The sequence below is a fragment of the Haliotis cracherodii genome, unplaced genomic scaffold, assembly GCF_022045235.1.
Source record: "Haliotis cracherodii isolate W230 unplaced genomic scaffold, xgHalCrac1.p SCAF_10, whole genome shotgun sequence".
NCBI classification, from domain to species: Eukaryota; Metazoa; Mollusca; class Gastropoda; order Lepetellida; family Haliotidae; genus Haliotis; species Haliotis cracherodii.
In genome coordinates this window covers 52,300,258-52,372,346 of record NW_027266265.1, presented here as the reverse complement: position 1 = coordinate 52,372,346, position 72,089 = coordinate 52,300,258, and the positions used below count along the sequence as shown (strand labels likewise).

General features: G+C 39.4%; 4 protein-coding genes across 4 annotated transcripts; all 4 read left to right on the top strand.

The window, feature by feature from the left end:
• Nucleotides 1–9,223: 9,223 nt before the first annotated feature.
• Nucleotides 9,224–15,153, top strand: LOC139452401 (fucolectin-1-like). Its single transcript, XM_071233872.1, has 4 exons — nt 9,224–9,275; nt 11,016–11,246; nt 12,321–12,566; nt 14,933–15,153. The coding sequence occupies exons 1-4, from the start codon at nt 9,224–9,226 to the stop codon at nt 15,151–15,153; spliced, it is 750 nt and encodes a 249-aa protein (XP_071089973.1).
• A 7,924-nt stretch (nt 15,154–23,077) lies between these two features.
• Nucleotides 23,078–49,851, top strand: LOC139452391 (fucolectin-like). Its single transcript, XM_071233863.1, has 5 exons — nt 23,078–23,129; nt 24,570–24,794; nt 27,267–27,272; nt 48,469–48,714; nt 49,054–49,851. Exons 1-5 carry the CDS (start codon nt 23,078–23,080, stop codon nt 49,290–49,292), a joined length of 768 nt encoding a protein of 255 aa, XP_071089964.1. The 3' UTR covers nt 49,293–49,851.
• Nucleotides 49,852–50,999: 1,148 nt separating this feature from the next.
• Nucleotides 51,000–56,399, top strand: LOC139452386 (fucolectin-1-like). The gene is made up of 4 exons (XM_071233849.1): nt 51,000–51,051; nt 54,192–54,422; nt 55,420–55,665; nt 56,002–56,399. Exons 1-4 carry the CDS (start codon nt 51,000–51,002, stop codon nt 56,235–56,237), a joined length of 765 nt encoding a protein of 254 aa, XP_071089950.1. The 3' UTR covers nt 56,238–56,399.
• A 3,869-nt stretch (nt 56,400–60,268) lies between these two features.
• LOC139453890 (homeobox protein aristaless-like 3) lies at nt 60,269–62,579 on the top strand. Its single transcript, XM_071235339.1, has 4 exons — nt 60,269–60,280; nt 60,515–61,343; nt 61,465–61,754; nt 62,367–62,579. Exons 1-4 carry the CDS (start codon nt 60,269–60,271, stop codon nt 62,577–62,579), a joined length of 1,344 nt encoding a protein of 447 aa, XP_071091440.1.
• The last annotated feature ends 9,510 nt before the right edge of the window (nt 62,580–72,089 follow it).

Sequence of the window (72,089 nt, the reverse complement as noted above, 5' to 3'; positions counted from 1 at the left end):
CACACTTCACGGCCTTGAACGAATGACCGCTGCAGCATTTTTTTGCGTTTCATTTAAAAATTGACTTTCACTTTGCGTAAAAATGGAGTATGAACCTTCATAGAGTGAGGGTCAAACTGTATGAACGTCAGAGCGTTCACAAAGTGAAAGTCAGTTCTTATAATTGTTATATCACTATTTTATACCTCGCGGGATGTAGCGCTAGCTCTATACGTGCGCCCTCTTGTTTATACGAACAGCCACACATAAAATATTTTCCGAAAGAGAGAAGTCACATGAGCGTTTGTCTGCTCCACTTGCTTTTCAGGAACATCTGTTTTAGATAGTTTTCAAGAAATGTTTTCCAATGATATCCCCTTTAGATGAAAAAGTTCTGTGGGTACTACCTCAGTAAGTGTGTCACAACCACAGAGCGTCGTAATACATTTACATCAAGTACACGACGTCAAATTGGCCGACACATAAAACGTAGCGGGAGAGATTTCCGAGGTCGTTAATGAACCTGTGGCCATTTCAAGTGTTTCATGAGTGAGTGAGTTGGGTTTAACGCCGCTTTTAACAGTATTCCAGTTATATCACGGCGTGTCAGCTTAATGTGGGAGGAAAGCCCGAAGTGATGCAGGTCTCAGACGTTTACAACTTTGGTGAAACCCACGAACACGGGTATGGTGCTGACAAACCTAGAAACATAATCGGGGCGAATCGGGATTCGAACCCACAATCATAGGTTTCTGGCGTGCCCAAGGGACGCAACTCTGCACAGCGAATCGCGGCGCCTTAGACGACTGGGCCACCCGTGCCCCCGAGTGTTTCATGACTGATCTGTTGGCAGATCATTGAAAGGTAATTGTAACGAAGTGTCAATTAGATACTAAGCTACATTCATAGATGACTGTCACAGCAATTGCTTGGATGGGCTTTTCTTCTTTTTGTTCTCTAGGTTGGGTTGTACCGAGGTTATCCTTGAACGTACATGCAATTAAACTCTCTGACTTATCATAATGTATGCTAAAATGCTAAGTTCAAAATTAAGCGACGCTTCTGTATGTAATTCGTGGTAGGGAATTCCCATGGATGTCCCCAAGGCATATGCAAGTAGTCCGTCAGTGTTTACATCATTTCACGAATGCAGTCTCGTGAAAAACGCATGCACGTCAAGATGTGTCGTTCATACACTTATGAACTTCAGTTTCGCGGTTAAGTGACCGACCTCTCGTCCAAAGGAAAAGCCGTATATCGTGTTAACTTCACATTAAAAAAGTATTTACTGTTATAACCAAATAAAACACAACCTATTGTCCGAAAGTGATGACTGTGCATAGCGGAGGGATATGTTATCTCAATAAACTTGGTAACAAGGTTTGGTTTGACGTCTTTGCGCGTGTCTGAATTCCATCCACTATAAATACTATTCAGAGCCATGCCGGTCCCTCAGGCTGAGAATTGGGGGTACTTTTCCAGTTTAAACATGTTTATCATGTGGATGTCAAGGCCGATATAATTAATAGTTAGAGTTCGGAAGACGAGACGCATTTTGTTTTAACATTTTATTGTTTTCTTATCGAACAATTTAAGGCATATGTGTACAATTGCTGTCGAAGGGTGGGATCAAGCGTGTTCAGTTGGGCTACGTGTACGGAGTAGGAACACACATATTAGCGACATTTCTTTTTCTAGTAACTCTGAGACAGTAGAATAATGTAAGGCGGGATGTTTTGTAGTCAGGTGGGAGAGGATGAAAATCTATTAATTAATTTTGTATGGCCTAAAGTAGCGAATATGGTGTCGTGTAAAAACATCGGACAATCTCATTTTAGCCGAATACTACAAATTGGTCTTTGAGAATTTTGTTTTAATGAATATTCTAGCCGTGTATAATATTGCCTCATGGAGAAAATCACTGGCCGAATAGCTGCAATACTGTTGATGTTGCTTTAAGCAATATTTACTCTCTCACTAAGAGTGATATTTTGTTTCCAGCTTCCGGACACTTTAATGTTTTCACTATCCCCGGACATTCATGTACACAATTTCTTTTGTTATATACTATTGAGCATGTTGAGGGTTTTAATTCAAAGTACATAGGAAACTGTACCAAAGGGAGAGGACTCTACTCTACATAGTACTTTGTGTATGTAAATTATTACATTGCATTTTCAAGCTCAAGAATGAAGATTATGAAAGAAGCATGACCAAAGGACGACTGACATGCGCATGCTCCTTGACCTTATGATATTACGCATGCGCACTGACAGCTTCTAAAACGCGAGAACACGAGAACGCGAGATCCCGAGAAAATGAAATGTCGCATTCTCGCGTTCTCGTGATTTCGTGTTTTTGTGGCCTAATTTGACAAGTCGAGATTGCGAGATTGCGAGATTTTGCATCATGTCCAAATGTCGCATTCTCGCGTTGTCGATTTTAAGAACACGTGCTTTGTAAAAAAAAAACCACGAGAATACGAGATCGCGAGAACGTGAGGTTTTGGCCAAATCTCGTGTTCTCGCGATCTCGCATTCTCGTGTTTTGGGCATATTTAGCTTGTTTCCAAAGGTAAAGATCGCGAGAAGGCGAACATTTTGCAAAGAATTCTTTACCGTCAATGCCACTGCTAGAACTGTTTCCAAGTCACACCCCCTCATCTTTCTTTACTTACTTGTTCAATGTCTGGTTATGCCTCTCCTGTAAACCGTTGCTCCAGGGACTATTAGATGCTATAGTTTTCACTGTAATGTTGAAATTTTCAGCCATATATCATACCTCATCGTTGCTAAACTCGCGACCATTATCACTGTACAGTTTTCTAGGAGCTCCACGTATTCCAATCCAATGTTTAATAAAGCTTTCAACAAGCACACTTGACTTCTTTGACTTCACAAAACACCCGGCGCTAAATCGAGTGAATTTGTCTATTAAATGGTTGGTGGGTTGGTTTTTTGTTTAACGCCGCACTCAGCAATATTCCAGCTATATGACGGCTATCAGTAAATAATCGAGTCTGGACCAGACAATCCAGTGATTGATATCATGAGCATCGATCCACGCAATTGGGATCGATGGCATGCATCAACCAAGTCAGCGAGCCCGACCACCCGATCCCGTTAGTCGCCTTTTACGACAAGCATAGTCACCTTTTACGGCAAGCATGGGTTGCTGAAGACCTATTTACGGATCATCACGGGTCAGAATGATCCTTCTGGCACAACGTGGCCAATGGAACCGCTGAATTCGTCCGTTTTTTAGGCGTAGCTGGAGACAAGCAGTGTATGGTACGAGGGATTTTTCGTTTTCGGGACCTGTCAGTTTTATGATTTCACGGCATTCGACGCCACCATATGAAAGAAACGTGACAGTTGTGGACCCGAATAATAACATACATCCCTTAATATGTTTCAGTGTCATCTGTCGTGTTCACTCATCACAGTACAGGAGCCAGGGAGCCTGACTACATCATCACCAGCTATGAAAACACCCGGAAGCGCGACTGAGCCAACATGTGTCTCAGAAAAGCTTATTGCAACGCCTTCAACTCGAGGTCCCCGTATATGGGCGTGATCAGTTTTGAACTGCTAGCCGTGGCCCCTGGCTCCGTCGCGAACACAACGTGGGATGTACATACGATCAATAGTGTTTAGTGTACAGCAGAGTGAGTGAGTTGGGGTTGACGTCGCTGTTGCCAATTTACCAAAGCACTAGACACCACAAATCGCCCACACTGTATCCATGTATAGACTCGAACGCAGGCCTTCTGCGTGATGCACGAGCACTTTGATCATCAGGCTACCCCACCGCCTGGTGTATAGTAGAACCACCACGTATCTTCTCTCGGAGTGGCAGGGGCGGTCGGGTAGCCTAGTGGTTAAAGCGTTCGCTCGTCACGCCGAAGACCCGGGTTCGATTCCCGACATGGGTACAATGTGTGAAGCCCATTTCTCGTGTCCCCCGCCGTGATATTGCTTGAATATTGCTAAAAGCGGCGTAAAACCATATTCACTCACTCACGGAGTAGCAATTTATTGCTTTAAGCCGAATTATCTTTAAATTGTCCACTTGTTCATCTGAAAGTATGAAGGTCCCAATGGACACCCGTGTTGGAATATGTCTCCCATATACACTTGTCCCCTGTTTAGACCTGGATTTGAAAATGACCCTCGTCATTGTAATATGTTTTAAGTTCGAAAGCATATGTATAGGCCCCTCAAGCTGTGTTTGGACTCAAGATAACAGAACATTATATTTTGCAACTTCACCCGGAGTACGCTCTTCTGTTTAATTTGTTTACACTGAACTTGTAAATGGTGATTAAACCTCATACAGAATACTAAACAAGCTCCCATGTAATAGCAATTTTATGAAACGAGTGAATTGTTCTGGTAACAAAGCGAAAGCGAGTCTGATACCAGAACTTAACACGAGTTTCCTAACATTGGTTTTACACGGGAGCTCGTTTAATATTTTATTACTTGCCATTTATCACTTTTGTAGAATTATACTGTCGTGTGTGAATAGACACTTCACGATCCACGACAAATGCAAAAAGTATTGAGTTTAACATAATAATACTTCAAACACATCAAAAGTTGAAACGTATTAATTTGATACCATACAACGGTCCACCTTTAGAATTCGGCGTCCGTTTCACAAAGTTATCGTAGCGCTTAGATTATCACATACATTAACATAGACTTATGACTGTCGTTGCGCTACAGTACGATCGCCTTGTGGAACGGGGTCCTGCACCACAAAATTTACAATCACGTCACAATACCCGATGACAGCGATCCATCGGCGAAACAATGCCATACGACGTCAACCTAGCAACAAGGTTGCTGGGGTCATCGAATGTGCATAAGCTCCTCTCAGTGATCTATCATCCCCACAAGCAATGTCGATGAATGTGCTAAGGATGTGGAGAGCTTTCAATATTTGTTCGTGAGACATGTTCCGACATTTATTAAACGGGTGATCTATTCACAGGCAAGTTATACATGTAGTTATGACAGGTAGAAATAGGAGTTCGGTCTTGACTGCTGTAAAGTACGGACGTATTTTGTGTCCTGTGTCATAAAACACACTTGATTGTTTATGGTTGTTACTTTTTGGTTGTTTTTTTGCTTTTGATTTCCCTTGTGTTGGAGTGCATTAAAACTATTAATTTTTATTTTGTGTTTCTGATTGATACAGTCACTTGTTGGGGATTTGGCTGTAATGGCTACCTAAATTTTGACGGAGTTGATACAAACAAACCATTTGAAGATTCGAACATGGACAAGGTCGGAAATGGGTTAAGAAACCCCAAGGACACACTGGCACACGCCAATTTCGTAGCGACTATGCCCTGCAAGTGGTGAATATCTTTTATCGGCGTTGGTAGAAGCAAACCCGTTGAGGATTCGAACATAGTCGAGGTTTGAAATGGGTCTACAATACCCCAATACGCCCCGTCACACGCTTATTTCGTAGCAGCGATGTCCCAAAAGCGGTGCATAACATGTTTAAACATTATTCAAAAGAATTGTTACTGAAGAAAAGCGTTTGTTTAAGGCTAATTACACCTGTTCCATAAATAAACATACACCTCTTTCTCGGGTATGGAGAAAAGTGAAAACAGATTTCCGGTAGTTCATGTTCCAGTCGTGCTGTTCCATCTGCAACAACAAATATTGACAAAGAGTAATGCACTGTCTCAGTCATTTCAAATTTCAAAAAATATCAAGTACAGAAACCTTTAGGTTAGACCTTCTACTCTGTAAAGAGACACTTGAATCAGATTTCTCGGATATCTTACATTGTCCAGCAAATCATATCGCTGATTACAACTCTTTAATTAGTTTCCAGGAGTTAAAGAATGTCCTTTCTGGACGAAGAAAATACTTCTCCAGGTGATAATTCATTGAGTTGTGACATGTTTAAACATCTCTCTCTTATCAGCCTTGAAACCATGCTTTTACTTTTTAATAATATTTGGTTTGAAGGCAAACTTCCCATTTCTTGAAATAAAATACAATGGTAGTTCCAATTCCAAAGCCTGATAAAGATCCTACTAAAGCAAAACCCTACAGACCTATTGCTCGTACCTCTGACTTGTAAAATAATGGCGAGAAATAATGGAGGTAAATAACCGTCTGGTTTACTTCACGGAAAAGAACAATCTTTTTTCAGACGTTCAATCAGGCTTATGAAAAAAGAGATCTTGTGCTGATCATTTAGTGCGACTTGAAACTGAAATTAAAATGGCACCAGGTAGCACTGAATATTTAATGGCTGTTGAATAAGCCTATGACATGTTGTGGAGGGAAGGTTAGGTAATAAGAACTGTATAAGATTGGAGTTTGTGGAAGTATGCTTGGTTGGATAAAATATTTCTTATGGGATAGATATATACAAGTTCACATTTGAACTTATGTGTCGGATGTTTACATGTCAGAGAAAGGAAGTGATCAGCCCAACATTATTTATTGTTATGATTAATTATTTGTTTGAGAATATCAACATACTTGTCGAAACATCACAGTTTGCAGATGATGGACCGTGGTGGAAACGGTCCGGGAATTTTGACATTCAAAGGCATCCAACAATCTCTCTGTCTTGTACAGAATTGGTGTGAACGTTGGGGTTTCAAGATTTCTGCTTCTAAACCATCGGCAATCATTCTTACTCGATCATTGGAAAGATGGTATGGGGCCTTATGGGATGTGTTCTCAGAGAACTGCTTTCCATTATACTGTACGTGACGTTGACACAGATGATATTACTGTTCTGCCTGAAAAGCCGCCATGATTGCTTGAGCTTCAGTTTATCTTGGTGTACTGGAACATACAGTGGATAAATCCCATGCCTGGATCTAAGTGGCCGGTGTACGAATGTGTTGGTGCTGGTGTCTTCATGGTCACTAACAAGAGACATTTGCTATACGATTAGCTGATCACTTGTCAGTCTTTTCTGCTGAACTTGGAGCAATCATTGAAGCATTGCGAAGGATTATTTTTTAAGGCCAGTGTCAGTATTTTAGAAGCAATTCGGGCAGGTTCCTCCGCAGCTCGAGGACTTTAATCAACATTATACTCGACATTTTTAATGAATTAGGAAAACATCTGTTAGATGTTGAATTTTCATGGATACATGCTCATGCTGGAAATAAGAAGGCTGAATTGACAAAAGCTGCATTAGACCTTGATGAGGAACCAGAACAGGATGAGACACAATATTACCTTCTCATGCAGACGTAGGCATCGTGAGTCAGATCCATGCTCAAACAAAATGGCAACAGAGATGGGCTTTACCCTTAACTAGCCTTTTATCATTAACTTAGAAATATTGCGAAACAATCGGAGAGTAGAGGTTCTCTTAACCAGACTTCGTCTTGGGCCAGGAATTGTGGTCTTTGTGCACATCCGACAATATGGCTCAGTATTTACTGCATTGCTAAAACTACGGAAATCAACGTAAGGCAATGGTGGAGTCTCTTTCAGTTCTCAAACAGGACCTCTCATTGGCTGGACTATAACGTTCTAGGGATATCGTTCACCATGAAGTTCGGAATGTAATTCCTGTTTATATTAAAGTGTGTTTTGCTACTTTATGACAATTCTAGTACCTTAAATACCATAAATCTTAACTCACCCCTTCTAGTAACTTAGCCAACCTGTATCATGGGCAATAATCGTTATCTTTAATCTACATTATTGTTACTTCTAATTACTTCTGGACGTATGGGATCTCAGCTGTGATCCATTGGTATTGTTGATTTTCACAGTTACACCTAAGCACTCGACGTTTGCTGTAGACCCGTGAAACTTGGGTAGAATAGGTCTTCAGCAACCCATGCTTGCCGTAAAAGGCGACTGTACTTGTCGTAAGAGGCGACTAACGTGATCGGGTGGTCAGGCTCGCTGACTTGGTTGATGCATGTCATTGATCCCAATTGCGTGGATCGCTGCTCATGTTGTCAATTACTGGATTTCTGGTCCAGACTAGATTACTTACAGACCGCCGTCATATAGCTGGGTACATGGGTACAATGTGTGAAGCCCATTTCTGGTGTCCCCCGCCGTGATATTGCTGGAATATAGCTAAAAGCCGCGTAAAACCATACTCACTCCACTCCACTCACTTAAACCTAAAGACATGTCCCTTCCTCTTTTGTACTAGATTCCAAAGCTCAATAAACGTATGCACATGGAGATTTAAATCCCCGTCTTAAAGATTACACTTTTACACCACTTTAGAAAACAAAATATTCCTTGTCCTAGGGGGCATTTGTCACTAAATGAGCAGTAATCTCAATTTTAGTCTTGTCTCTAAAACCTTAAAACCAGGTCTTCGCGAAAAGGGTAAGCATGTCCTACCTACCGGTAGCACCCGCCACTACTTAATGTAAGTGTTTGTTTGACAATCAAGTGATCGATGAACCCTAAAATCCAAATAGCATTTTTATTGTTTCTGTTGCAACTAAAAACGATATGGTAATGTTGAATTACGTCTGATGTGTACACATGCAGAGATTTTTCTTATATGTAAAGAAAGAATTACAGTAAACTACGGTTATTACGAACTCAAAGGGACTACTAATTTTAGTTCGTTATAACCGTAGTTCGTTATAAGCATATATACATCATAACTATAGCAAATAGTCGGGACCAGAAAAGTAAGGTCGTTATATCCGTCAGTTCGTTATAAGCGTGTTCGTTATAACCGTAGTTAACTGTATGTTCGTTTAACAACACATCGGGGGTCAGTGTCATAATGTCAACAGTTGACTCAACATTATTGATAAATGCTACTCAGCTTATAATGAAACTCGGCAACATCAGTCAACCAGCAGAAACATCGACCAAGTTCAGAAAAAACATTTGTCTCAGAAAATATTGGCAAAAGATACATAGCTATAGCATGTATGAAAACTAAAATCTTGGTACACACACCACTAGACCCATTAGACACAAATTCCATAAAAGAATAATATACCTTCTGGGCGTCACGGAATACAATTCACAAAGGTCTCTAAAAGTAAAGGGTAATATTGATTGTACAAGCGTCGTATTTTATTACAATTTGTAAGAGGTATCTATTACGAATATAATCTTATACTAAACCGTTATCCATTTCATGCATGTTGACACCAATGCATTACCATGGGTCACCATGGAGACACACTGACAAATATCATCAACATTTGTATGATATTACTGCAACACGGAAAAGTAGTTCATTTGGGACGACGATGGCTAATGCACTGGTGTTTGTCCTGGTAGCAACTCTGCTCAGAGCGACAGGTTTGGTTCTCTTTCAAATTTTACATTATTTTGTCTATGTATCCCTTGTGGTTAACATCCTGTACATGTTTCAGTTCATGTTTCGTTATTCTATGAAAAAGGCATATGAGGATAAAACGATCAACTTCCTCAAAGAGCGTCAAACGACTCTTATCCAAAATATGAAATATTTTTGATCAGGGTTAGAGCATTCAAAGCCTAGGGGACCGATCATTTGATATTCGAGGGGTGGGAGGGGTTCTGAGATCTTGTCTGGAGATTAGACATATTTTCAGCTGCAGCTGTAAAACCAGATTTTTAAAACATTAAAACTACGAGCCTGTATAATTCTTAAAGAAAGACACCTTGCAACAATGTAATTATTGAGGCAGACAATTTCGTGTTTTTTTCAAAAGTCGAAGCATTATATTATATAAGAAAGTAAGCATCAAATTGTCGGTCCCTTGGAATTGCTTTTACAGCCAGCGAGGCAGGATACACTAACGTTTATGTGAATACCTTGTATCAGCAACTAATGGTAACTGATTCATATATACATGCTCTACAAGACTGCGATTTATCCTTTTTGAGAATATACAAATCAATTTTCAATAATGTCAGATTATCGGATGTATTTTCAAACCCATCGATATGTACAATGCCGTTGCTTGTACCAAAACTTCACCACTAGTCTGGTATACCCGCAATAAAATAAAAAAGGTTAATATACCCTTCAATAACCGTACGAAATCTCAGCTATTGTAAAAGCATATGTTTTTTAATTAATAGCGATAATACAAGGTGTTTGCGGAAAGGTAAGCGTATCTTGCCCCATCGGGAGCACCCGTCACAAATAACTTGCAACGATAAGTCAATTGTTCACCTGAAAAAAACTCGGGAACATATGATTCAAGTCAAGATAACGATGCTTCTGTAACCGTCATCTTGTCTGCGTACTTACTTATCAAGTCTTTGAAAGGCATTTAGAAGTGTTACACATAAGGAAGAGAATTTATGGATGTCAACTTCTTTATTATGAGACACACAACGTATCACTATCCGAGTATATACTTACTGCATACTGCTATGAAGCAGAGAACATATATAATCGATGTATCTGGAAGAACAAGACAAATAAGATCGCAAAGGTGGAAACTTAACAAGGGAAGCCAACAGGCAATTGGCGCTGATAGGTGATTAACAATGGACAAATGGAAGCCAACACTTAACAGTAAATAAGGGCTGATAGTTGACTGCGATGGACAACACGGAGTTAGGACTTAAATTATCATTGATTGGAAATAGACAATGGGCAAATAAACCTCTTTCTTTTTTCATAAAAAATCACTGCTAAAAGCGGAGTCTGTTATACCAGTGGTAATCGTGATGACACCAGGTCAGTGGTCCACCTTAAAATACACGTCCAATATCCTCCACGTCTTCCATGTAACGTTTTGAAAGCATCACTGGAATGTTGTAACCTTGATCAAACAATTTTTGAGCAGGAATAATGCATAAATGCTCTTGACATAGCAGCATAAAGGCCAAATATCTGTTCAACCATATGAAGCACACTGCGGTTTGCAAAAATTCATACAGGTATTGCTTATTTTCATACTATCATAACTTGTTTAGGTGTCAGATTAACGAAATATACATTTTAATACAATTCACAGTCGCCTTCTTGGCGTTAAAGTCAGACATCCGGTAAAATAATAGCTTTATTAATGGTTAATGAACAACCACGTTCTTTCGGTCCAGGTTTGGATCTTCCGAACCTTGCCCTGAACAAGCCCACAAAACAGAGCTCAGTAGTGTCATCCTTCACATCGGACCTGGCTGTGGACGGCAACTATAACACCGACATTCATGCCCGAAGTTGTGCCCACGTGGCGAGTGACCCAAGGGCGTTGTTAGACTGGTGGCAGGTAGATCTCCAGAAGATCTTCACCGTTCTTACCGTCTCCGTCACCAACAGGGGGGACTGTTGCCGTAAGTATATTGAACAGTGCTATCAATTTTACGAACTGGAATACGAACTGAAATAAGCTAAACAGTGAATCCTGTTAACTCCAACCTCTATAACTCGATATAGTGAAACGTCATAAATCCGGACGGTACTGTTCCAAGGCAAATCGTCCAGATTGAGGAATTCTAAATTACATTTAATAATGGGCAGAAATTTCTTACGAACATGGAAAGAGTTTTGTTTAAACATATAACATTGACAACTGACATCTTACTTGATGGTGATGATGATGATACTTCAGTCAATTGAGTTCAAAATGTGATGGTAAAGAACTAATTATAATTCGAATCAAACAGCATCATTCTGATAAAGATTTCTGTTCGAGATAGTCAACAATTCTAATTTGTATACACAATATAGTAACAATTACTTTGAAAGAAAAGTGGACAAAACACATTTTTGTATCGGTATCTTCCAAGCAAAAATACTACCTTTTGAATCCAATCTAATGTGATCCTGAACGCATCAATGCAATTCACATGTGATATTATCATATGAAAGAAATAGTTTTATCATCCGTCTCTTAGACGTTGAATACATGGTCCCTAGCACACGAGCACATCTTAGAACGGGTGTTCTATCCAAGTTTTCCCAGTTTGTGGTGCTTAAAATTGTAAAACATTTCTAAGGCGTTGTTCTTTATTAATTGGTTTACAGATCTACCGAACGCAAAATAATACAATTCTCAATCTCCAATAAAATATGTCACACTTTGTTTTCATACATGTCCACACACAAGATATAGAACTAGCGATGACATCATATTTACATAATTGTTCAAGATCATAGCCATCATGACATTGAATTGAAATTATATTTCTTTTCAAAACCTACCGGCATATCTTTAAGAAAAAATAATAATTTAGAAATGTATATAATTAATTTCTTTTTTCGAACCACCGAGTTGAAGTTTTGAAAGAAGAAATCTGTAAACCAACTGAGGAAATATCGCAAAGTACAGTTGCCATATGTTGGACAGGAGTTAATAAATGTGTCTGATCTTTTCACATTGTAATCACCTTTTAACTTCCATCCAGACGAAAGATTAACCAACTTCACTGTGGAGGTCCATACTTCTGACCCAATGACCAGCAGCAACTCTGGCCTCCAAGTCTGCTATTTGTACGAAGGTACGGTGGGCAGTGGTCTGACGGTAGACTTGATCTGTGCCGTCAACACTATTGGACGTTACGTCAGAATCGTCAAGTACAACTCCGGTAATGAGCCCTTGGCCTTTTGTGAAGTGGTGGTGAAGGGAGCTCCTTTGCACAACACATGCGGAGGTAAGCAAGATCAATGAACAGGCAAATTCCCTCGCGAAAACATTGCTGTTCAATATTTCTAACATTACAAATTGAATACTAAAATTAAATTGAACGGGCAAATCAATCCTGACCTGACAGAATTCCTATTAAGTGAAACCCCGTTGAATCGAACTGGCCATGGGGTCATCAAATAATTGCCAAATAGCCACACTTGAAAGAAGCTTATTACCAACATTACATCACCCCTGACCAAAGTTCTGTGGTTGTCTTCTCGACAACAGAGGCAGTCATCAAGCACTATGTTAGCATCACCTTCTCACAGCGATAACATTCCACGCACTTGTGTTAAAACCTGACATAAATAAAAGTGATAAAAACAATTCCATAACCGTTAGTCCATTGTACGATTCTGACTATATCACAACCATGTGTTTAGGACTACCAAATAGTGGTGATACCAAGAGTTCGTTTTTTAGGTATGGATGTATGGAAATTCGAGTAAACGATGTATTGCTGTTCACATGAATCCGAATCATGATTGTAATGATCAGTACTGGTTATGAAGGTTGAAACATCATGTCATGTCACAAGTGTATTCACAGTCGCTTGTCTGTCACAAAGAGAAACAAAATAGAGTGACATTTGTTACAAAAGTACATATATCATTTGGATCTTAATGTCCCTGTCCTGTCCTGTCCTGTCATGTCATGTCCCAACATGTGTCTCAGAAAGGCTTTATGCAACGCCTCCGTCCGTGGGGGTGGTCAGTTGTGAGCTGCTCGACCTTCAATCCCGTCCGTTAATACATCATGGGATGTTAAAAAGAGCATGATGTAAACGTCATGAGAACGAAAAGGGTAGTCTCCGCTGTCTGCAACCCATTGTGTTCAGTGCATCGTGGTTCACGCCACCTTCAAGGTAACAGGGTTAGGTGAAGTGAGGTGATTTGGGGTTTAACGTCGCGTCCAAGATTATTGCACTTATATAGCGACGTGCATGTACGTGTGTGGCTGCTTGTATTAGTCCGGACTGATGCCGATTTATAATGCTAGCTCACTGAGATACTATGCCGCAGTTTTAACATGAATACCCCACTCAGACACAGTATACTGACTCCGACACAGTATACTGACTTGTATTCCAGTACGAAACTTTCTTCAACGATTTCCACTGCTATTTCTTGAAAATGTCTGTGGAGATATGTTGTCCCGTGGAGATCCCCGATTAGAATAGCTCCTATATCACCGTATGCTTGTTCCCAGTTAAGACACAATTACACTTCTGTCATTGTTAAAATACCAAATGACATTCAATAAGATGAGATGATAAAATTATCGTATTCATAAATTTGTCACGGATGTGTAAAACATGGCAAATGTTCCACCAAATCCCAAAATTGTCAAAAGTGAAAGCAAATGCAATCTGAAGCTTACTGAGACATCAATATGTGAAATGCTGGCTGGAATTCCTCATTGAAAACATCTTTGTAAAACTTGGGGGTAAGACATTTAGGCAAGAAGTAGACATCCCCACTGGGCACCAATTGTGCTCCCCATCTTGCTGATCTGTTTCTTTCTGCATATGAATCGGATTGGCACAGTCAAAACAAGATAATTTGGCCAAGAAATTTAACTTATGCTATAGATATAATGATGATCTGATATCGTTCAATAACCATCAAATAGTCAATTCCCTTCCACTGATTTACCCATCTGTTTTATATTTGGATCTATGCATAAAGATTCAGAGTGACAAAACGCTTTCCACAATATTGTATGACAAGAGGGATAACTTGACCTTTATGTTGAGCAATATCTCTCCAGTTGCAGGCTTTGGTGTCGTCATTTCAAATTTTTTTAGGCACAGTCGAGCATGCTCTTTCTACCAATATTTCAAAAAGCGTTATCCGACTCTTGCTAAGAAGTTGTTAGATCAGGGTTACAACATGCAAGGCCTTAGTGAAGCTTTCAAAACGATTAATGGTAGACATGTGGAGGACATTTCCAAATTTGACGCATCAAAACTGCTGTCCGATGCAATTCCCTTTTGGACTCGTACCATATGTTCCCGTGTTTTTTCAGAGTGAACAAATTATCGACTTGCCTTGGCGTGTTTTTAATAGACGCCACCTGTGGGGCGGGATATGCTCAACTTTCCGAGAACACCTGGTGTCATCACTTTTTGATAGGGATAAACACATGCTTATGATATATTTTGAATCGTGCAATCGACTCTGTTCTTGGCAAAGATCTCTTATGAATTTACGAAAAGGGTTTTTTGCTTTTATTTTATAAATCACAACAAGATGGAAGTGAAAAATATAAAAAAATACCCATTTTTTAAATGCACTCATACCTCTTATACTTTACACTCATGTGTTTCAGAGTCATATGTCGTGTTCAGTAAAGGAGCTCGGGAGCCTGACAACATCATCGCCAGCCATGAAAACATCGGGAAGCTCGACTGTGCCAACATGTGTTTCAGAAAGGCTTCTTGCAATGCCTTCAACTCAAGGTCTCCTTCAATTGGAGTGGTCAGTTGCGAGCTGTTGGCTGTGGCCCTTGACCCCGTCAATAATGCAACGTGGAATGTTTATATAATGTGATAGAAAACCATGCAGCCCTTTGCCAGTATAGCTGGGCGTGTGATTGTATTTCCTCTACATTTACCAATTCACAACTTTTCCCACAACAAGGGACACCACAAATCGCCTGCACGGATTTTAATACTTCGTGTTGACTCAGGTTAGAAGACGTCTCAAGCATTCTATAGAAACCAAATTGCATTTTGTCAGCTCCTTTACTTCGTGTTATTGAGACCCAATAGCGTGAATCATTGTTAAATACCATGTTTTCAGTCACAAGAATCAGTCACATGCCACAAACGTACCTCTGCGACTTTATACAACTTTCACTAAGGTATTTTCAAACTCCTCATGAAAAAAAAGTTTCTTCGTTCTGACAGAGGAAGAACGAATGGTCGCTGCGGGATCATTCTGTCCTAAATTTGCTTATTCCTAAGGAATCCTTTATTTACTACATTTTGTATTTATAAACAACAAACAAAATGCAATGTATCCATATGCAGTGAACACCCGTTAATCCGGATGATAGCCTTAACAAATCGCTGTAACGGATTAATGTCACATTCTGTACACGTGAGCGCTCCCAGCCGTATGCCTTTGGTAGGTGGGGTTTGACGGGACCTGGACAGAAAGTCTCTACTATGATTTGCTATGTGTTTGTGTGTTTTATGTTAACGACGCACTATTATTCCAGCTCTTTGACCGTGTTCATTCCTAAATTGAAACGCGAAGGTTAACCCCCGAAATCGGCATATAGAAAATACTAATCAGTAGGTAACCACACGAAATTAATGAAGAATCAACAAATTATATTGATCAGGTTTACAATTATAATGGATCAAATATGTGACAGCAGAAATAAATACAGCCTCGTTATATAAGTCAGTGCACTACGGAATGTCCAGAATTTGACAGTCTAATATCTTGAATCAGAGACGTGCTCAGTCCTCGATTACAGGAAAAAGTGATGGAAGCAGGCAAAAGTGGATACGCATTGTAAGACTCACATCAGGTCGTAGAGGATGGCCTCGAATTGCCCTCGAGTTTCAAGTGTATGGGTACAGCAAACCTTCCAGAAACGTCTCAAAACGTTTAGTCGAGCCCAGTGTCTGTGACTTTAATGAAGCCTTATCAAGCTACTCACAGCACAGGTCTCTTTTCCGCGATGCTAACTTGATATTTTACGTGCGCCCTTCATTTAGCTGTCACGAACAATCATTGGGAAGAAACATAAAACATACACTGCCACATTACACTCTTGTTACATCTCTATATTTAAATGTTGGGACAATTTATATAGAAGTGATAGCAAATTTAATCTTAAGTTTAAAAAGAAAACAACACAATATGTGTAATGTTGGACTTCCTCATATATATGCAATTTGTGGACAGGACATTCAAGAAGACAAGAAGTAGGCATCCCCATGAGCACCAATTGTTCCCCCCTCCTTGCTGATCTGTTTCTCTATGCATATGAATCAGAATTTCTGCTCGGATTTGCAAAGTCCAAACAAGGTAATTTGGCTGAGAAGTTTAACTTCAGCTTCAGGTATATTGATGATCTGATATTGTTCAATTATTATCCAATATCCAATTCCCTTTTACTCATTTACTCATTTACCCACCTGAACTTGAAATAAAGAAGACCAGTGAGACCGCCTCGTCTGTTTCATATTTAGATTAATGCATAAAGATTCTCAGACTGACAAAAAAAATCAACACAAGACTGTATGAGAAGAGGAGTGACTTCAACTTTCCAAAAGTCAACTTTCCCTTGATGCCCCTCGTGTCTACATTTCACAACCTTTGAGGTACAATCGGGCTGCTCTTTCTTCAAAGATACCCGTGAAGATTCCAGGGTAGAATAGGTCTTCAGCAACCCATGCTTGCCGTAAAAGGTAACTATGCTTGTCGTAAAAGGCGACTAACGAGATCGGGTGGTCAGTCTTGCTGACTTGGTTGATGCATGTCATCGACCCCAATTGCGTTGATCGATGTTCATGATATTAATCACTGGATTGTATGGTCCAGACTCGATTATCTACAGACCGCCGTCATATAGCTCGAATATTGCTGAGTGTGGCGTTAAACAAAAAAACAACCAACCAACCAAAGATATCCAACAGCTTCATTCAACTCTTGCTCAGAAGCTTTTGATGCCGGTTACAATAGTCAAGGCCTCAGTAAAGTCTTCAAAACTTCGTTTAAGGGTTAGTTTAATTTTGACGGAAGGAGAGTTTATAAAATGAAATGAGAGTGCATTAATCTGGTCATGATTTTACCAATTGCCTGTTACATTCACCGACTTAGATAATTTTTTTAATGTAGATAATCCATGCAATTTGTTCATTTTGTTTTTAAAAGAGCTAAAAATGTTTAGGGGAAATATATCACCTTTCGCTTAAGTTAACCTGTCTATATTTTGTAAGAATAAACTATTGCGCATTGAGCGATTATCTCCGTTAGCTATAGCAGCGTAGTATAGAGGTTTATCACACACTTACCTTGCAATATTGTGCATCGTATCTTATTAAAGCTGTATCATTGAGAGTGAGTGATTATCTCCATTACCCGAATAGCTCTATTGCGCACTACCTTTGCAATGTATCGTCTGTTATTCATTGTAGATATGATAACAGATCCTGGAAATTCTTTCTAGATAACTGTTGCTAAAAATATGACGAATTGTTCCTTTTAACAGAGTGCACCAAATTCTTTTTCATGTTTGAGGATTATTTGCGATTCTCTTTCTTGTTTGTGTTTTATACAAGACATTGCATAATGTTGAACCAATGAGGTTGGTGTTTTTGTACATTTACCAGTTTCAATTTTTAGCTTGTGATTACTTAAACGAAGTTTTGAGAAATGTGACCTATGAGCTTTGTTTTTACAATATGTTAGATAATTCTCAATATTTATAGATGACTTGACCAACCTGAATGTTCTTAACTTGCTGTTGGATAAATGGGAATCCCATAATGAATGCTCGAACATCGTTTTACATTAGGACTGAAGTTTATTTACAGTGGATTCATTACATTTATTTGTGTTTACTATTTCAAAAGTTTGTTTTATTTAACCCGGCCAACTTTAGGACCAGAAAGATTGATATTTGCTGCCAAAGCATGTTTAAGAATGACACCTGTTGTGTTATCTATATAGGACTTGTAATCAAATATTTTTTATATTATCTGTTTTTATATTATCTGCCCGACAGGCCCAGTTACGTGTTTTATGCCTTGGTTTTCCTTGTGCTGACCAATTAAGACACTATTTCTTATATTGTGCTTTCCAAAGATAACTACACCATTCACAACCAGTTTCAACTTTACACCAATCCTCTCCTCGCATTGCTTACACTTCCTTCCTCAACATAAGACATTATATGGCGAGGAACAATTGATGCACTGCAGCAATCTCTACTTGTGGAAGACATGTAGAGAACATTTCCAAATTTAACGCGTCAGTATAAAAAATTATGTCGGATGCAATTCCCTATTTTGACTTGTACAATATGTTTTCGTGTTGTAGCCAAAAACGTTCAACAGTAATATCAACTTCAGCTTCAACATCTGAGCACATGTGTATTCCTCTTACTAGATCCCAAACCTGCAAATAAATCAGTACAAAGAGAGAAATATTACTGTGTCCAGTAAATGTACCACCAATCTCGCAGAGCAATAATAATCCAAAAATATATGTTTGTAATTTAATCATATATAAAGGAAGTAGATGTGATAAGTGGAATTAATGCCAAGTGGATTCTCAAACTCAAAGGATAAGCTTTAATGTTTGCAATAAGAGTTCACTGATGTCAAACATTTGATTCCTTTAACTTTTTACACCATTCTCCCACACGACATATAAAGAAAAGTCTTCGTTCCTTGATCCATGGGGAATTTGTAACTAAACGTGATGACTTGAGATATTGTTAAGTAAGTGTGGATTCCCAAATTGAAAAGCGAATGTTGACCCAGAAATCGATATATGCAGAACTAAATTGTAAAATAAATTAATACCAACAGACACCATCAAAGTGAGTAAGTGAGTGAACGAGTTGGGTTTAACGCCGCTTTTAACAGTATTCCAGTTATAGTACGGCGTGTCAGCTTAATGTGGGAGGAAAGCCCGGAGTGATGCAGGTATCAGACGTTTACCACTTCGGTGAAACCCACGAGCACGGGTATGGTGCTGACAAACCTAGAAACGTAATCGGGGCGAACCGGGATTTGAACCCACAATCATAGGTCTCTGGTGTGCCCAAGGGACGCAACTCTGCACAGCGAATCGCGGCGCCTTAGACGACTGGGCCACCCATGCCCTCACATCATCAAAGACTCAGCAACAAATAATGTTATTAGAAAACACATGATTAGGTTTACAATAAGAAAAGGTAATACAATTAATGGGTCAGAAATGTAGCAGCATCAATACATAACAGGCCCTATTACATAAGTCAATGCACTCACGAATGCTCAGAATTTGTCACAGTCGAATGTCACGTGCTCCATTCTTCAACACAGGAAACAGTGTTGAAAGGACAAAAATCAATGTTTTCTTATAGTATAAACGTACGCACACGACACGTACATACTCAATGTATGAAAGACTCGAATCGCACTTCTATAGGTACAGCCAGCATTCCAGAAACGTCTGAAACTATGTAGTCGAATCCAGTGTCAATAACTAAAGAAAAGCCTGTAAACAAGCTCCTCACAGCAGAACTATCTATACCGGGATGGTTAGGGAGATGTCAAATGCTCATACGGAGTTTGGACTCCAAGCACTGTGGGGGCTGCACTATTCTGCGAGCTGTGGGCCATTGGCCACCAAACACTTGATGGTCTATGAGCGCGCCATTTACGAACTCTTCAATTCAGCTGCCACTAACAATCATCAGAAAAAAACGAATAAATATTCTCAGGACAACAGTTTATCAAACATGATGAAATCTCTTTCCGAACACACACAAACACACACTAACCACTGTGTCAGGGCCACATGATAATCGGTCACAAATATAAGCAGTACGTCGTCATCTGCAGCTTAAAACGGTGGTGATTGCTATACTTCAGAATGTTTCCGTTGGCAATGGTTGTGCTAGTTCCCACCTGTACATCATCGGGGTAATGTTGAATGTAACTACAGATCGGGATTGTTATCTGGCGTCACGCAATTTGTAAACCGGGAACTTCACTGTCACCGTCAACAACTGAACAACTGCCATGGCATTAAGATAAGATCAGCCAAGCCAGGTTCGGGGTGGAGATATAGTCATTCGTGATATGTATTACTGTAGGGTAGACACTGCAAACCAACTGTCCCATAAATACATCTTCAAAATACATAAAATATTGTAATTAAAAAAAGTTTGTTGAAGAAAGAATTCGTTCAGCGTTTATTTCACCATTTCTAAAATCTGTCACCCCTAGAATGGAAGATCTCATGTTGATTTCAAAGAAGTTGACGTGTCGCGTCGATTTCCATGAAAAGACTTGGTTGAGTCCACACAGGGCAAAATGGGACAGGCTGCGATGAAATTAAAACATATATCTTTGGAGGGCTATTTGATTTGAACTTTTTTTTAAAGAACTATGTGTTTTAAATCTGTATTTTGAACAAGTCAAGACTATGAGGGTTTTAATCTTGAACTTACGTAATATATGTTACATTTATAACCCGTGACCCCTTTTCGGGATGACAGCAGATCTTTGAACCCATGTGTAATTCATTCGTGACCAACTCGTGTTATTCCTGGACAAACCGAACAGCGACTCGTGCCCCTCTCGTTGCCATTTTTGCGACCGGGTTCCGTCTTAGCGCAAAGGGGCATACCTAAAACAATTGTCAACTCACTGCGTTATGGTTCACATATATATCCCCATATATATTATATATATTTTAGATGCAATTTAAAGCATATCTGGACATGCGAATATACAGTTTGATTGAACATATTTAACTGTGTCTTGGGTATATTTCTAGATGGAAAATATGGAAAATCAAAAATTATTTCTGACACGATTCCTGTTCAAAGGTTGTTTGATCAGGGTTAAAAACATTCAAAGCATTAACAAAGCTTTCAAAACGTTTTAAGTTAGACATGTGGAGGATATTTTCAAATTTGACGCACCGGTTACCAAAATGATGTCTGGTGAACGTCTCTGTTATTACTCTCGTCATGTGAACAATTGACTTGCCTATGCATGTGTCTGTGACCGATGCGACTGTTGGGGCAGGATATGCTCACCTCTTCGCCAACACCTTGTAGCATTCCTTCATGATAGGGATTCTTAATCACATGCTCATGACATAGTTAGAATTGTACAATGGTGTCTGTTACTTACAGACGTTGCTTATGATTATAGAAAGGGTATTATTGTTGCTTTTAATATTCTCTTGGCTGGTCTTGTCTTGTTATACCCGTAAAGATCCGGGGTAGAATAGGTCTTCAGCAACCCATGCTTGCTGTAAAAGGCGACTATGCTTGTAAGAGGCAACTAACGGGATCAGGTGGTCCGGCTCGCTGACTTGGTTGATGCATGTCATCATTCCCTATTGCTCGGATCGATGCTCATGATATTAATCACTGGATTGTCTGGTCCAGACTCGATTATTTACAGACTGCCGTCATATAGCTGGAATGTTGCTGAGTGCAGCGTTAAACAACAAACCAACCAACTCTTGGTTGCACATTTACAATACAGATTGATTCAAACATCATTTTATTTTCCTGAATATTAAGTTAAGTTCCTGAGACGCATTTCTTCCACCACTCTGGCCGCCACGTGGCCGCCATGATAACCTCTTCTCACGGATTAAAGTATATGTCTCCCATGATGCCACAGTTCCTGTTTCCGGTCTTACTGCCTACCAACATACATCCGAGCTGCTCCACTGATGACCACTTGCACCTTTGCCCGTAATCTGCAAGAAGACTCCCCATCTTTTGATAAACATGACAAAACAATACAAAAATATTTTATAAAGAATCCCTCCATCATGGTATTAGGTATATAGTATTGACTATTGGTGATGGCCACCTTGCTACAACAACAAATATTGCTATTATGTTCCAGCATGGCAAAACAATGGTAGAATACTATAATTGGTATTCGATGATAACAAAATTATATGAAGTCAACCCCAGTGAATACCCAGTCTCGATTATCTGACGTAACAGATTCCATCGGGCGCAACAAGCAAAATGGTGGTGAAAATGATGTGAATGTTTGTAAAATGAGTAAGCATGTCGTGCCCTACCGATAGCACAGCCACTCACACAACTTGCATAACAAAGACATTGGTTGTTGGCTGACTGCATGGCACTCCTGCCAGGCGACGGCGGAAAAAAATCAAGTGATCGCTACTCCGGAAAATCCAGTGGAACGGCAGCGTTTTAACTGATTTTGTTGAAACTAGATCGACATGGCTGTGTACACATGCGGGGATTTGCTGCTTAAAAGTTTAAAAAAATAACTTTAACAAATATCTTCGTGTTGTAAACAGTGGAGGCAGTTTTGTAATGTCTTGGATCTAACATTTCTTTTTTACATTTGCATTACTTATAAATGCTTCTTTACCTCGGAGTGTGCAGATGCATCAATAAAGTTGAGAAGAGCAATATCGGCAAAAGTTACCTTACAATACATGCTCGCTGATACTGTTATATACAAGACATGTCCTATCAGAAACAAATGAAAAAAAGTAATGTTAGCTTCTCGGAAGACAATTACAAAGATCTTATAATGTAATGCGTCATATTGATTGGGCATAATATGTGCTTTTATTGCAGTGCCTTTTCAGTAACCTTCAAGTTAATAATAATGCGTTATACATTAAGGCATGTTGACTTGTGCCAGTGCATTTTCATAAGGGAACAGAAAGTAATCAATAGAGTCACCATGGATACCCTGTGACAAATACCTTCAAGATTTGAACGACAATGGCTAATGCACTAGTGTGCATACTGGTATCTACTCTGTTCAGTGCTACAGGTTTGTTTCTCTTTCATAGTTCACACTTTTAGTGTGTTTGTTCCTGTGGCGATCGCCTCCGTGGTCTAGTAGTTCGATCCCCGGCCGCGTCATACAAAAAGACGTTAAAATATTGTACTTGTTGTCACCCTGTCTGGCGCTCGACATTAAGGGGCTAAAACAAGGACTGGTCTTCTCGGAGTCAGTATACTGTGTCTGGGTGGGGCAGTCATGTTAAACTGCGGCATGGTATCTCAGTGAGCTAGCACCATAAATCGGCATCAGTCCGGACCAGTACAAGCAGCCACACAAACACACACACGTACATGCACGTCGCTATATAAGTGCAATAATCTTTGACGCGACGCTAACCCAAATTCACCTCACCTTGAACCCGAGGCAAACACCCAGTATGTGTATCCGTTCATATTGCGTATTTTCTAGGGAAAGACGATGTCAGGATATAACGAATACTTTATTACTTCCGTTGTTTTCAAGGAGCGCCATACGACTCTTGTTCAAATTATGTTTGATCAGGGCTATGACATTCACGGTTTCCAAAGCCCGTAGGTCAGGAGTCGCTCACCTTTTTATGAACACCAGGTATGATCCCTAACTGTCAGAGACTCATAAACACGTGCTTGCTACATAGTGGGAAGTGTACAAAAGACTCTTGTGGTTGTGAAAATGGATTTTGTCACTTTTGTCATTTCATTGAATTTCATTTGAAAGTGAAATCGTTGGGGGCGTGTGGTAGCCTCTTCGTGAGTGCCTAGTTGTGTTAAAACAGGTAGTAAAAGTATCTAATAATAGATTCCCATGAAAACTGTAATTTGACCTTCTTTCGAATGAACAAATCAATTCTCGAATAAAGCCAGTCCAGTTTATTTACAAACTTACCCATATGGACAACGCCATGACTTGCATCGTATTTCTATTTTGAAATTTGAATATATCAGATCAAGCGCTAAACGTTTAAGCAACCCAAATTGTGAAACGTTACGCAATCAAAAGAATTATTTATTACTAAAATGTCATCTGTTGCAAGGGAGCATTTGATACAAGTCAAGATAGTAATAGTCAAGATTAGCTTCTGGAACCTTCAGCTTTACTGACAGTGTGTACATTGTGTACTTATTTACATCTTGAATGAATACCTATTTAGTTTGTACATGTATGTACATGCCCAATGACAAAAAAGTCATATTAATAGGGGAACTATTGCAAGCTTGCCTATTCCAGTCTATAGTTGTCATTGACACAGCAGCATAAGGGCTCAACTATCTGTTCCATTTAACACTATGCACTTAACCGGGGTTACTTGTGTTCATACTATCCTGCCTTGTGTAACAGACAGGTGAACGCAAGACATCTTTTAACACAAGCACAGGGGTGGTTTCTGGGTGTTTGTTAAATATGTTTTTAAATGTTAATATTTACAACCGCGTTCTCTCGATCCAGGTTTGGATCTGCCGAACCTTGCACTGAGCAAGCCCACAAAACAAAGCTCAGTAAATGAAGGAAGGACATCTGATCGGGCTGTTGACGGCAACAACAACAGTGGAAAAACAGCCGAAAGTTGTGCACATGGGGAGAACGCTGCGGAGCCGTCGCTAGAGTGGTGGCAGGTAGATCTTCAGAAGATCTTCGTTGTTCTAACTGTCTCCGTCACCAACAGGGGGGACTGTTGCCGTAAGTACATTGAACTTTTCGTGCGGATGCATGGAATACGAACTGAAGAAAGTAATACAGTGAAGCCTCGTAAACTCGCACCCTATTACCTCGATACAGTGAAATCTCATTAGTCTGACATAATACTATTTATTACAATCCCTCTAAAGTTCCTGTAACAATTGTTTGCATACAAAGGAAGTCAAAATTTATTCTTGTTTAAACATTACAGTTACTACTATACATGATGATGGTGATAATTATGATGCTGATGATAATTCAGTTGATCATAAAGATTTCTCATTTGTTAACATAACATAGCTACAAGATAGAGTTTGGTCTGGACCCACGGTTATTTTACGATTGTTAAGGAAGTCCTGGATGTAGTTTATTATCTGACCTTTGAGTCCTATTTTTTAAAAGTTTTTGTATTAGCCCGTCGTGCCATACCATGTTGAAAGCTATAGAGAAGTCTAAGAGGATGCCTGTGGTATATTGTTTATTTAGTTGTCCTGTCTTAATATCTTGCTCTAGTCGGGCGAGGTTATCTAGGGATGAGCGGCCAGGAGTACTTACTTACTTACTTACTTTGGAGATTTAACGTGCGCTTTCCGACTGATGCGTATTTCGCACACGGGCCCGGCCAGGCCATTTAATGTGTTTCCGAAAGGGGCGAGGGTGGTCTGTGCAACCCAAGAGGGGGCTTTAGGGGTTGCTTATATAGAATTTGGGAATTTTGAGATTTGGAATAGATGGGGTTGGGGAGGAGAACTAAGGGAGCTGGGTATGGTGGATGATTGTTTGTTTATGTGATTTTGATTTGGTAGGTTATTATGGTTTTAGATGCGTTTTATTAGTTCCGTTTTGATTAAGAATACGCCTAAGGCCTTGAAGGTTTCTAGTTTATTTTGTGGGTTTAGTATTGCTTCTAGAGTGAGAGCCTTGTTTAGATTGAGGGTGGTTTGTAATGCGGTTTGATGTGTTAGGTAGTGTGTGCAGTGGATGAGTGCGTGTTCTGGGGTTTCTGGTTGTTTGCAGTGTGGGCAGTTACCTGTAGTGTGTTTTTTAATTTTTTTTAGGTGGTTATTTAGGTTGGTGTGTCCTGTTTGGAGTTTAGTGATTACTCTGTCGATTTTTTTTGATGGATGGAGAATTTTTGGTTTGGTTAGTGGTTTGCTGAGCACTCTTTTGATTTGGCTATTTGAGTTTAGATATAGGTTATGCCATTTTTTTGTGATTTTTTGTTTGTTTACACTTTTAATTTCTGATTTTGAGATGGGTAAGTTTAAGCTTATTTCTGGGATTTTGAGGGATAGTTTAGCTGCTTTATCGGCGTTTTCATTACCGTATATTCCTACGTGGGCGGGTATCCACAAGAAGGTTATTTGTTTGCCTGCTTTTGTTAGGTCGTTGGAGCTTTTAAGTATTTGATTTATTAATTTAGGTCGGTTTTTGGTATTTTTGTTTTGGAGGGCTTGTAGTCCACTTAGGGAGTCAGTAAGTATTAGGATTTTTTGGTTGTTTTTGGATTCTTGATTGTGGAGGGCTGAGGCCATGCCCATTAGTTCGGCCGTGAATATTGATTGGTTATTTGGGAGTCGGAAGGATTGTGTGGTTTTAGTTGGTTGTGTGGTATGGACTCCGAAACCCGTGTGTTTGGAGGTCGGATCTGAGGATCCGTCCGTGTAAATGTGACACCAATTTGGCCAATTTTTGTGTATGTATGCTAGTGTGGTAGTTTTAGCTATGTTTGGGTCGGTTTGTTTATTTATTTGGCTAGCTAGTGTTGTGTCTATTTTGGGTATTTTAAGTTTAGGGGTGAAGATATTTGATTGTTTGCAGTTTTGTTTAAGATTTTTAATTTGGTGTTCATTTAGGTAGTTTGTTATTCTTTGGGATATTGGGGTAAGTAAGGGGTGTTTACGAGCTAGAGCTTGGTTTTTAGGGCTGATGTTTTGGTTTATTAAGTTTTGGATGAGAGGGTTTGATTGGGACGCGGCCCAGAAATTTAAGCTTAGCTGTTCCTGCGTAGACTTAGTGGCATTTCTCCTGTTAAGGCCTGAAGTGAGGTGTAGGAGGTGCCATGTTGGGTGCGTGTAATGAGTTTGAGAGCCTGATATTGTATTGAGTCAAGTTTTTTAGATAGAGAGTTGTTTAGGGTGTTGTATATGGCGCAGCCGTAGTCTAGTTTTGATCTAATTAGGGATATGTAGAGAGAGAGGAGAGTATCTTTGGAGGCTCCCCAGTTAGAGCCAGTTAGGCATCTTAGGGTGTTTAGGTCTTTACTGCATTTAGTTGTTAGGTTTTGGATGTGAGCATCCCAGGTGAGATGTTCATCGAAAATAAGTCCTAAGAATTTGGTTTGTTTTTGAAATTTGATTGTTTGATTGTTTAGCTGGAGGATTGGGGAGGCGGGTTTCATGTTTTTATGTTTGAATACTATTCCTGTTGTTTTTTCTGAGTTAAGGGAGAAGCCCCATTTGTCAGCCCATTGTTGTATTTTATTAAGAGATTTTTGGAGTAGATTTTTGGCCATTTTCATGCTTTTAGTGCGGATCCAGATGGCTCCATCATCCGCGAATTTTGATGTGTTTACTTTAGGGGATAGACCCTCGAATAGATCGTTTATCATTATATTGAAGAGGGTGGGGCTGAGGATACTGCCCTGTGGAGTGCCATTTTCTAGGGGACATTGGTCCGATAGAGTTTGGTCTATACCCACGGTTATTTTACGATTGTTTAGGAAGTCCTGGATGTAGTTTATTATCTGACCTTTGAGTCCTATTTTTTTAAGTTTTTGTATTAGCCCATCGTGCCATACCATGTCGAAAGCTTTAGAGAAGTCTAAGAAGATGCCTGTGGTATATTGTTTATTTAGTTGTCCTGTCTTAATATCTTGTTCTAGTCGGGCGAGGTTATCTAGGGTTGAGCGGCCAGGAGTGAAACCGCTTTGATCTGGGTTTATGGTGTTATTTTGGGTTAAGTAATGTTGTAATCTATTTTTAGCCATTGATTCCATTACTTTACATAAGTTTGAAGTTAGGGATATTGGTCTATATGAGTTAGCTTGATTAGCTGGTTTATTAGGTTTAGGGATTGGTATGACTAGGGCCTGTTTCCAGGGAGTAGGAACCTGTCCGTTTAGGTAGATGAGATTGTATAGTTTGAGTAGTGCCTGGAGCAGTTTTAGGGGGAGTTTTTTAATTATTTGGTAAGAGGTTAGGTCTAATCCTGGGGCTGTGCCCTTTTTCCTGTTTTGGATTACGTAGAGGAGCTCCTCCATTGTGTAGGGTTGATTTATTTCTAGATTGTTATTGTTTGGTTCTTTTGTGGGTTTGTTTTCTGTTTTAAGTTTATCTTGGAATTTTTGGCTGAAGTTGCTGTTACTGCTAACGGTCGAAAAGTGATTGGCGAGATTATTTGCTTTTTGGGCGGGGTTGGTTGAGTTGTTAATGTTAGGGTTTTTTTTATGTCGTTTTAAGCCTCTAATGGCGTGGATTTTGCGCCAGACCGTTCTGGCATCTGTATGGTTATTTATACCTTCGCAGAATTTTTTCCAGTCTCTACTTTTGGCTATTTGGACTAGTTTTTGAACCTGGTGGTTTAGTTCGTGGGCTATGTTTAAATATTTGTAGTCGCGTTTTGCTTTATTGAAGGCTGATTTACGTTTTCGTCTAGTCTGTTCTATTTCCTCATTCCACCATGGTACCGTCGGTTTGCCTGTCTTAGATGTTTTGAAGGGGATGGAGGTTTTGGCTGCATTTATTATATAGTCTGTTAGGTTTTTACAATAGGTTTCTGGATCATTATTTTCTATTTCGTTTAAGTTAGCTTCGTTGCAGATATCTTGGAATTGGTCCCAGTTAGCTTTGTTGTAATGGAATTTTGGTTCTTGGTTTTCTGTTTGGATTGGTACGTTTGTATTTCCTATGGTTATGTTTATGGGGAAGTGGTCGCTACCTAGCGGGACGTCGTGCACTTCCCATTGAGTGCTTTGGGCTAGATCTGGGAGTACTAGGTCGTTTGTTTCTATCCATTCGGAGATTAATTTGCCATGATTATCTATTTTATCATCTATGCTCCATGTAGGATGGTGAGCGTTAAAGTCTCCAGGAGTGACAGACCCAAGCTATACATCTAGACGCAATACACAATATTTGAATCCTCCCTCTCCAGAAGTGAGATGGCAATGGAGGGCAGGGTAAAAACAACATGTATTCATGCACTGATTGGTCTTTATAACAAGGATAATCAAGGCTAACCCTCTGAGTTGTACACCACTCGTGAGTAGCCTATCAGTCATCTTCCTATCCAAGCGCAACATATTCAAACCGTAAACAATGGAATAATGAACGTAATCTCACCCAGAGAACTACCTGTGTTCGGATTAACGCTGATTGACGCTTACCTTGATAGGGAAGTGCAGGTGAGTGTCAGATGTCACACCTGTGAGGTATATAAAGGTGACGTGTCCGGTGAAAACTTCATCAACAACAGTACCCACAGTTCTTCACAGAATAGAGTCTACCTCTACATTGTCTTTGATAATACAACATGGAAACAGCCGTAAGTATAATTATATCCTGCCAATAACATCATTACTTATTGTCATTATCTTACCTACCCTAAATTGATACGGATATAATGACATCTCTTGTTTCTAAATAAATATATATTCAAGAAATGTGCAATAGCATTCTTTAATAAGAACTTAAATTGGTATTTTTTGCTCTAATCATTGGCCACATGTGAAGATCTGATTAGTCTGCGATAATCGTTATTATCTTTGCTATTTTTTGTTACAGAACGCTTCTTTCGGAACTGCACTGTCGTGTTTCTTCCCCGAAGGCGCATCACCAGTCTCCATGAGGCTACGGACTTCAACACCTTCTACCACGAAGAAGACGCGGACATTCACGCCCTTCAACATCATCGACATCATTAAGCCAGATAAATACTCGCCGGATGAAAGCCTCGGATCAGATGATAGCGACAGGGATGCTCTCCACATCGACCTAGATCATACAGCTGAAAAAGAGAACATTAAAGAAAACGACAACATGAGATCACAAACAGATAGTCATAACATTAAATCACCAGCTAACGGCATATCAAGGTCACAGGCTAACGGCATCTCAAGGTCACAGGCTAACGGCATCTCAAGGTCACAAGCTAATGGCATCTTAAAGTCACAAGCTAACGGCATCGTAAGGTCACAAGCTAACGCCCTCTCAAGGTCACAAGCTAACGGCATCACAAGGTCACAAGCTAACGGCATCGCAAGGTCACAAGCTAACGGCATCACAAGGTCACAAGCTAACTGCATCTCAAGGTCAGCAGACTTCTCAAGACCCCTTTTAGACGGATCATCTAACCCGCAAAATGAGAGTATCGGATCAGACGATAGTGACACTGACAGTGATGCTCTCCACATCGACCTTGATCATACAGCTGATGAAAACGACAACATGAGATCACCAACAAACGATGACCCAAAGTTATCAGCAGAAGACATCTCAAGACCGCCGGATGAGAGTGTCGGATCAGACGATAGTGACAGTGATGCTCTCCACATCGACCTAGATCACACATCTGATGGGGAACAGTACCCTGTAGGACACGACATAATGATGTTACCAACATATGACAACCCAAAGTCTCGAGCAGACGACATCCCAGGACCACCAGCAGACGACATCTCAAGACCACCAGCAGACGACATCTCAGGATCACCAGCAGACGACATCTCAGGACCACCAGCAGACGACATCTCAGGACCACCAGCAGACGACATCTCAGGGTCATCAGCAGACGACATCTCAGGATCATCAGCATTACCAGCAGACGACGATTCGGGAGCATCAGCAGACGACGATTCGGGAGCATCAGCAGACGACGATTCGGGATCATCAGCAGACGACGATTCGGGATCAGCAGACGACGATTCGGGATCATCAGCAGACGACGATTCGGGATCATCAGCAAACGACATTTCGGAATCTTCAGCAGACGACATCCCAAGGTCACCGGTGCCTCCTTATCCAGCAACAACCGCTGATACCAGATTGGGATACTATCGCAACCAAGATCCACATCACGAGGCTTCAATTCCAGAAATTGCCACATCACAATGTATCCAACAGTCTTCATGGTATCCAGCTAACAGCGTGTACCATATGTATCCCTATCATATGGTTATGCCCTCGATCTTCCAGTCTGTCTATCCTACAGTTAACCAATACCTTCCTCCGCCCACATCACAGTCAGTCGAGGGACATCTCAATAGTACGCGGGGTAAGTCATTTTACACTGCTCTTTTATGTTCATTGCAATACTTTTGGAATCAATAGCCACGTCATGGAGATAGTAGTTCATTGTAGGGCTAGTTCGTTTTTTAAAAAAAAATGTTGATTGCAACAGATGCCAACGCCCGGTGAATATCCAAATGGTTTGTTGCTTGTGTTTCAGATGTCTTTACCAGTCCTAACTGCACCGGTAGGGTCAGTCCGGCACACAGCAGCTCCTCCAGTGACGAATCCCACAACCGAAGTCCAGACACCTCCACTCTGCCATCTTCAAGCCCTGCAACAACAAGGACGCCTAGGCCCAGACCTGCGGGTGGTCGCACCTGCTACACCCAGAAACAGGTGTGCGCAATGGAACAGGTTTTCGCGGAAAACAGGTGTCCTGATTATGACGTCATTGAGCACATGTCCGCTGAGATTGGAATCCCCCACAAGAGAATAAAGGTAAGCTTTAGATTTTAATAAGAACAATTTCTATCTAACATATACTGTCAACTGAACAAACATCGCCTCTGTGGGTGCTACCTATTTCATACATTTGTATTCAGGCTACTTGTGTAATATTTACACTGCTTTGTTTGCTTTTGCTTGGGACTACCTTGATTGTATCTCTGTTGTAGGTTTGGTTCCAGAACAAAAGAGCACGAGTCAAGAAGAGATTTCCTGACTCGAGTTCACTCCACTCTCCACAGGTGGCCGCCATGAAGACGTCTTCTCCTGGAATCAACCACACGATGCCCCAGTTTCCGGTCCCAACGCCGGCGATGGTGTCGCCGTTCCCAGGATTCCCCTACCCGACGATGTTCTCACCTACTCTGTGTTGAACAATGTGTATCAACGTTTGATATCACAAGTGCTTCAAATATATGTTATCAAAAGTGTCTGATGTCCACATCTATGAAAATAATAGACATTTGTTATGTGTAATAAATTCTGCAAACGATTTTGTCACTGTTCGGTTGTATTCTGCCCAAAAAAGCGTGTTCTAGTATTTCTAAAACATTCATCCACATGCGCGAAATTGAAATCTTGAAGCTCTTCTAAACAATTTTGTCTCTGAACCGGTTCATCATGAACATTTGTAAAATAAAGCTATCAAACCATACAAGTGTGTGTGATTTCTAAAAATATTATGATTAATGAATCCATTTAGAGACCTGGAAGTTACACGTGAATATGCGACCACGGAATTCCCATCGTGGGATATTAAAATCATTACATTATCATAGGTGAGGGGACACCGCAAACCACAAGGCACAAACTAGAACCATCAGGAACAGTGTACCAGTGCAATTGTGGACAAGCTTATTTTGAAAAAACATCTTGGCCCCTCAAAACCCGAATTAAAGAACAGCAAAGCTCAGTCTCCAAATCAGACCATATCCGTGACATCGTCCAGTTAGATAAAGTCAAAGCCCTCAACCTCAAAGACTTCACCCTGTTGTTTATATTACTGACTTCGCCGGACAATATGTTTACTACCCTTTTTGTGTACATAACGGGCTTCTCCACTCCAGTGTGACTGCTTCTGATATCTACTGCACTTAGAGAGACTTCCTCCTACCTGGACCAGCACAAAGACCACCCAGCCCCACGTTCTAAGACCAGCCTTGAGAAGCTGTACACCAGTGCACTCCCAGTGTTGGTAAGGTCCAATACATGGGCGAGGATGGGTTTGAACACGACATTCACACCTCCCATGACCTCTTTGACCTCCAGGAGGCACGGGTGGCCCAGTCGTCTACGGCGCTGCGATTCGCTGTGCAGAGTTGCGTCCCTTGGGCACACCAGAAACCTATGGTTGTGGGTTCGAATCCCGGTTCGCCCCCATTATGTTTCTAGGTTTGTCAGCACCATACCCGTGCTCGTGGGTTTCACCGAAGTGGTAAACGTCTGAGACCTGCATCACTTCGGGTTTCCCTCCCACATTAAGCTGACACGCAGCGATATAACTGGAATACTGTTAAAAGCGGCGTTAAACCCAACTCACTCTTAGACCTCCTGGTGGACGGTGATGTCAAGACAAGTCCAGTGTACATCTCTAACACAACCGCCGGACTGACCGGCAGACTGTACCAACCCATCAGCGACGAAGAAGAGAGCACAGTCAGGAAGCGCCTGGTCGGCCTACTCAACAAGTCACTCACAGGACTCTTGTCCAACACACGCTCGCCAGTCGACCAGAATGCGGAAACATGCGGAAACACTTGCTTGATAACGGTGTTAGAACCTACACCGAAATGTCGCTTCTAATGTTACAAAGAAACTGTTCATCCAAACATCTTATCCTTAATAGTTGTAACAAGCTTATTGGATACTAATAAAAAAAGTCTTTTGCTTGATTAGATCTTCATAAGAAGACGGGATTAATACCCGTGATCTCTGTTGATCAAAGGTTTTTTAATTAGTCGGTTTAGTCACTCAAACTCTACATCGAAACGTTGCTAATATGTTATTTAATTTTGTTGCAATTTCGGTTAAGCAACACAGATAACGGAGCATAAAAGCTACACGTTACAGGACCTGGTTGGCTGACATTAATGGGGACGACGTTTCTAACGATTATCTGCCTGGTCCTAGCTAGTTTGGCTTTAGATCTGAGACTTTTGTAAATACCTCATAGACGTGATAAAATTAACCAAATTAGATTAGCTTAAAAATTCGGTGAAAATTGAGATGGATACATATTGTATCTGTGTATCTCTGGTGTATGTAACTGTCAAAATAAAAGCGTATGTGTCTGTCACTGTCCTTAAGACAGCAAGTCAATTTGACTAGATTGGAGTTCCTAGCTAGGCATTACATTTATTTGTTTACGGTTATATGGAACAGCCTTGTGTCAAGCTTCGCAATGGTTAAGTAACTCTAGAAAGTCTGCGGACAGCATATTACTGACCTGGTGACGGTTTTATTACAAAACACGATCCTAGATGTGTGTAACGTAATCTATGTAATTAATGCTCCCTATATGTAAGCAATGACGCTCCCTATATGTAAGCAAAGACGCTCCCTCTATGTAAGCAATGACTCTCCCTATATGTAAGCAATGACGCTCCCTATATGTAAGCAATGACGCTCCCTTGCATGTACCATGGGGCGGCAAATACACACGTAAACATTCGTCACTCCCAGCACTGTCTCCTGCTGCTTCTTCCCAGGACGCCGGGAGATGGAACAAACAACGAAACAATGTGGTCATTTGTTGTGAATTGCTCTTGAGGAAGTAGACGTAGTGTACTGCTGTACAGTGCTACCGATGCCCTTATTTGAAACACCAGCTGATGACTAAAATAGTGCTACCAGCGTTAATGTTATTATAAAAAAGCGTTATACATGTACAGTTGTATGTTATTAAATAGTTTTATCTTCAACGTTTGCGTAATAAAGTTGTTTATGTAATAAAGCTGTTTATGTTATAAAACTGTTTATGTTATAAAACTGTAAACATGTTAAAAAGTTGTTTATATAATAAAGCTGTTTATGTTATAAAGCTGTTTATGTAATACAGATGAGTACGTTGTAAAGCTGTTTATGTCATAAAGCTGTTTGTTATAAAACTGTTTATGTTATAAAGCTGTATATGAAATAAATCTGTTTATGTTATGAAGCTGTTTATGTTTTAAGGCTGTTTATGTTATGAAGCTGTTTATGTTATAAAGTTGTTGATATAATAAAGCAGTTAATGCTATAAAACTGGTTATTTTATGTTTTAAAGCTGTATATGTTATAAAGCTGTTATGTAAAAAAGATGTGTATGTTGTAAAGTTGTTTATGTTATACAGCTGTTTGTTATAAAGCTGTTTATGTTATAAAGCTGTTTATGTGATAAAGCTGTATATGAAATAAATCTGTGTTATGAAGCTGTTTATGTTTTAAGGCTGTATATGTTATAAAGCTGTTATGTAATAAAGATGTGTATGTTGTAAAGCTGTTTATCCTATAAAGCTGTGTTATTATGTTATGAATCTGTTTATGTTATAAAGCCGTTTAAAAACTGTTTATATTATAAAGATGTTTATGTAAGAAACCTGTTTATGTTATGAAGCTGTTTATGTTTAAAGGCTGTTTATGTTTATGTGATAAATCTGTTTATGTTATAAATGTGTTAATGTTATGAAGCTGTTTCCGTTTTAAAACTGTTTATGTTATTAAGTTGTTGATATAATAAAGCAGTTTATGTTATAAGACTGGTTATGTTTTAAGCTGTATATGTTATAAAGCTGTTATTTAATAAATATGTGTATGTTGTAAAGTTGTTTATGTTATAAAGCTGTATATGAAATAAACCTGTTTATGTTATGAAGCTGTTTATGTTTTAAGGCTGTTTATGTTGAATAATTGTTCATATAATAAAGCTTTTTTTGTCAATAAAGCTGTTTATGTTATAAAGCTGTTTATCTTATAAATCTGTAACTTATAAAGCTGTTTATCTTATATAGCTGTTTATATTATAAAGATGTTTATGATATAAATCGGTTTATGCTATGAAGCTGTTTATGTTTAAAGGCTGTTTATGTAGTAAATATGTTTATGTTATGAAGCTTTTTATGTTATAAAGCTGTTTATGTTATAAAGCTGTTTGTGTTATTAAGCTGTTTATGTTATGAAGTTGTTTATCTTATAAATGTGTTTATCTTATAAATCTGTTTATGTTATGAAGCTGTTTATGGTTTAAGGCTGTTGATGTAATAAATCTGTTTTAATTATGAAGCTGTTTATGTTAGAAAGATGTTTATTTTATGAAGCTGTTTATATTTCTTCATGGAATGTTACGCAATATACAATGTATATCTCATCTAAAACATCTTTGTTGTATGAAAGTTGAGAAAGGGGCATAGTTGGTCCAATCGCCGAAGGCGCTGCAATTCGCTTTGCAGAATTGTGTCCCTTAGAAACCTATGACAGTGTGTTTGAATCCCGGTTGCCCCCGATTATGTTGTCAGCACTATATACCCATGCTCCTGGGTTTTACCAAAGTGGTGAACGTGAAAGACTTGCATCACATGACACGCCGTGATATAAGTGGAATAATATTCAAAGCGGCGTTAAACCCAACTCACTCACACATTACTTGTTTACGGTTCCGTTTGGTCAACTGGGTTTGTGTTGTTATTTCCGGTTTAGATTTGATGTATGTTTAGAAGAATATTATTATGTTCAACCCAAACATCGTGCATATATCATGCAACCGCATTATGTTTAGGGAAAAGAATTGCAAACTACAGACCAACCTGTTGATTGCCTATGTATCCAGAATCAAAGAACATATACGGGTGTATAATCTTTGCCTGAATAAAATGTCAAAACAATAAACCATGCAGAACCGTAAACCGTCTCATTAAAGGTTATGAATCATACATTACATTCAGTGAACTTCTTGAAACCATACTGTGCTCAACTATGCACACCAAGCACCATACATGTGATTATGAACCCAACTAATTACAAACTTCTCATATAAAACCCGTTGTTTTACATGTGTTGTTTATTGAACAAAGTCATACTATATAGACGCCAGGTATTTAATCATATTGAACAATAAGTTGCAATAGCAGTGTGAAGGGAGAAAGATTGATAGTGCGTTACATGCTTGACCTGAATTCCTCCCTGAAACATTTCTTACTGGCTGCCTGAATAACATACGATACATTGCAAAGATAGTGCGCAATAGAGCTGTTCGCGTAAGGGAGATAAGCACTCACGCTCAGTGATACAGCTTGAATAAGATACGATGCACAGCATTGCAAGGTCAGTGTGTGATAAAGTTCTATACTGCACCTTGAGCTAAAGGAGATAATTGCTCAATGCGCAAATTTATACTTACAAAAAATAGACCCGTTAAGTTTAGCGAAAGGAGATATTTTTGTCCCTGAACATTTTTAGCTCTTTTAAAAACACAATAAACAAAATGCATGGATCATCTACATTACGAAACATAACTAAGTCACAGAATGTACAGGCGATTGGATAATACATCTCCAGATTAAGTCCCTCTCATTTCATTTTTCAACTCCATTTATTTTCAGAGAAACTAAAATGGCTCTCTCCTTTAGTCAAAAACAAACTAACCCTTATACTTCATCGCCTTCAGGGCGGGGAAGCATAATCGATCCAGAAAGCACCCACGATTCGCATTGTTATATAACAGAATGGTGGGAACTCGTTGCTTAGAACTATTTGATCATGGCGAGACAGTACGTGGCAGTAGCGTACAAAGGACAATCAATACCCATGTTGAAGACAGGTTGAACTCAGCAAATATGTAAACGGTGTGAACGTTATCGAATTTGGTTAGGTGAATTTTCAAATACAACATGTATTGGAACAGACCAATAAAAATGTATCCAGCCAAAAGAAATCTTATATTTAATCATACCTGAATCCTGTTGAGGTTAAAAGTCGATTCGTCGCGAGTTCGGGCAACCTGCTGTGTGAGCAAGTCGATTCGTCACGAGAGTTCGAGTCTTGAAAAGAAGTAGTAGGTGCATCCTTTCAAGTAAATACAAGCTTCTTTACACATTTGTGGGCCAAACGGTGCCCTCTGAGAAACTATGCCCACGAAGCTCAAAGGGGACTCCACAGTTCCAATAAAAATATATACCAGTTCTTGTCCCTGCATCGTATTTTCTTCAACCTGTAACGAAATTTGTACTTTAGATTACACGACTGAATTACTCGGGGACCGACCATTAATATTCTAGGGGCGGTGCTGGGGTTGTTTTGGGCAATATAGTTTCGGTCATTGATTTGAAACAAGAAACTGTTTTCGGTGAAACAATTCACGACACCACATGACCATCTTGTTGAATGCACATACATATATACACATATAAGCATACAAATATATAAATTTATACATAACCAAATTTGATTTTAGAATATATTTGATTTCTAGCTACACACCAGTCTGTAAACTAAGGTTGGCCTAAAGAACAGAATTCAGTCATTTTACTCATTATTGACGTCGGTATAGACTGTTCCCTTTGGCAACTTACCTCAGCGCGAGCCAGAACAAATGACATCCAGTTTTTAGCTTTAAGCAAAAGCTTTAAAGAAACATTTTTACGATGAAAAGAACACTCTACCAATTACATCGCTGTGGCATACGCATGATAACAAAAGTGTTGTTTTCTTATTCTGATAACTCTTCCGGCTGTTTGACATGTTGCTGTATATCGCATCGTTTTTGGTGATGTTTGTTCTTGTTTCATTAGGACATCATGTGTGAAAAACCAATACGATGTTGCTGCTGGAAGGCGTGTTTTATTCTCATAAAAGGATTAATTGCAGCAATAAAGAGATGGGAAGATGTCACGATGAGATAATAAATACAATAATTATCTGTTCACTTAGATTGTTTCTCAACGCATAGAAAAACAATCTTTTCGGTACCTCTACAATAAGTGGATCATTGGGTGTTATTCCCTTGGATCAGATTCCACCACTGGCCAACCGAAGGCAGAGGTAAAATAAGGGCCCAATTTGGCCAACTGGCAAATGTCAAATTTTGAGATATATATATTTCTCTCTCTTACACATTCAAGTTTGAGACTTCTGACATGACCATGTCCACAGCACTAGCTAAAGTGAGAGAGAAAAGCTTCAACAGTCATCAAGAGAAAATCTATGCAAGAACAAGTCTGTGACAAGAAGATTTTTTGTTAAATATTGATGACAAAAATTAAATCGGATGCAATTCCCTACTTTTACTATAATCCCTTGTGTTTTCAGGTGAATAATTGACTTGCATGTGACGGGTGCCACCGAAGAGAGGGGATACGCTCACCTTTTCGCGAACACATGGTGTCATCACTATCTAATAATAATTCATGGGCGCATGCTCGTGATACGGTCGGAATTGTACAATCGACTCAGCTTTTGTAAATATTTCTTTAGACCCGTGAAGATCCGGGGTAGAATAGGCGACTGTGCTTGCCGTAAGAGGCATGTCATCGTATCCCAATTGCTTGAATCGATGCTCATGATGTCAATCCCTGGATTGTCATGTCCAGATTCGATTATTTACAGACCGTCGTCATATAGCTGGAATATTGCTGAGATCGGCGATGACAAAAAAAACAAACAAAGATATTTTGTCGCTTTTATTGACATATTCCTATTTGTGTCTGACGTATTTATGTAAGTGAGAGTAACAAGAATGGAAAAGCAAGCCAAAGAATATCCAGTTATGATCAGACGGAAAAACGATATTGAGTCAATTGAGACCCGATGAGTTTCATTCTTTACTGTTATCGTCAATGGTGCAGAATTTTGTTTTGGATAAATAATGAATACCAATCGTAATTGAGTCTATTGAGACCTGATGAGGTTCATGCTTTAGTGTTATCGTCAATAGCGCAGACGTTTGCCATGGATTATCAATGAATATGAACTGGTTGTTTAAGAGGCTATGCTGATAACGCAGTTTTCAAGTGCTCGTTCGCGATGTTCACATGTTCCAGCACTTTAGTCAAAGTTGTATATACACATGGAGCTTGGCAGAAGTTGCATATCTATGACAAAGATGACAAACGAGTAAAATTTACATAAAGTCATTTAGGAGACCTAAAGCACGCAATATAAATAGAAAAAAACCAAAGTAACTAGGATGTCAAAACACTCTTCTATATTTTGACATCGTATATATACAAGTGTGCATAAAGGAGTTTTGATAAGCATAAATATTTGGACTGTACTATATGTATATATAACTATATATATATGAACAAGTGATTTCTTCGGGTGTACATATAACTGTTGAGTCTTACCCTGTGTGGGGCGGGCGGGTAGCCTAGTGGTTAAAGCGTTCGCTCGTCACGCTGAAGACCCGGGTTCGATTCCCGACATTGCTACAATGTGTGAAGCCCATTTCTGGTGTCCTCCGCCGTGATATTGCTGGAATATTGCTAAAGCGGCGTAAAACCATACACACTGACTCACTCTTACCCTGTGACAGTATATTGATAGTTTATGCTTCTTTTATGCTTCTTTTATTTCTATAGTAATCCAATTATTGGTTATCTTTACCAAAGGACACCTTTCTCTCTATGTCGAACAACATTCCAGCAGCTCCAGCCTTTGGAGGAATCATCGAGCATAGATTTCAAAGAGCGTTATACAACTCTTGAACAAAGGTGTTCGATCAAGGTTACAACATACCAGGCCTCAGTAAAGCTTTCATAACAATTTATGGTAGACATGTGGAGGACATTTCCAAATCTGACGCATCAGTGACAAACATGTCCGATGCAATTCCCCATTTTGACTTGTGCCATACTTCCCCGTGGGTTTTAAGGTGAACAATTGACTTGCATTTGCATGTGTTTGTAACGACGAGTGCCACTTGACGGGCAGGATATGCTCGCCTGGTTTCATCACTAAGTGATAGAGATCCATAAACACATACACAGTATATAGTCGGGATTGGACAATCGACGCGTTTATTTATATCCAAGTAATTTTCTCCTGTGGCTATCGGATTACCATACTTCATGAGGGTTTTCCAGTAATAGTAGTATTTAATTGTCACCTTTCGCTGTTAAGAACTAAAATAATAATCACCACAAATGTTTAGATGTTGACGATTCATTGAAAAGGGAAGACATATTATTTATTCACAGTGACTTTGTCTGAAAAGTATTTTAGTCCCATAATGCCACAATGGCAGACAACCAGCAAGGGTAGAAATTCTTTTGAAAAGAAAGGGTTTTGTCGGTTTTATTGTGCCGGTTTGTGCCGAGTGGGATATGCTCACCATTTCGGGAACACCTGGTATCATCACGAATTGATACTTATTCATAAACACATAAGCAGACATTTCTTTTATGTTTATTTTTGTAAATTTATTTCATGGAATGTTAACGTTATACTGCAAGTGAAATGATGTCACCATTTATTGTTAGGGTGCATGTTTTTTGCGGAGGACGATGGCTAAAGCATTGGAGTATGTACTGGTAGCTTCTGTGCTCAGTGAGAAAGGTTTGGTTCTCTTTCATATCTTACATGTTTAATATGTTTATGCCTGTGTCAAACATTCAGGACATGTGTCAGTGCATAGTCCATTATTCTGTAAAGAAGGCGTACATACTGATCTCTAGACTTTAGAGTTTAAAAAGGGTTAAATGTCATTAAACACGTTCTCTCAGTCCAACCTTGCACTGTATAGGTCCACAGAACAAAGTTCACAAAAGACCTGAAAATATATAAAGAATTTAGCCGAGGAGGGGGAGAAGAAGCTTGACATTTACAGGTAAAATTACGTCATCGCCGAATCCGCCAGAAAGTTTCATAAAGCAGTATACAATAAAATTCTCTATAACTTCATTTGAAATGATAAAAAAGTGGATAAATTTCACAAAGTCTTTTGAAGACATGTTTTTAACGTTTATTTATCAATGCATGCATTATCATATCGTTAATATTTTAAATACTTTGGCGAAGTTCTACAGTAAGCATGAAACATCTTCTGTGTATGATTTAGATGAAATAATAATGGGACATTTATGGTTAAATAATCACTTTAAAGATTAAAATGTTTGGCAAATTTGAAAATGAATCAAATTAAAGAAATGTGTAAATAAATGGTTTCAAGGAGTTTAAGGACGACTATAACATATAACAAATTGTAGATGAACATTCCTCCACCATAGAGGACAAGGTTAAAAAACGCCCCCTAGTGTTGATTTCGCCAATTACCTCTGAAATGGATGGACAGGTGGTTGTCTACAGTATCCAACCCTCGGTCAAAGTGGACGCCTGAATGGTTGTGTCACTGATTAGTTCCTATCATATTCAGTGCAGATTTCGCAGCCAATTGGAACCGAACCTGCATATGGTTGCCCTGTATTTGAGGGCCTTGACATACGGTAGTGACTCGAGGACTGCCGCTACGACGTCAATCTAGGGTGCTGTTTATGGCAAAGATAGAGATATAATGGTAGAATGCAGCTTTTGAATTTTGTTAAGAAAAGACGGAAAAATCCTTCCGTATTCATAAGAAATCTCAGCCAGTCGATTCTACGATTCCGACAATATCATGAGCATTTGTTTATGAATCACTATCAAACAGTCATGATACCAGGTGTTTGCGAACAGATGAGCGTATCCTACTCATCGTAAATGTAAAGCATTGATCGAAACAAACATTGTGGTTTAAGTTACGTAAATTGGTATTTACACATTCCGTTCCTTATGAGCGAGATTTTCCAAGAAGTTAACATTCTGAAGAGCACACATAATACATGGAAATGTCACACAAGTTGGGGACCAATTGGACACAAAGACAAGATGAAAATAATATATTATACCTGTCTGCTTTGAAAACAGTTTACAAAGGCAGACAGAGGCAACAAATTGTGCATGATATTGATTGGAAAAGAAATATTTTTATATTTACACTTAGTTACACTTTCCATTCTTTATGAGCGAGATGTTCAAAGAAGAGCGCACTTAGTATATGGAAATATCACACAAGATCGGGACCAATTAGACACAAAGACAATAAGAAACTAACATTATATTCCGGTCTACTTTGAAAAACATTTGCAAAGGCAGACACAACCAATTGTGCATGATATTGATTGGACAAGAAATATTTTTATATTACATTGACTGGTAGTATCGATTAAGATTGCAAGACGCGTTTAATGCATATTCGAATACACTAATGCAGGGTTTCCAAGGATACACCTGACAAAGACATATAAGAGTTGGGTGATATAACTTAAACACAGAGGAAGGTTTATTTAGGAGGACGATGGCTAATGTGCTGGCGTGTTTCCTGACTGCTTCTCTGCTCAGTGCGACAGGTTTGCTTCTCTTTCAAAATTCACATTTTTTGCAGTGTATATTCCTGTGGTAAACATACAGTATAGTTTAGGTTCATGTTTATTGATAATGTCAACATAAAGATAAAACGGTTACTTTATCATCATATTTAGTTTCATTTAGATACTTAACATTGCAAATGAAATAATGTATTACCTTTCTTGTTTGGATGCAACTTTAGATGGTGATGTAGCCATTTGATCAGAGTGTTATCCGTAAATGATCAGACCCTCAAGACAATTTTGTACGATTTATCCCTGGTTAGATTGTGGAAACCAATACTAATTTATTTCAGATTACAGGAGGTATTTGTAAATCCATCCACCCGTACAACATCAAACATCAAACATACCCCAGTTCAGTGTTTGGAATCGTACAATGGACTGTTTTGGTAGAGATTGCTTATGATCATTGAAATAGTTTTGTTGCTTTAATTTCAAACCTGGAAGGAATATCAAGCTCTAACGTTTTATATTACCGACATAATTATACGTCACCACATTTTAATAAGTATTTATGAAGACCGAAAACCATATGTGTCATTTCTTTTAAATTCCCCACAAGCAACTACAGTGTACCCATTGAGACCGACCGACGGCAAGTTATGCCGAGGGAAGGACAGAGTCTGTAAATTATGCATCTCATGATCTGCTTCAGGTGAATTCCACTACCTCTTTACATGTGAAGATCATTGTATATCCTTTCAACAATATCTCCATATATAGAGTTGTGAAGGACTGTTTAGTGACCAAGAATCTTAATGGCATGAAATACGACCTCCGCATTTTTATTTATTATTATTCTATTACACACAACTAAACCTTAGATAATGAATCTCATGTAACTGTCAACTTGGATGTGTATTTATTTATTTTATACACGATTGTACATTTATACAGGAAACATTGTTAATTAATTGGAAACCTTTAAGTAGATTTAATGACCCTGTTGAATAATACATCGAAAGTAAATTCAATATCTTTCAACCAGATACAGAAATCTACTGTACAAATACACGGAAAAAACATTTTTCTTACAGTGGCATGTTTGAACACCACAAACATTCGCCTCCTCCGTGTTAATGATATAGAAATAGGCTGGGACATATAATGGTCATACACAAAGCATGGGGTGAAGCCTTTTTGGCCCTGAGAATACACTCTGAAATCAAATGACCTGGCTTGTGACAATACCTACATCTTATATGTGACGACAAACCTGAACCTCTTTCGAACCAATTGGCGTACCTGGTTTCCTAGGGAATGAACTACACGCCTTTCAGGGATTCGAATCTGTCTGAACAAAAGTAGCTGACCTTTCGTGACTTGAATTAGCCGACTGACCCTACCTGAAAATAACATGACCATTCCTAGGAGAGTAACTGTACCGCCAAAAATTCCCCTTATAAGTAATCGAGTAATCATCAGACATATAACGCAATGAAATAGCGTTAGGAAACAGATTTACAAAAATATCCGCTGATAAATACCCTCAAGATTTGGAAGGTATTATTGCATCATGGTGAAGTAGTTCATTTTGGAGTGAGTGAGTATGGTTTTACGCCGCTTTTAGCAATATTCCCGAAGTAACACGGCGGGGTACACCAGAAATGGGCTGTTCATTTTGGAGGACGATGACAAAAGAACCGGTATGTATAATAGTACCTGTCCAGGTCAGTATTGACAGATGTGGTTCTCTTTCATAGTTTATATTTTTAGTGTCCCGTGGCAAACATCCATTTCATGTTTCAGTTCCTATTTCGTTATTCTATGAAGAAGGCCAACAGAATGATGAAATGATTAATTTATTACTTCACTTTCTCAAAGAGCTTCATGTGACTTTTGCTCAGATGTTGTTTGAACAGGGTTATAGCACCATAGTAGCGCTTTCAAAAAGTTGTGTGGAGAACATTTCCAAATTTGAATGTTTGTTCAAATGAGCATTTGACTTGCCTTTGCATGTGTTTGTGACGGGTGCCAGCTACGGGACAGGATAGGTTCACCATTTCGCGAATACCTGATATCATTACTATTTGAGAGTGATTCAGAAACAAATATGCAGAAATGTCTTGTGACTGTGGAAAGGTTTTGTCGCTTTTATTATCACTGTACTTCATTTCATTTCATGGAAAAATATCATAACACTGCAAGTGAAGTAATGTCTTCATTTGTTGTGAGGGTGCATGTTGTGGCGGTGGGGTAGCCATTTGGTCAGGACCTTACTTTGTCAAATAGTTCCTACAATTAAAAAAGTAGATTCTCATGAAAACTCATGTTTAATTTTCTTTAGAATGTATATAAAAATGGTACAGCATTCGGATCATCGGAATGTATTCGCAAATCTATAAGGACAACGCCGTGGTTTGTATCAAATATCGAACATATCTCAGTTCCATTTTCATGTTCACATACACCAATGCATTATTGTTAAGTAACAGGGTCACCTAGGATACCCTTTCACAAATACTATCAAGATTTGGATGGTATTATTGCAACACAGTGAAGTAGTTCATTTAGGAGGCCAGTGGCTAAAGCATTGATGTGTGTATACTGGTAGTTACTGTGCTCAGTGCGACAGGTTTGGTTCTCTTTCATACGTTAAATATTTAGTATGTTTTTACCTGTGTTAAACAACCAGGACATATTCCGTTATTCTGTGAAGAAGGTGTACATGAGGGCGGAACGATTACTTTACTACTTTAGTTTTTCAAAGGGTTTCACAGGACACAAAGAGCTTCATAGGACTCATGCTCGTAGAGTTTTTGTTTATTACTGCAAGCAACAGACTGATCTCTAGACGTTAGAGATAAACAAAGGCTAAATGTTTATTTCAACAAATACGTTTTCTCGGTCCAGGTTTCGAACTGCCGAACCTTGCACTGAATAGGCCTACTGCACAGAGCTCAGCACAGTTGGGAAGGCCATCAGATCTGGCTGTTGACGGCAACAACAACACTAAGATCAATGCCGGAAGTTGTGCCCACGTGGCTGTTGTGCCGGAGCCGTCGTTAGACTGGTGGCAGGTAGATCTCCAGAAGATCTTTACTGTCCTAACCGTCTCCATCACAAACAGGGGGGATTGTTGCCGTAAGTAAAATAAACAATTATATGAGTGTTCGTGACAACAGAATTTGAACTGAAGTCGGTTATACAGTGAAGCATCATTACTAAATTTGTATACAATTCGTTTTCAATAGTTATTATGACTTTTGGGACATATATTAGTGTAAAAGGGTAGAGTAATTTACATAAGTCTGTTCTACCCCCATGTGTAGTGTAATAAAGTACAGTTTTGTCCTGAATTATTATAGTAAAGCACGAGAACGTTTGTGTCTAAGATGCCGAATTAAAAACTAATCAAGTGTTTCATTGGAGATGGGTCATAAATCAAAGCTGTACTAAACGTGCCGCAAATTGAAAATCCTCGAAGGCAGGCAGGCAGGCAGGCAGGCAGGATGACAAATTTCGAGCATGTGGCCAATAGTACCATGACATTTTGGAAAATCCGTCGTGGAGCTCCACTTGAATAGATGTACACATTTGAGTTTTATTAATATTCAATGTATCATCTTTCTTTCACATATCTTTTAACAAAAACTGCAAGTCTGAGAAGAATGTAGCTATTTTTGCTGTTCATTAACTGTACAAAGTTTCTTTGTGTTGGATACGTATAATAATAGTAAGGCAGGTATTTCATTCTTATATCTTCATATACTGGTTGTATACCACACCTGAACTTTGTGAACATATAGATCGAACAGTTGCTAAATACATTACTGGTATGATTTCCATCTTAAACATGGAATGGGCATGTAGCTATTTTGAAAGTCTGATATCAGCTGGCTAACCTTAGCAATACATATATTTACATCGTTGCTTAAACATTTTTGATGAACATAGTTTTATTTCCAACATCTTAAGATATCTACGCATAAGCAAATCCATGCGACAAAAGAGTTTCTCTAACAGCTGAAGCCCAGTTTATATCCCCAAAGTCATCAAGGCGCTTAAGCATGTAATGGCATCGTCTGGAATATCGTATATATGGTTATCTGAGCTAACGTATCCAGTATGAGATAACTCTAAATTGATAGTTTACATATATCGGGTGCGTTCCGCATTCTGCTAATATTGCCTTATTTGGTCACCGGTAGATGACCCAAGAACAAATTAACAAACTTTTGAATGAATTTTCTCAATATCCAATATTTTTGAAATTTGAAATTTTCACGATATACGGTTTTTCTATTGGACGAGAGGTCGGTCACATGACCGCGAAATTGTCGTTCATAAATGTATGAACGACACAATTTGACGTGTTCTTGAAATGACGTTAAACACTGACGGACTATTTTCATATTCCTGGGGAAACCTCTGGGAATTTCCTAGCACGAATACACACTGAAGCGTTCTTTCTTAACATTTAAGACCCTTTTATCTTGAACTCGGCATTTATGTATACAATGAGAAATGTCAGAGAGTTTGACTGCATGATTGTTCACCAATATCCTCGCTACGACCCATCCTAATCAACAAAACGAAGAAATGCTCTTTCGACTCGATCCCTGTCAAGGCTGACAGTGACAGTCTACAGCAATCTATTAATATACCTTAGTGTTTATTTGACATATCTTTAATCGCCTTTCATTGATCGGCCAGTTGATCAATGGAGACTAAAACATGTAACCGCCACAGGTTCATTAACAACTTCCGAAATATCTCCCGTTACGTTTATCGTGTCGGCCATTTTGGCGTCTTGTACTTGATATAAATGTATTACGACATTGAGACTGACTTACTGAGGTAATTCACAACAGACCTTTCTCATGTAATGTGGATATTATGTTAGTACATTTGTTTACAGAAACTACAAACGTTGTCCCTGTTGAGTATGTTGTGCATTTCTAAGTCACTCGTACTAAATATAATTGTGTATAGATCAAGGTGTACGTCCTTTGACGTAAAAATAGTTGGTTTTTTTGTGAAATTTAATTGTTAATTAAAATGTCTTTAAATAGCATTATTCTGAATGTAAAATGCACACAAAACTTATTTCAAACCTTCCCAAGCTAACTAAAACTAGAAATAACGTATTTCAAAATATAACTACACACTTTTCACCATTGTACTTCGAGTTATCGAGGTTCGACAGAACTGAAAATGATAAGTAAATAAGGAACACGTAGAGACCGAGCTTTTACTTCGAGACAACCGTAAGTTCGACACAACGGTGTTTGACTGTATATCATATCCAACATTTAAAGCATTCCAAGGTGAACAAATGTAATCCAAAAGCAATCCAGCTCATTCCAGTAAAAGCCAGTGCATTTCAATGTTATCCAGTGCAATACACATTTCGAAACATAATTTGAAAGCATATCCTTCGTCTCTTTGACGTTTGGAATGAATGGTCCCTACTCATGTGCCTACATTGTGTTCCTTCCATGTATTCCCAGTCTGTGAAGGTGGTTTTCAATATACAGGATTTGTCTTATTTTGAACAGGGTGTGATTCCGAGTTTGTGGGTAACATTATTATCATGTGCTTTCTTCCACCCAGACGAAAGATTAACCAACTTCACTGTGGAGGTCCATACTTCTGACCCGATGACCAGCAACAACACCGGCCTACAAGTCTGCTATTTGCATGAAGGCACGGTGGGCAGCGGTCTGACGGTAGACTTGACCTGCGCCGTCAACACCATTGGACGTTACGTCAGAATTGTCAAGTACAACTCCGGTGATGCGCCCTTGACCTTGTGTGAAGTGGTGGTGAAGGGAGCCCAAGTGCATAACACATGTGGAGGTAAATACAAATTATAAAACTCTTTCCATATTCTCTCTTAAAAACATAGTCGAATGTACAATTCCGACTATATCATGAGCATGTGTTTATAAATAACTATCAAATATTGGAAAAACTAGGTGTTCGCAATATGGTAAGCGTATCCTGTCCCACAAGTGGCGCCTGTCACAAACACATACAAAGGCAATTGGTCAACTGAAAATAAAATGGGAACATATAGTACAAGTCAAAATAGGGAACAACATGACAGTCACTGGTGCGTCAATTTGGAAAATGATCCACATGTGTCTACCATAAGACTTTTTGAAAGCTTTACTAATTTACACCTCCATGTTTCAGTGTCGCCTGTCGTATTCACTCATCACAGTACGGGAGCCAGGGTGCCTGAAAACATCATCACCAGCCATGAAAACATCGGGAAGCTCGACTGTGCCATCATGTGTTTCAGAAAGGCTTCTTGCAACGCCTTCAACTCAAGGTCTCCCGCAATGGGCGTGGTCAGCTGCGAGCTTCTGTTAGACGTAACTCCTGACCCCGTTGTTAATGCATCATGGGATGTATTTAAGATCATTGCGTAAACGTGGTGTGAAAGACACCATAATCTGGAGCCTGTGGGCAGTGTTCAATATGACGCAGTGAGCGATTGAAGTTTCACGCAGGGGACAGCAGAAATTGTCTTCACACGTTGTACTCAAGTATGGTCGAGTGAACACTTTGATCACTTGGCTTAGCCACCAATCGATGTATAGTAGAGACGCTCCATCTCTTCGATCGGAGTAACAAGATGTTACTTGTATCTTATACAGAACAAGAGTGTGCGTATTATCTGATTTGGCACTTGTAAGGATGTCCACAGATCGGATTTTAAGTATCATGGATCGCCTGCATTTCTGTATTTACCCGGTTTAGAATAGCACCACACTCCACCCCCTCTTCTGAGGGAGAGGATATTTGCCATTTACATGTAAAAATATGGAAATGCACACACTTGCATTGTCAACAATAGTGCACGTGTTACGTCATTACCGAACATGCCAAAAAGTTTCATATAAAAGGTTAATTTATATTTTCTTTGACTACATTTGAAATGATACAAAAGAAGATCAATTCAATAAAGCTTTTCGAAGAAGGTGGTAATAGATTTCAATGCTTTTAATAAGTATTTAACATTGTCATTTTTTTAAATAAAAGAGCTCTTATTAATGTATGCATTATCATCATGTCGTTAATATTTTATATACTTGGGCGAAGTTCTACAGAAAGCATGAAATATCTTATATATGATTAAGATGAAATATTAATGGGACATTTATGGTTAAATAATCACTGTAAAGATGCCGGCTTTGAGATAAAATTTTGGGAAAAATAAGAAACTCAATCAAATTAATACATGTGTAACGAAAATGGTTTCCAGGAGTTTTAGGACGACTATAATGAACATTCCTCGATCATGGAGGACAAGATTAAAAAAACGCCCCTATTGTTGAGGTCGCCAATTACCTCTGAACCGGACGGACAGGTGTTTGTCTACAGTGTCCACCAACTTGGTCAAAGTGGACGCCTGAATGGTTGTGTCACTGATTAATTCCTAGCATGTTCTGAGCAGTTTCCACCGCAATTTGGAACCGAACCTGCAAATGGTTGCCCTGTATTTGAGAGTCTTTGCCCTGTATTTGAGACTAAGCGGTCAATCTCGGGTGCCGCTGATGGCGAAGATAGAAATGGTAGAATGCAGCTTTGGAGAAAACCCTTCCATATTCATAAGAAATCTCAGCCAGTCGACTATATATCATGAGCATTTGTTTATGAATCAGTATCAAATAGTGATGAGAACAACTGTTTGTGAACACGCGAGCGTATCCTGCCCACCGTAAATGTTAAGCATTGATCGGAACAAACGTTGTGGTTTAAGTTACGCAAATCGGTATTTACACATTCCATTCTTTATGAGCGAGATGTTCAAAGAAGAGCGCACATACTACATGGGCATATCACACAAGTTCGGGACCAATTAGACTCAAAGACAATAATTAATATCATATTCCGGTCTGCTTTGAAAAACATTTGCAAAGGCAGACACAATCAATTGTGCATGATATTGATTTGACAAGAGATATTTCTATAACCGTGACTAGTAGTGTCGACTAAGATTGTAAGATGCGTTAAAGCCATATAATGCTTATTGACATACACTCATGCAGAGTTTCCAAGGATACATCTGACAAATACCGACAAGAGTTGGGTGATATAACTTAAACACAGAGGAAAGTTTATTTGGGAGGACGATGGCTAATGTGCTGGAATGTTTCCTGGCTGCTTCTCTGCTCAGTGCGACAGGTTTGCTTCTCGTTCATATTTCTCAGTTTTAGGAGTGTTTATTCCTGTGGTAATCATTCAGTACAGTTTCAGTTCATGTATATTAATAGTGTGAAGATAAAGATAAAACGATTTTTTTATCATCCTATTTGATTTCATTTGGGTACTTAACAATAACATTGTCTTGACCCTTAAGACAATTTTGTACGATTTATTCCAGGTTAGATTGTGTAAACTAATTCGAATTAATGACAGTTTAAAGGAGTGTTTGTACATCCACCAAAGCGTACAACATCAAACCTACCGCAGTTCAGTGTTTTGGAATCGTAAAATGAGCTGTTTTGGTAGAGATTGCTTATAATAATGGAAATGGTTTTGTTTCTTTAATTTCAAACCTAGAAGGAATATCAAGCTCTAAAGGTTTATATTACCAACATTGTTATACGTCACCACATTTTAATGATTATTTTTGAATACCTAAAACCATATCCTTGCCAATATTATAATTCCTCACAAGCAACCACAATGTATCCGTTGAGACGGGCCGACAGCAAGTTATGCCGAGGGAAGGATAGAGTCTGTAAATTATGCAACTTATGACCTGCTTGAGTTGAATTCCACTACCTCTTTACATGTGAAGATCATTGTATATCCCTTAAACAATATCTCCATATATAGAGTTGGGAAGGGCTGTTTAGTGGTCGAGAATCTTAATGGCCTGAAATGAGACCTCTGCATTTTTTACATCTATTACAAAGAATTAAACCTCAGGTAATGAATCACTTGTAACTGTCAACTTGCATGTGCATTTATTTATGTTATACATGATCGTACATGTATACTGGAAACACTGTTAATTAATTGGAAACCGTTGATTAGAACCCTGTTGGATAATACATCGAATGTACATTACAGATATAGAAATCTACAATACAAATACATGGAGAACCTTTTTCTTACAGTGGCCTGCTTGTGCACGATCAGCTGATGATGCATATGTTTAATCCTTGCAGAAAAAGGGAAAAGTAACTTCTTATTTATAAATAGTTCGGCATTGACCAAGAAGCAATAAATTAGATTTGATAATAATTCAGTTTTTAACCAAAATATCAAGCATTCCAACCCATCAGTGCCAATTGCATCGGTGCAAAACGGCTAAGCTGTCTGGAACTGGAATAGTTTTCGTGACAGCAACCTTCACTAAACCCGACACCACATGTGACTGCTAATTAACAAAATGGCGGAGTGCACTTGTTTTTCCACCAATACCCTCAATTGAAACATCGGAGTTTCAAGAAGACACTTCCCAGAATGACATCACACCTTCGAACAGCAAAGACTGGGTCGACCATGTATCCCGTAGAATAGGAATGGATCGTAATGTGGATTTATCAGCTTTAAGTGTCACAAAAGCATGGGAATACGACACTCTGAAATCAAATGGCCTGGCTTGTGAAAATACCTACATCTTATATCTGACGACAAACCTGAATCCTGTTCCGAATCAATTGGCGTACCTGATTTCCTAGGGAATGAACTACACGACTTTCTGGATTCGAACCTGTCTGAACAAGAGTAGCTGACCTTTCCTGACCTTCCCTGACCTTCCCTGACTAAGCCGACTGACCCTACCTGAAAATAAGCTGACCATTCCCAGGAGGGTGAGTGTATTGCCTAAAATTCCCCTTATAAGTAACCCGGGTAACCATCTGCCAATGTTGGAACCTTGGTAAGTTAGAGCTATGGGGAGAGAAGACTTTTCGAGCCCTTCAATCATTTCCTGCCACAAACAATCACCACAGATAGACCTATAACAATTTCTACTGCCATATAACACAATGAATTAGCGTTTGGAAACAGAGTCACCATAAATACCCCCTGACAAATACCCTCAAGATTTGGAGGATATTATTAGTAGTTCATTTAGGAGGACGATGGCTAATGCACTAGTGTGTAAAGTCGTAGATGCCCAGGTCAGTGTTGTAAGATGTGGTTTTCTTTCATAGTTTATATGTGTTGTCCCGTGGCAAACATCCATTACATGTTTCAGTTCTTATTTCGTTATTCTCAGAAAAAGGCGTACATAATGATAAAACGATTAATTGATTATTCTACTTTTTCAAAGAGGGTCATGTGACTCTTGCTCAGATGTTTGAACAGGGTTATAGCATTCAAGACCATCGTAAGGCTTTCAAAAGGCTTTATGGTAGACATGTGGATGGCATTTCAAAAATCGAATGTGCGAAGCAATTCCCTATTTTGACTTTAAGTGAGTTAAGATGAACATTTGACTAGCCTTTGCATGTGTTTGCGACATGATCGGCTTATCATTTCGCGATCATCTGCTATTATAACGAGTTGATAGTGATTCATAAACACATTAGCAGAAATGTCTTATGATTGAGAAAAGGTTTTGTCAATTTTATTATCACTGTATTTGATTTAATTTCCTTGAAAATTAACATAACACTGCAAGTGAAGTAATGTCTTTATTTGTTGTGGCGGTGGGGTAGCCTTTTGGTCGGGGTCTTGCTTTGTAAAATAGTTTCTACAATTATCTGAAAATAGATTCTCCCAAAACTGCCATTCATCCTTCTTAAGAATGTAAAAATCAATTATCGATAATAGTACATCATTCGGACCATCCGAGGTACTTGCAAACAATTCTATATGTAAAACGTCGCGGTTTGTATCAAATATCGAACATATCGCAGTTCCATTTTCATGTTCACATACACCAATGCGTTATTGTCAAGTAACAGGGTCACATTGGATACTCTCTGACAAATGCATTCAAGATTTGGATGATATTACAACACAGTGAAGTAGTTCATTTAGGAGGACGATGGCTAATGCACTGGTGTGTGTACTGGTAGCTACCGTGCTCAGTGCGACAGGTTTGGCTCCCTTTCATATATTATGTTACATTTTTAGTATGTTTATGCCTGTATCACACATCCGGGACATGTGTCAATGCATATTCAGTTTTTTCAGAAGGCGTACCTAAGGGTTGAACGATTACTTTACTACTTTAGTTTTCAAAGACTTTCACAGGTCTAATGCTCATAGAGTTTTTGTTGTATAAACGCAAGCAACAGATTGACATTAGAGTTAAACAAAGGCTAAATGTTTATTTTAACAAACACGTTCTCTCGGTCAAGGTTTGGAACTGTCGAACCTTGCACTGAACAGGCCTACCGAACAGAGCTCGGTAGAAAGTGAATGGACATCAGATCTGGCTGTTGACGGCAACAAGAACACTGACCACAGCGCCGGAAGTTGTGCCCACACGGTGAATCAGCCGGAGCCGTCGCTAGACTGGTGGCAGGTAGATCTCCAGGAGATCTTTACTGTCCTAACTGTCTCCGTTACCAACAGGGGGGAATGTTGCTGTGAGTAAAATAAATAATTATATCCATCTTCGTGAGAATGGAACTTCAACTGAAAACGATTGTACAGAGAAGCATCATTAACAAATTTGTAAACAATTACAGTTTTCAAAAGTTATTTTGCCTCTACAAGTCATAAACGTTTTGGAACATATATTAGTATAAAAGAGTCATTTACAAAACTTTACACTTAGAGCATTGGGAGATAAAACAGTAGCAGATTTAACAAGCTAATAAGAAACAATTGTCAATTTGTTCATGAAAATCATGCGGGTGTAAGTCTGCCTTCGGTGTCAGGCTTTCTAATAAACCGTTTGATAATAAAAATTAATGTAGTTATTTTTTTCAGAAGTTGATGGCATAGGTCTCTTTAAAATGTGTATCAAATAACATTATTCTGATAAAAATGCACATTGATTACTGTCAGTTGGACCGAAAAGTGTATTGTTTCATATTCAATTTAGCAGCAATCGTATTGAATGAAAAATACACACATCTTCTCAACCTAATGAAACCAATAATGAAGTATGTCTTTACTCTTCCATCGTTGTGTCAAAGTTGAAGGACCTACCTATAGCTAAATACTTCGAGTTATCGGCACAACCGGAAACGATAAATAAAGATTGTACACGTAGAGACCATGCTTTTACTTCGAGACAACCGTAACTTTGACATCAAAGTTCCACACAGCGGTGTGTGACTGAATATCATATCCGACATTTAAAGCATTCCAAGGTGAACAAATGTAATCCAAAACTCAGTCCAGTATAGACCAATGCAATTCAATGTTATCCAGTGCAATCCACATTTGGAAGCATTATTTGAAAGCATATTCTTTGTCTCTTTGACGTTTGAAATGAATGGTCCCTATTCATGTGTTCCTTTCATGTTTTCCCAGTCTGTGAAGGTGGTTTCAATAAACAGGATTTGCCTCATGTTAAACAGGGTGTGATTCCGAGTCTGTGGGTAACATTATTATCATGTGCTTTCTTCCATCCAGACGAAAGATTAACCAACTTCACTGTGGAGGTCCATACTTCTGACCCGATGACCAGCAACAACACCGGCCTCCAAGTCTGCTATTTGCATGAAGGCACGGTGGGCAGCGGTCTGACGGTAGACTTGACCTGCGCCGTCAACACCATTGGACGTTACGTCAGAATAGTCAAGTACAACTCCGGTGATGCGCCCTTGACCTTGTGTGAAGTGGTGGTGAAGGGAGCCCAAGTGCATAACACATGTGGAGGTAAATACAAATTATAAAACTCTTTCCATATTCTCTCTTAAAAACATAGTCGAATGTACAATTCCGACTATGTTTATAAAGAACTATCAAATATTGGAGACACTAGATGTTCGCGATAAGGTGTGCGCATCCTCCCGAAAAATGTCGCCTGTCACAAACACATGCAAAGGCAATTGGTCACCTGAAATAAAAACGGGAACACATGGTCCATGTCTAAACAGGGAATTGCATCGATCAACATACCAGTCACTGATGCATCAAATCTGGAAAATGATCCATATGTATCTGCCATAAGACCTTCTGTAAGCTTCACTAATTTACACCTCTTTGTTTCAGTGTCGCCTGTCGTATTCACTTATCACAGTACGGGAGCCAGGGAGCCTGAAAACATCATCGCCAGCCATGAAAACATCGGGAAGCTCGACTGTGCCAACATGTGTCTCAGAAAGGCTTCTTGCAACGCCTTCAATGCCATGTCTCCGTTTCTGGGCGTGGTCAGCTGCGAGCTTCTAGCCGTGGCCCTTGACCCCGTTGTCAATGCATCATGGGATGTATATAAGATCTTTGTGTAAACGTGATATAATAGGCGCCATAACCTGGAGTGTGTGGGCAGTGTTCAGTATGACGCAGTGAGATATTGAAGTTTGGCGCAGGGGACAGCAGAAACTTGCTTCACACGTTGTCCTGAAGTATGGTCGAGTGAACACTTTGATCACTTGGCTAACCCACCAATAGTAGAGACCCCCATTTCTTCGATCGGAGTAACATCTTGTTCCTGAAAGCGTATAGTGAACAAGAGTGTACGTATTATATGATTTGACACTTTGTACACTTGAAACGCACACTGAGGATGTCCACAGATGTGACTTAAAGTATCATGGATCGACTGCTAATAGGTCCCTTGTGTTTACCCGGTATAGTATAGGACCATATCAACTGTAATTTAATGCGAGTCTATTGCCATAGAGTATAATTCAAGGTATAGTGTCCATTTAAAGCTTGTTTATATATCATAACACAGTACATTATCTTCCACTGTGTATTTAATGTAACATATCACCTTTGTGAAATAAAACAGTCATTTAAAAACGTATGATGGGCCATGTAGCCGTTACTACTTGTGACTTGTAAATATAAAATTTCAAATTCAGGTCAGGACACGATCTGTGTATTGAACCATGTGTATAATAAACCTTTGTCATCACAAGTGCTTCATATATTTGTTATTGTTGTACATATACCGAACTGGTTTGCTTTTGCTGCTTGGTCACGCAGTGTTTAAATAGATTTAGAAAATGTATTCATGTTTTTGAAATGAATACCAAGATATTTATATTCATCCACAACATCCAAACAATTTTAATTCAAAATGATAATAAGGACCTTTGTTTTATTCCTGTTTACAGTTTGTTTCAACAATTTACAATAGGTTTCAGAACAATGAAGTGCTTTTTGTAAGTCTTTTCGTGTTAGCGATAATAGAGCTGTGTCGTCGGCATACAGAAATACAAATACAGCTAGAGCAATATCTACAAAACAATCAAGTGCAGTTGAATCGAGCTGCAACAATGTACAATCATGTTGCGTAAAATTTGATTCTATATCATTCAAATATATGTACAAGAAAAAATGAATTGGCTATAAATTTGCCACAACATTACACTCAAATAACTGATTTTAAACAATTCACAGACTCATACGATTTGATACCATCATACATTAATCTAATAATACAAAAAATATGTTCTACTATTCCACTGAACTAATTCTGTACACCAAAGACCAATTCTCCATACACCATCAAAAGCCTTTATAAAATCTTTAAAACAGCAGAACATGTTCCTATTTCGTAATTTGAACAAGTCAATTAAGCTATGGCGTATGAATATATCATCAATGGTAGAATATTCATATCTATATCCTGTTTGTGCTTCTGAAAGAATGTTTTCATTTTCCAAGGAAGTGTTTATTCTAGTCCCTAGAATGCCAGTGAATGATTCAGTAAGACAGCTCATAAGACTAACAGGACGACAATTAATAATTAGCCACAGGTCAGGAAAAGACCTATATTTAGAATTGTATTAAAATGTTTAACGTACACACATATCATAACCTCAGAGCTATTAATTCTATACTCGTTTACATTAGGACCATCAGGAGTCATCATCACTATTATTCTGAATTTTAAAATAGTCATAGAATGTTTCCAAGGGAGGTAAGTGCGATTCGTTTCTACTTTTACGTAATATTTTCCAAAACGATTTTTTATCATTTAATCTAACTGAAGGACTATATTAGTTTGTAAGGTATTTCCGTGTCTATAAAATTTAAATAAAGTTCTCTTATAAGATGTACTTCCATTTAATAAACGTTGCTTATTTTCACACGTTTTATTCCTATGGAAAGTAGTTTTGGATTGAAGATACTTCCCTTCACTAACTTTACATTGCTTGCTGAACCACACATTGTGACGTCGCTTCACATGGGGGTAAGGGTTTACATTTTAAACCAAAGGAAGCTAACAAATACATTGTTAACATTATCAACAATATCTGATAAACATTTTTGTTAACATTAGAAAAACAAATATTCAGTTTATCAAGTATTTTATTCACATCATTACTGGTGATAGCGCCTTGAAATTGACATGCTTTTCTACTCTCCCAGCGACGGTAGTAGCATGAAGAGTTCGTGCGCTTGTCAACAGCAGGCGTGGATTTACAGACAATATCGTCCTGACGAGTGTTTTTAAAGGCTCGTACATACACATTATTTTAATACATATCGAAGTGGACATGCAGTTACTATAACAGAGTCGATAAAGGTAACAACATTACAAGTTCTTTCTAGATATTTATATTCTCCTAATCTTACATTGATGATAAACAAGTTATTTCTTTTACTTAATTCTAAAAATATATATCCAGATAATTCACTCCTCATCTACAGAAATACTTTGTATACACTGCAACAACCAGGGATCTACAATAACTGTTATCGAAGTTGAAACAAACTTTCTCATTGATTGTGATTCCAACTAAGATGTTAGATCATTTCAATGAAACTGCTGCAGATATCAATAATTGATGTGATTTTTCTATTCTGTCTGGTTTATATAAACGTGTACAGCTAAGCACTGGTATCAGATAGCCGCTTCTGGGGGCAACCCTGAATGATACGTCTCACACTTTCTTATTAATAGGGGCGGTCGGGTAGCCTAGTGGTTAAAGCGTTTGCTCCTCACGCCAAAGACCTGGGTTCGATTCCCGACATGAGTACAATGTGTGAAGCCCATTTATGGTGTCCCCCGCCGTGATATTGCTGGAATATTGCTAAAAGCGTCGTAAAACAATAGTCACTCACTCATTCTTTTTATTAAGTATTTTCATTTTACAGGTGCTTCCTTAAAATTCAATACATATCTTTTAATATTGGGTTACTTTTTAATCAACGTATGCTGCTTTAGGCTGAGCACTTGCTTGTCTTGTTGCTTTGCATACAACTATCTACATGCACATTTTTAAAAAAATATTCTTGTTTCATAAATGAAATCCGGATTTGTAAACAAGCAAAACATTGCTTCTATAAATATCCATCCAGGAAAAACAGATTACAGTTGGTAACAAATTTAAACATGTTCATATTGAATGTATATGTACAATACATAAAGTTAGTCTGTAATCGTAAGCTAGAGCTAGTGGTGGCCGAGATAAAGGAATGCAGTATCTTTAATATTTAATCCAAAATGTATTCAGATAATTATAACTACCACTCGAATCTTTTATTTTTGACAATAGACTAATTTAAAATGTTTTATGTTGATTGCTTCACTTAATAAAGAGCTGCCGTATAAAACTGATTTCGGGATATATCCACGAATGTACAAATATATATTATTTCTAATAGTTGTATAATTTCGTAACTTTATTTAAACATGTTCCTGTTGGATGTTCATGTACACTACATTAAGTTAATCTGTAACTTTAGCCAGTGGCGTCCGAGCTAACGGAGTGAAGTATCTCAATTTCAATATTTAATCCAAAATGTATTCAGATTATTTTACTACAACTTGATTCCTTTACTTTTGACAATAGAATCGTGGGGCGAGGTGTGATTTTATCGAAAAAAGGTTTTACCATTCATAACCACTTTCTGAGCTCTATTATTTATGTAAGTTTCAAACCAACTTAGTAACTTTCTGCAGTATTGTTTAAACAGAATGAAGGTCTTGTGACAATCAATGATCACTATTGTGACAAGAAAAGAACTATAGATTGTCCTTGACAATAAGGATCAAACAATTAGTTAACTGTCTGAGTTGAGCGTCAATGCTGAGTAGCCAATCAGTCATCTCCTGTCCAAGCGCAAAACATGCAAAACTGTTAACAATGGAATAATGAAAGTGATCTCTTCAAGAAGGCTAAGTGTGGTCTGATTGAGGCTGATTGACGCTTACTTTGATTGGGAAGTGCAGATGAGTGCCAGATGTCACACCTGTGAGGTATATAAAGGTGACGTGTCGGGTAATAACTTCATCAACTACAGTTCCAGGTAGTTCTGCACAGAGAAGAGAGTACCACAACATTGCCTTAGATAATATACAATGGAAATAAACGTAAGTACCATTTTTATTCTAGCGATAACATCACTGCCTTTTATCTATTTGTTTGTTACCCTAAATCCTGAAATAAAGACATGCCTCATGTCTAACATTTATGCACGTACTGTGCAATAGTTTTCCTTCACAAGAAGCTAAATTTGTATTCGTGTGCTCATTGCTTACATTATGTACTGGATCTTATTAGTCTGCGATGATCGTCATTCTGTCATTATGCTATTTTTGTTACAGAACGCTTCCTTTGGAACTGCACTGACGTGTTTCTTCCCCGAAGGCTCATCACCAGTCTCCATGAAGTTGCGGACTTCTACACCTTCGACCACAAAGAAACCGCGGACATTCACGCCCTTCAACATCATCGACATCTTGAAACAAGTGAAATACTCGCAAGACGAGAGCGTCGGATCAGACGACAGTGACAGTGATGCTCTCCACATCGACCTGGATCATACAACTGATGAAGAACAGAACCTTGTACACAACGACAAATTGAAATCAGCAGACGCCACCAGGTCACCATCAGACAACGCCACCAGGTCACCATCAGACAACGCCACCAGGTCACCATCAGACAACGCCACCAGGTCACCATCAGACAATGCCACCAGGTCACCATCAGACAATGCCACCAGGTCACCATCAGACAATGCCACCAGGTCACCATCAGACAATGCCACCAGGTCACCATCAGACAATGCCACCAGGTCACCATCAGACAACACCACCAGGTCACCATCAGACAACGCCACCAGGTCACCACCATATGACACAAGGTCGAGAGGTGACCTCGGAAACACTACGCCCGATGAAACTCCACTACAAGGCGTGTCACCTGCTGATATTGGAAATGGACCTTGGCCCAACCTGACTCCTTACCAGGAGCCCCCGAACCCAGGTCACACCGCACATCAGGGACTCTCACTACCCCAGTCAGTAAACAACGTGTACCCTATCTACCCAGTGTCCATGTCCGGTGTGTTCCCGTCTGCTTATCCCACATACTTTCCTCCAGCCACGCCACAGCCTCAGCCAGAAGAGGCACACCTCAGTAGCTTCCAGGGTAAGTCATTTCAAAACCCTTTGTTTGTTTGTCGAACGCATGTGTCTCTGAAACCAGCCCAGATGATCCGTTTTGATTTTGAGTTATGTTAAGTTTAAATTAACTGATTTATGCGTTGCAGACCATGAGATTGTCGTCCCCCGAGCCAGTCCAAAAGGCACCGGTAAGGTCAGTCCGGCACACAGAAACTCCTCCGGTGGTGAATCCATCAACGCAAGTCCAGCCACCTCCCCTCTGCCATCCTCAAGCCCTGCAACAACGAAGAGGGTCAGGCCCTCTGGTGGTCGAACCTGTTACACACAGAAACAGGTGCGGGCCATGGAACAGGTTTTCTCGGAGAACAAGTATCCGGATTATGACGTCATTGAGCACATGTCTGCTGAGATTGGAATTTCCCACAAGAGAATCAAGGTAAGCTTTAAATTTAAACGATGCGTTACGAACTACAAGGTCAGGATGAATTGTTCCTCATATCTGTCGGAAGATTATATTTACGTCACTGTCAACAAGTGAGGTCAAATTCTCTCAACAGCCCATACAAAATAGTGATTGATATCATGAGTAACCTTTTCTCTGATGTCTGTGGAGATTCGCTATTCGATAGGTAAGAGGCGGCTTACGGGATCGGGTTGTCATGGCCTCTGACTTGCATACGTTAATGCATGTCATTGTATCCCAATTGCGTAGATCGATGCTCATAACGTCAATCACTAGATTATTTACAGACTGCTGGACTATTGCTGCGTACGGTGTTAAACAACAAACACACAAGTTATTTGATAGTCGCAATCATACAATGCACTGTTAGCAGAGAACTCTAAAGATTATGGAATGGATTTTGTCACTTTTCTTCCCTGAGTCAATGGGTCTATCTATCCAATCCATGTCAATGGGTGTCTTTTTTTTGCGACATAAGATGGCTGTATATCGTACAAAGCCCCTTGTCGAATGGTGGTGATATTGTACAGGAAACGCGTTATTTGTTTGCGTATGGCTAACAAGATTGTTCCATCTGTATTGCAGGTTTGGTTCCAGAACAAGCGGGCTCGCAGAAAAAGTAGAGCTCCTGAGACGCATTCCCCTCACTCTCCACACGTGGCCGCCATGATGACGTCTTCTCCCGGAATCAACTACATGTCACCCATGATGCCCCAGTTCCAGTTTCCGGTCCCCGCCATGATGTCTCCGTTCCCAGGGTTTCCCTACCCACCAATGTTCCCACCCACCGTGTGTTGAACTATGTGTATAAACTTTAACATCAGAAGTGCTTCAAATATTTGTATATACCGTGCATATACCACACTGCTGAAATATGTATAACTTATATATGTAATAAATACTCAAAATGATATTTGAATGTCCTAATGTTTGTTGACCGCCTCCGTGGTCCAGTGGTAGCGCGTCCGCCTGGCGTCCGCAACAACTCCTTATGTTATAAATCGCAAAAGAAACGTCGCCCCAAGTAACATTGCATGAAAAGTTTTGTCAACGTTTCTAAAATTTAACATGAAATTTTATGATAAAAAACAAAGCAGATGACAGTAAAACCGACCGTCCAAACGCATCACGTCAACGGCCATGGTGACCCGATACACGTGAGTTCCGTGCGAATTGAAATGTACATGCGTTCCCCCATTTCTTGCCCTATAAAAATCCACCCAGATCGGATAACATTCATTCGTTATTGAATTGCTACCACATGCCAAGATTGACAAGGAATCAGCGACACCAAGCCTTTGGACGATTGCAAGCTGGACACACCGCCCGGTCTGTAGCCAATGCAATTCAAGTCCACGTAAGGCTCCAGCAACGGTACCAGACCACCAACACTACAGATGACCGACCATGTAGTGGAAGACCAAGGGTCACCCCCGACGTTAGGATCGTCAGATTGTGCGACAGCATCTTCAAGATCGCTTTGTTACTGCTGAGGAAACTGATCCACATACCATGGGGACACACCAGCGACACATTATTGCGGACACCGTGCGTAGACGATTGACGAGCAGACACCTCCACTGTCAGAGGCCACACCGCGGACCCATTCTGACACCACGTCATCGCCGGGACCGTCTTCAGTGGGCAACACAGCACCAGCATTGTCACCACCAGCATTGGAGAAGAGTCCTCTTCTCAGACGAGAGCCGTTACTGTATCAACAGCACATGGCAGGGAGGGAGTCTGGCGACGCCGTGGGAAACGTTAATCGGATGCTTGTGTTGTTGAGAGAGACTCGGGTGGTGGTCCGAGCATCATGGTGTGGGATGGAATTGCTCTTGCACAGAGGGTCGGCCCTGTGGTGTTCCAGAACATCGGTCCAGGGAGAGGCAATGGTGTCACAGCAGCTCGGTACAAGTCTTGAGACCATACCTCATTTGGCACATCGCCGCAACCGCGTGTTTCAGCATGATAACGCCCGTGACAACACTGCGAGAGTAACAAGAGACTTCATCCAGCAGAATGGCATCATAGCCATGCAGTGGCCTGCCCTCAGTCCCGATTTAAATCCCATTGAGCACCTGTGGGACGAGAATCAAAGACCGCTGAATGACCCCCGACCAAGGCCGACAACTGCAGCTGAACTGCGTCAGGCGTTCCTCAGAGTGTGGGCTCAATGCCTATGGCCTTCATCAACCGCCTCATCAATTCCATGTATCGACGTTGCACGGCAGTCATCAATACACATGGCGGACACAAGACATACTGACTTGTGATGCCATTTTCTCAGAGACTAGTGTTGTGTTTCACTTTAAGAACATTTGACACTTTCATTTCAACCTTGGTGATCGGTTTTGTCAAGTTTCATCTTTTTAATATGTCTCAAAGTATGTTTACAGTGTTTGGATAAATAAGGTTTCTCACACATCTATCCATGGTGACGTTTCTTTTGTGGTTCAGTATACCTTAAGCCACGGATCAGGAAAACATCTGTATCTAGAATTGTATTAACACGTGTAACGTACACAGGCATCATAGCCTCAGAGCTATTAATATTATATTCCTTTACATCAGGACCACAGGATTTGTCATTTTTAGACAAGTAAGGGCGTTTTGAATTCCTGAAGGTTTACATTCTCTATCTCAAACATAACATCTGGTCAGTGTTCATGATCAAGAACATCAATAAGCGAGGAGTCAGTATCACCATTATTCTGACTTTTGAAATATTCGCAGCATGTTTCTAAGGGAGGTAAGTGCGATTCGTTTCTACTTTCACGGAATATTTTCCAAAAAGTTTGTTTTAATCATTTAATGTATCTGATGATATATTTCAGGTTATAAAGTATTTCTATGTCGATAATAAAATGTAAGTTAAGTTCCCTTATAAGACTACTTCCATTTAATAGACGTTGTGTATTTTCAACTTTTTTCTCGTGGAAAGTAGTTTGGGATTGAAGATACTTCTATTCACAAGCTTTACATTGCTTGTCGAACCATATTTTGTGGCCTCGCTTCACATTGGGGTAAGGGTTTACATTTTAAACCAAAGGAAGCTAAACAAATATTGATAACATTATCAACAGTATCTGATAAACATTCTTGTTAACATTAGAAAAACAAATATTCAGTTTATCAAGTACTTTATTCACATCATAATTGGTGATAGCGCCTTGAAATTGACATGCTTTTCTACTCACCCAGCGACGGTAGTAGCATGAAGAGTTCGTGCGCTTGTCAATAGCAGGCGTTGATTTACAGACAATGTCGTCCTGACGAGTGTTTATGTTTAGATGTATAGCATGATGATCATCTGATAGAATCGGATTAGTGAGTGAGTATGGTTTTACGTCGCTTTTAGCAATATTCCAGCATTATCACGGCGGGGGAATCGGATTAAGGGCATACGCAATATTTTAATACATATTGAAGTAAAGTTCCCTTACATGACCTACTAGCATTTAATAGACGTTGCGTATTTTCACGTTTTATTCCCGTGGAAAGTAGTTTGTGATTGATTGAAGATACTTTCCTCCACTAACTTCACATTGCTTGTCGAACCATATTTTGCCACGTCGCTTCACATGGGGGTAAGGGTTTACATTTTTAACCAAGGGAAACGTGTGCAGCACTAACAAAAACAGTGTTGACATTATCAACAATATGTTATAAACATTTCTTGTTAAGGTTAATAAACAAATATTCAGTTTATCAAGCATTGTATTCACATCATCAAGACATGCTTTTCTTCTGTCCTGACGGTAGTTGCATGAAGAGTCCGTGCGCTTGATTGATTGATTGATTGATTGAGCAGGCGTTGATTGACAGACAATATCGTCCTGACGAGTATTTATCTGAGAGAATGGAATAAAAGTCTTGAACATAAACACTACTTACATATTGAAGTGTACCTGCTGTCGATTAGGCTAACACCTTTACAAGTTCTTCCTAGATATTTGTCTTCTCCAATTCTTCCTTTAATGATGAACAAGTTATTGGTTTTACATAATTCTAAAAAATATATCCCTGATAATTAAGTATTCCATCTACAAAGCAGACTTTGTATATACTGTTACAACCACGGATCTACTGTTATCGAAGAGGAAACAAACTTCCTCATTGATTGTGATTCCTTCTAAGATCTTAGATTTCATGTGTATGAAACTGCTGCAGATATCAATAATGAAAGTTATGTTTTTCTTCTCGCCTGGTTTATATAAACATGAACCATTAAACACAGACAGTAGCTTCTGATAGCAGCCTATAGCAGAATGATACGACACACTTTTCTATAATCAAATATTTTCATTTTACAGGTCCTTATTTAGCAACTCTTAATGCAACTCTTAATTAATAAAATGTTTTAATATTGACTTACCTTTTAATGAACGTTTACTGTTTTAAGTGCCTCATACGTTCTTTTGGCTGAGCACTTGCTGGTCTTGTTGTTTTGCATACTACTATGTCCATACAAATTTTTTAAACACATTTTTCTTTCATGAATTAAATCCGGTTCGGTAAACAAGCAAAACATTGCTTCTATAAATACCCATCCAGGAAAAACAGATTACAGTTGGTAACAAATTTATACATGTATACATGTAAGAATATATATGTACAATACATAAAGTTAATCTGTAATCGTAAGCTAGAGCTAGTGGTGTCCGAGATAAAGGAATGCAGTATCTTAATTTTAATATTTAATCCAAAATGTATTCAGATTATTATAACTACCACTCGAATCTTTTATTTTTGACAATAGAGCCGTAGACTAATTTAAAATGTTTTATGTTGATTGCTTCACAAGAGCTGCCGTATAAAACTGATTTCGGGATATATCCACCAATGTACAAATATATATTATTTCGAAAATTTGCATATGGCATCTTTTCAAATGATTTCCACATTTGCAGTCGGATCTGTCTGATACATGTCGATTAAATCTATATGCGTTTAATTCGCTGCAGCCGAGCCTGAGGCGATAATGCATAATTTGTCTGTATCTAGAACCGAAGTTTAAGTCAATATATTGTAGTGTCAGGGCCATTGATTAAAGTGCTAAGTTCTCTTAATGAGCAAACATGAAAAAAGTCCGCGGGAAGAACGTCCCGCGGTTGGATCGTACAAGAAAGAAATGAGTTTGCATACCTTTGGGTCCTACAGTTGTCTGTTCATGATTATGATTATTATTGTCTGAGATTTTAGCCGGAACAAGTTAACTGAGATATTCAGGTGCAATACCGGTATTCATTTTAGTCTTATTTTGAATTTGGATCGGTATCTTATTTCTTTTCGATATTTGAAACTTGTTTCATTATCAAGTTTATTGTGACTGGTGCCGCGGCCCGCGTCGCAAATAGTTCTAATGGATCGACCATTTGATATTCTTGGGCGGCGTGAGGTGTGAATTTGTCGAAAAAATATATGCCTTCTGGTTTTGTAGCTGAAAAATATCTAATTTCGATACAGCCAGCCCCCCCCCCCCCCCCCCCCCCCCTCCCCATGGGACTAACCTCTTTGACAATATCCTTGAATACATTGTCCATGAAGAATCACTTTGAAGTGCTTATTACTTTCCACAAAAAGGCGTGATTTATTCTCTATCTCTTCAACAATATCATTAATATAAACGATAAACAAGTGTACCAAGCACAGATCCCTGAGGTACACAAACTTTACAGATATTAATTCTGAGGTAAAACCATTATTAACCACTTTCTGAGCTCTATTGTTTACGCAAGTTTCAAACCAACTAAGTATATTGCCGCAGTTTTGTTTAAACATAATGAACCAATGATCATTATTGTGACAAGTGAACTAGTATTATTAATTGTTCTTTACAATTGGGATAATAAAATCAGTTAACTGTCTGAGTTGCGCGTCAATGTTGAGTAGCCAATCAGTCATCTTACTGTCCAAGCACAACACATGGAAACTGAAAACAATGGAATAATGAAAGTGATCACTTCAAGAAGGCTAAGTGTGGTCTGATTGAGGCTGATTGACGCTTACTTTGATTGGGAAGTGCAGGTGAGTGCCAGATGTCACACCTGTGAGGTATATAAAGGTGACGTGTCGGGTAATAACTTCATCAACAACAGTCCCAGGCAGTTCTGCACAGAGAAGAGAGTACCATCGCCTTTGATAATATAAAATGGAAATAAACGTAAGTACCATTTTTATTCTAGCGGTAACATCGTTACTTATTTTTTGTTAGTTACGCAAAATGCTGAAATGAAAACGTTCCTCATGTCTAACATAAATGCAAGAACTGTGCAACAGGTTTCTTTTACCAGAAGCTAAATATTTTAAAAAAATTGTCCTCGGTTCAATACCCACATTTTGTTCAATTTTGTACACCGCTAGATCTTATTAGTCTGCGATAATCGTTATTCCGTCATGGTATACTCGTACATGCTGTCTTTTTCACAGGCTTCCTTCGGAACTGCACTGCCCTGTTTCTTCCTCGAAGGCGCATCACCAGTCTCCATGAACCTACGGACTTCTACACCTTCGACCTCGACGAAACCACGGACTTTCACACCCTTCAGCATCATCGACATCTTGAAACCAGAGAAATCCTCGCCGGATGAGAGCATAGCTTCAGACGAAAGTGACAGTGATGCTCTCCACATCGACCTAGACCATACAACCGGTGAAGAACAGTACCTTGTACAAAACATGAAATCACAAGCAGACGACGTTACAAGGTCACCAGCAGACGACGCCACAAGGTCACCAGCAGACGACGCCACAAGGTCACCAGCAGAGGATGCTACAAGGTCACCAGCAGAGGATGCTACAAGGTCACCAGCAGACGACGACACAAGGTCACCAGCAGACGACGCTACAAGGTCACCAGCAGACGACGCTACAAGGTCACCAGCAGAGAATGCTACAAGGTCACCAGCAGACGACGACACTAGGTCTCCAGCAGACGACGACACTAGGTTTCCAGCAGACGACACATGGTCAACGGGTGACCACAGAGACACTATTCCCGATGAAACTCCACTACAAGGCTTGTCACCTGCTGATATTGGTAATGGACCTTGTTCCAAACTGAAACCATACGCGGAGCTCACGAAACCAGGGAACATCGCACAGCAGGGACTCTCACTACCCCAGTCAGTAAACAACGCGTACCCTATCTACCCTGTGTCAATGTCCGGGGTGTTCCCGTCTTCTTATCCCACATACATTCCTCCAGCCACACCACAGCCACAAGAGGCACACCTCAATAGTTTCCAGGGTAAGTCATTTCAAAGATTTTTTGAAATTTGTCGATCGCATATACCTATATAACTGGCCCAGATGTGTAGTTCTGATTCCTGTTATGTTATGTTTTATAAAACATGATTCTTGTGTTGCAGACCCCGAGATTGTCGTCCCTCGTGCCAGTCCAAGAGGCATCGGTAGGGTCAGTCCGGCACACAGCCACTCCTCCGGTAGTGAATCCATCAACGCAAGTCCAGCCTCTTCCCCACTTCCACCCTTAAGCCCCGCAACAACGAAGAGGCCCAGACCCACGAGTGGTCGAACCTGCTTCACACAGAAACAGGTGCGCGCCATGGAACAGGTTTTCTCGGAGAACAAGTATCCGGATTATGACGTCATTGAGCACATGTCTGCTGAGATTGGAATTCCCCACAAGAGAATCAAGGTAAGCTTTAACATTAAACGCTTCGTTACAAACTACAAGGCCGGGTTGCATCGTTTCTCATATTTACGCCACCGTCAATAATAATTAAGTAACGTCAAATTCGGTAAACAGACTATAACTAGTGATTGATATCATTAGACACTTCCCACGTTGTACGGTAGTGTGATGGCTCTTTGGGATCGGGATCGGGTGGTCAGGCTCGATGACTTCGTTGATGTAAATGCTCATGATGGCTATCACTAGATTGTCTGGTCCAGACTCGATTATTTTCAGACCGTCGCCAGGAAACTGGAATGTTGCTGAGTGCGGCGTTAAACAACCAAACAGATATCTGATGTATATTTTATTCTCCGACACCCCCCTTGTGAAAACCGTACAGAAAACGCTTTATTATGGCTAACAAGATTGTTGCATCTGCATTGCAGGTTTGGTTCCAGAACAAGCGATCTCGCAGAAAAAGTAGAGTCCCTGAGACTCAAAACCCCCTCTCTCCACACGTAGCCGTCATGATGACTTCTCCCGGAATCAACTACATGTCTCCCATAATGCCCCAGTTCCAGTTTCCGGTCCCCGCCATGATGTCTCCGTTCCCAGGGTTCCCCTGCCCACCGATGTACCCACCTACCGTGTGTTGAACTATGTGTATAAACTTTAACATCAGAAGTGCTTCAAATATTTGTATATACCGTACATATATCACACTGCTGAAATATGTATAACTTATATATGTAATAAATATTCAAAATGATATTTGAATATCCTTGTGTTTGTTGTGACATGGCATAAGCTGAAGTACAGGCCACAGCCACGACCCGGATAGCTCTATATCGACGTGGAGGCACGGGTGGCCCAGTTGTTTAAAGGGCGTAAATAAACAGCATGAAAAGTATTTACTTAGTAGTTTCAGAGCCACACAATAAAAATATCACACGTATCTAATTTATTTTATTCATTAAATCGGTTCATATTTTCCACATTTACCGAGTGTTCTATTCCCATAATAAGCACACCATGGCTTATGCCACTTGCAATATGACGTCATTGGTGCCAATTGATGAAGGAATGACGTCATAGACACATTTCACGTGGTGTAGCTACAGGTGTGTGCCCATTGTTTTGGTCGGTGCCGTGCTGTTCAACGCTTAATTTCTCTTAGCTGTCGTATTCCATGAGAGTTTATACCTGCTGTATCTAAAACTGATCTGATCTAAAACGGATGGTGTACGACCCTTATATGGAAACGGACTGAAGGGACATCGCTCTCATGAAGACCCCGCTGACTTGCTTCATGGTACATTTGCTCATGTGAGGCACTGTCTTCATCAGGTGATGAAAGTCAATCCTTATAGTGACAGATACACAAATCATAACAAAACAATCAATTAAACATCAAACTTTATCTCAAGCGAACTTTATTATTTAAGGCGAACCATATCAACGCAGAAATTTGTGACGTCGTGACGTCATTCGTCCAAGTCTAATTGTCATATACATGCATAATTTCAAACGAATTCAACTCATTATCGGAATTGAATTTCAAAAGTGTATTTAATTATTGCTAGTCATCAAATATCAAAACAAATGAGTTGGTCTCTTAAGTTTCAGTTCCGGTTGTGACACGCCACTTCATACAATGACTTGTTCTCATATGTTTCAGCTCCGGTTGTGACGCGTCACTTCGTATATGCATAGCATGGCCTTCTCAGAATGGAGCCCACGTGACCACGGACAGCTGCAATGTGTAACCCATGTCCAGGCACCTTGGTCGTCTAGGTAGTCCAGTTGTAGAAGGACATGCTTACATTCGGGCAAAGCTACCGTGACTGTAAAAACTATATGGAGTTAAAGTAGCGCCGAGTTTAAACCATAATATTGAAAAAATTATTCTGTCTGGAAAAATAATCTGCTTCGTCTATGTGATGCGTCTCAACTGGATATGAATCATAAAATATCAGTTCATACTAGTAGGAAGTGTCGCGTCACAACTGGAGCTGAAAAGGAAGAGACCAACTCATAATATGAAAATGTTCGTCACAACTGAAGCTACATCACTAGAGACCAACTCATTTTTTCATATCTAAAGGTGCGTCACAACTGGGCTGAAACATTAGAGACCAACTCATTATACCAGGAAGTGGCGCTTCTCAAACTGATCTGAAACATTGAAAGACCAACTCATTAAAATAGGATTTTGCACGCCTAGACTACAGCGTATTTATTCATTTGAACCTGAAGCTGAGAGCTTTTGAATATCTATCAGTACATGTGCTCTAGAGATCAGACTTCCAGGCGACCTCAGCTGACACTACAACTGCCTTTCTACGGTAACTGGGGTATCATTGGGTGTGGACAGCACCCGCAACTCATTCTTACACTTCACCATGAATGCGGAAGGTTATACTTTCCCTACTACTCGGAACATTCGGACCAGCAAAATACACCCCTATATCTACTGACCACATTCTTCACAGGGAAAGTCCAGCATAGCATGGCTTTCTCAGAATGGAGCCCACGTGACCACGGACAGTTGCAATGTGTAAACCCATGTCCAGGCACCTTGGTCGTCTAGGTAGTCCAGTTGTAGAAGGACATGCTTACATTCGGTCAAAGTGACCGTTACTGTAGAAACTATATGGAGTTAAAGT

Coding starts and splice junctions, on each gene's coding strand:
- LOC139452401 (XM_071233872.1), top strand. CDS start 9,224: ATGGCTAATGCACTGGTGTTTGTCCTGGTAGCAACTCTGCTCAGAGCG. Junction 9,276..11,015: donor AACTCTGCTCAGAGCGACAG/GTTTGGTTCTCT, acceptor CTTTCGGTCCAG/GTTTGGATCTTCCGAACCTT. Junction 11,247..12,320: donor CAACAGGGGGGACTGTTGCC/GTAAGTATATTG, acceptor ACTTCCATCCAG/ACGAAAGATTAACCAACTTC.
- LOC139452391 (XM_071233863.1), top strand. CDS start 23,078: ATGGCTAATGCACTAGTGTGCATACTGGTATCTACTCTGTTCAGTGCT. Junction 23,130..24,569: donor TACTCTGTTCAGTGCTACAG/GTTTGTTTCTCT, acceptor CTCTCGATCCAG/GTTTGGATCTGCCGAACCTT. Junction 48,715..49,053: donor AGTGCATAACACATGTGGAG/GTAAATACAAAT, acceptor TCCATGTTTCAG/TGTCGCCTGTCGTATTCACT.
- LOC139452386 (XM_071233849.1), top strand. CDS start 51,000: ATGGCTAATGTGCTGGAATGTTTCCTGGCTGCTTCTCTGCTCAGTGCG. Junction 54,423..55,419: donor CAACAGGGGGGAATGTTGCT/GTGAGTAAAATA, acceptor TCTTCCATCCAG/ACGAAAGATTAACCAACTTC. Junction 55,666..56,001: donor AGTGCATAACACATGTGGAG/GTAAATACAAAT, acceptor TCTTTGTTTCAG/TGTCGCCTGTCGTATTCACT.
- LOC139453890 (XM_071235339.1), top strand. Junction 61,344..61,464: donor ACACCTCAGTAGCTTCCAGG/GTAAGTCATTTC, acceptor TATGCGTTGCAG/ACCATGAGATTGTCGTCCCC. Junction 61,755..62,366: donor TTTCCCACAAGAGAATCAAG/GTAAGCTTTAAA, acceptor TCTGTATTGCAG/GTTTGGTTCCAGAACAAGCG.